This window comes from Strongylocentrotus purpuratus, unplaced genomic scaffold (assembly GCF_000002235.5).
Source record: "Strongylocentrotus purpuratus isolate Spur 01 unplaced genomic scaffold, Spur_5.0 spur5_scaffold_5, whole genome shotgun sequence".
Classification (NCBI taxonomy): domain Eukaryota; kingdom Metazoa; phylum Echinodermata; class Echinoidea; order Camarodonta; family Strongylocentrotidae; genus Strongylocentrotus; species Strongylocentrotus purpuratus.
The window spans coordinates 22,453,074-22,525,162 of record NW_022145611.1 but is presented as its reverse complement, the minus strand read 5'-3'; the positions used below and the strand labels follow the sequence as shown (position 1 = coordinate 22,525,162).

The following is a 72,089-nucleotide window of genomic DNA, read 5'->3' as shown; positions in this document are numbered from 1 at the left end:
GTTGTCATCTATTCTGATACACTATTCTTGTCTTTGTTCTACCGACCGGTTCTGATCGGTTTCACTTTAGTCTAGTTACGTGTAGAAATATGATTGTATATGATTTACCGTTGTATTATATTTCATAAAATCAGTTTAAAGTTTGTTGTTTCGAACAGGATATAGTCCAAACTAAGATTATTCTGTGTGGAAATATGAAACACATGTTGTTTTGTTTCCTTATGTTCAACTGCATGGTCTTCCAATATTTTGTCTGATTCTAGGGGTGAAAGGAAGGCATAGTTATACTGATTTTAATCGACGCATCTCCTGAGAGGGACCCATTCTCTATTATTGTCCTATCTCTTTTATCAAGCTTTCCTCTATGTTTATTTTTTCATTAACTCCCTTCTTTCTTTCTTGTTCTCCCTCTCTCTCGCTCTCTCTCCCTCTCTCCCCCTCTCTCCCCTCTCTCTCTTTCTCTTTCTCTCTCTTTATATATAGGCCTATATATATTTCTAACTCTCTCTCCATGTAACTCTCTGATCGTATTAACTCTTTCTCTTTCTCGTATTCAGTTTCAGTTTCAGTTCCATGTTCAGTTTCAGTTTCAGTTTCAGTTTCAGTTTCATTTGTTTATTTTCAGATTTCACATCATCACCACTTCATGAAATTATCGCAATGTAGGATAAAAATACAGAAAGTTGTAACATCTATCATAATTAGAAGAGAGAAAAATAAATAATACAAATTATTAAGGTATACTTAGGTACATCAACCACATTGGAGGTGAAATATGAGGGAATGTAAAAAAAAAAAAAAGCAAGGCTTGTAAGAATAATAATAATAATAATAGTACATTTATAAAGCGCAGAAACTATCCAACAATAGGTATATATTCTACTGCGCTACAAGAGCTCCTGATATGCTTAGATTTACGGTACAGTTAATTAAAAAGAAGTGTTTTCAGTTTTGACTTAAAGACGTTTACAGATGGTGATTTCCTGACTTCAAATGGCAAGTTATTCCAGAATAGGTACCTCTAGTATGGATCAAAATAGAATTCATACACCCCTTCTCACTCTCTCGCTCTTGGCAAGGAATATTGACCTTCTCTGACAGTCCACACAGTGTTCCCGATTCGTAACACCGGAAAAATGAAATCATAATCATAACGATAGGGTTGAACGGTAAATTAGGGCACATCTAAAAGTAGGTCAACACATTTTTAACTTGGCAAACATCGAGCTGAAATGATTTGAAACGATACGAGAAAGTCATTTGGAACGGTGACGAAGCTGAAATATTGTGATAGTGTAACATGTGATTATGTCATACACTGTAAAAATGTAAAGGGGAATTCGATTGAAAATATATAGAACAAAATTAATTGAAATGTTGCTATACTTAAGATGTAATTTGATATATTATATTGTTCCTTCTCATGCTTTTTTCCTTTCTAACGCGCATTTATCTTTCCTTATCTTCTTCTCAACCCCACATGCAGCTCATCTTTTAGTATTATTTTCTGTACCCTCGATCTCTCACTTCTTTTTGTCATTGTCTACTCTTTGTATTATGACCGTGTTCTTCTATCTTTGTCGTGTATAGTATTGTCTTGTCCCTTTTTCGTCTCTGTTGGCATTCCCCCTATTTTGTAGTTATTTTTGTAGTTACAGATTAGTTAATTTAATTATTCATTATTCCTAAGTTTCATTTAAGGTGTTCACACTTGTACAAGCACTGCTTTTTAGTGGACCCCTCTGTTTCCAACATGTACTTCTTAAATTTGTTTTAAATGCTTATAATTGATTTGTAATGTTTTGTTGGAAACATGAATAAATTTGAAATCTTGAAATCTTAAGTACTATACATTGTATGATTATTAGACTATTTCGTTGCTGAGTAAACAAACTTGTATTAGAATTTGATAGTCGATATCAATAAATGTGACGAAAATCAGGAGACCATCGATAGAGTTGTTGTAATAATACAGTTAGTTTTACGACGATGATGAAGTCAATGTCTCATTCCATGTGGAATATGTTTGCTTGTATCTATAATGCTTACTTCGAATGAAGTTTGTAATTAAAAAAGGAAATTTTTACCTCGGAAAATGCATCACAATTGCAACGTACACGTGTGTTGTCTATATCGTTCAAAATTAATGTTGTTATTACTGGTCCATTGTATAAGGGATTGAGTTTAAATTTATTTCCCTATAACAAAGTGTTTTTTCATAATTATCTAGATGTCCATACGTTTCTCACTTATTGATTGATTGAAAATTATTGTGCGACGTGATTGATAATGGGAACGGTAAAATATAGAATCCGGGGGAAACGCAATATAGACACACACGAAGAAAGACACAGAAAGTGAGAGAGAGAGAGAGAGAGAGAGAGAGAGAGAGAGAGAAAGAGGGAGAGGAAGAGAGAGAGAGAGAGTGAGTGAGAGAAAGAGAAATTTCCTTAATATTTTCGTTCCTTAAAGGCACTATGTCCCATTTGCAGCCAACATCAAAATCTGTAGAACTTTGCAGGAATTATGAATATGCCACGTATGTCCTATCTGTGAAATTTAAACGTTAGCAGTGTCCTATTATTCAAATTATGCAATGAAACTCGTTTACTTTCTAGACTTCACTGTCAGACACTATTGAGTGAGTGACTGACTTTTTTGTTTTACTTGGTAATAACATACACAAAGTGAGCTGTAAAGGTACAAGAGCATTTGTCTACATCAATAAGTATTGTAACCCACTTCATAATAATGGCCAAAAGGGTAAGAAAATCAGACTATTACTTAGAACGCTATACAAGAACCCACTATTATTATTATTATTATTATTAGATGATTGCAATTACTTAAGCCGATTCGACAACTAATGGTCGTTATTTTCCGACGAAAACTCTTTCTCAAGCCTTTTCGTTTTGAGGGAAGTTCTAAATTAGTATTATCTTTCAAATGCCGTTGGAATTTAACTTCTCCATTGTTTTGACCTGCAAATGGGAAATAGTACCTTTAAAGGTATACTATGTCCCATTTGCAGGCCAAAAAAATGAAAAGGTTAAATTCCAAAGGCATTTGAAAGACAATACTAATTAAAAGAACTTCCCTAAAAAAAAAAAAAAAGGGGGGGGGGGCTTGAACATTTCTTTAAGTGGGAAAATAATGACTATTAGTTGTCAAATCGACTTAGGAGCTATAGAGCCAGTAAGTAATAGTCTGATTTTCAGACCATTGTACCGAATGGACGTACGTTTTATGCTGCGCAAAGATTCAATCAGTTTAATTTTGGTCATTACAAGAAGTGGGTTATTGTTGTAGACAAATGCTAATGTACCCTTTACAGCTCATTTTATTTATGTTATTACCAAAAATGAAAAAAGCCAGTCAGTCACTCAATAGTGTCTGACAGTGAAGTCTAGCAAGTAAATGGGTTTCCTTGCATAAGTTGAATATTAGGGCACTGCTAACGTTTAAATTTCAAAGATAGGACATACATGACACATTCATAATTCCTGCAAAGTTCTACAGAATTTGATGTTGGCTCCAAAAGGGACAAAGTATATTTAACTCATTGATCGAAGTAAATACCTTTTAATCAAAGTGCTTAATTGATCACGTTGATCATAAGATCTTAGAAGCATGCTGCTATTTACATGTTACGAAATATCGGGAAATAAGTGAGACTATCATTAACTCCTTATTTTCATGGATTACTGTCAATATCTTGAAAATCCATCGTTTTCGTTGGTATGTTGAAATAAAGCAAACTTTCTGAACGACTATCTCATTGCTACAACCCAGAAAACCCTTTTTAATAATATCAACGACTTAACCGGATAGCTTTATATAGGAATATCTATCAGGTTTGTCAACTGTCATGAAGGAAACACTAATTCTTCCAAGGCTTTTAACGTCAATAGAAAGACAAGACATGTCCAGCGTCGAAATTATTAAGTCGGATACAAGTTAAAAAGGGGGAACCAAATTATTTTTGAGAACCAGCGAGAAGCCAAAGCCAGCATTAGATGACGCGGTTCTGATGGACATACTCTCAAGCCTCTCTCTCGTTAACATGTGCACTAATCAATCAGGCTTGAGTTCAAGGTTCTCTCCTATATTAGTGATTGTGGTCAGAATGTAGAGGAACATGTTAGGGTGATCTCTTCTAAGTCTTTAACATGTGGGAGGGGGAAACGGGACGGGGCAGGGGTGGGGGAACAGGTGCACACATTCGTTTTTTATAGATTTGAGGTAATGTCTATGCAGGTGACTAGTTTGATGGCTGCATGGTATCAATCTGGGGGTGTTTCACAAAGACTAGATCGACTGTAAGTTTGGACTTTACTATGGCAGGCCATTAATGCCACAATTTTCTCTCACTATTAACTTGCATTGGTTTCTCAAGGGACGTACAAATCATCGTCACAAATCTACAGAATTTACATTTATGGATGATTCATTATTGAAGGAAAAATATTGTCTAAAGATAATAATTGAGAGACCAATGGCGAGAGCAACAAGTGGCACAAATGGCCTGCCGTAGTTAAGTCCAACTTAAAAGTTCTGAATTAAAGAAAGATTCGTCAAAGTGGAAGGAGCAAATGCTGCAACAATAATTACTAATTTAATTACATAATGTGATCGATAGCAAAATGCCATTGTGGTATGGAATGCCATATGGCTGAAATAAATAAAGAAATTCAGGGGTGAAATGGTGGCCATAATACATAGAGGTTCTGAGCAGTCGTATTTTTACATTCACTATGCGATTATTTTGAACAAGGCACATAATGATTATGGTATGGCCGAGAGTATTATCATTGCGTTGTATTTTCCGAAAAAATTGTTTCATAAAGTGAAATTCTACACGGATTACAACGATGGCGGGTGATGGGTGAAAGTGGACGATGAAGAAGATGTTGAAACAGCTTCTTACAAACAGTGTCAGGAAACTAATAACCCTATCATAAGAATTCGGAATTTACCTTGAAGTTAAAAAATCATAATAGTGACATTTAGTAGGCCCCACTATTCAGCAAAATCTTCTCTGAACGAACTCGAGACACCTCAAATAAAATCGGATCTAACATGTGAATGAACTCTTTACTAGCCATGGAGAATTTGAAAGAGCGCCACCATGGATGTTGCAGAGTAAAATCAGATGGACAGCATATTTCTTTACTTAACCCCAATTGCTGAAGCAGTAACCTATTAATCAATCTCACAGGAGTATTTAAATTTTGACAAAGTGCTTGATTAATTACTTTGATATAAAGATGATTTGTTTCACTGTCGCTGAAATTTCCCCCTGAGTATAATGTTAATTGGCTTTCTGTGAACTTGAAAAAAGATGACTTATTTGGGGTTCTGACTCTGGGGGTTGTGTTAAATATCAACTTGACTCATAGTTAACTTTAAACTGAAATCATGTTAAGAAATACACTATGCATGAGAAAGAGCACACTTCTACATTAACATTTCCAAAGTTGCTTTCTATGATAATTATGGTCTACATGTACTTCTAAAATTGTCATATTCTTTGTGTAATAATTTGATTGTGTAACATAATTTTGCAGGTACTGTAAACGATAATAACCATCTGTGGATTGAAAATATCAACCCACAACAGTCAAGTTGTGGAAGGGTACAAATGTATTCACCATGACCTTGTATGGTAGGTTTTTATTCCCCCCGATTGTCTTATTTTTTCTTATTTTTTAATTATTTGTGCAAGAAAAAAGAAGAAAAAAATTGGCTGTAAGATAGCAAGGAAGAAAGGCGATATTCGTTCTCCACATGTATTTAAATACAATGGCCCGAATTTACAAAGGAGGTTTGTCGACAAACCTAGGTTTATGTACGTCATATGACGCGTTTTGACGCCTCCTTTGTGAATTCGGGCCATGGTGTTTGAAATAAAAATTGACGGCCGAGGAAATTATTAACAAATTCTTTTTCATTTTTTCTTTAAAGATTTAGTAAGAAATTGGGGAATATAAATGTTTTTATTCCTTAAAATCTTGTTCAATGTCAATGGTATTTTAATTGTTCAACGATGCACGTAATATGCAGCTTACCTCAGATATAAATTCTCTCAAAAGGAAACTTAGAGTGGACTACAAAGTGGATTTTACATGATTAACAGAGAAGAGTAAATTCTTTCCCTTTTTTTGCACCAATGGGTTTATACTGGTACTTGTGAACAGGATTTATATTCATTCATAATACAATGGTTTTATGGCTTTTGTCATTTACTACAGTTGGTTTAGGGAATTCCCCTTATTTTCCATGAAATTAACAGTAAACCGAGTTGGGGGGGGGGGGGGGGGGGGGGTGTATTATTTCATTCTCTGAATCCCTGAAATTTGACCTTGTTTTAGACTAATATAGTGGTATGCCACTAAACAGTTTCCTGGGCCTATACACTGGCTGTGCATTGCCTATATATTTCAAATTCTTTGAATATTATGAAACAAACTCATTCTTTTCTCTCACTCAATACTGATAATTATAAATTATAGCGTTACTCTTGATATTTTATTCTGTTTCTGGTAGGCCATCGACCCTTTTTGTCTCACAAACTCTTCCTATCATCTTCATCCTTCTCCTTATTACACTCTCTGACTCTGTCTCTCTCTCTCTTCCTTTAAATCTTTGTACATGTGCACCATCTCTTTTTCCCCTCCATTCCCTCTCTTATCCTTCTCCCCCTCTCTCTTTTCAACTTTGCCCCCATGTTGGAATAAGAAGCAGCAACATCCATGATCCACAAAAACAATTAATCTGAAAATGCGTTAGATCCACTGCTTCCCAACTGATATTAATTCACATAAAATGATAACTGTCAAAAGAACTCTATTATTTTTTTAATTCATATTTTATTTCTCCAGGATCCTGGTTGTTTGGTTGGTTGGTCGAGTTAACCAAAGAAGAATTTACAGAAAATTGCACCTTACCAAAAATAATAATAGGCATTTACAATGTATAAGTATACAGCCCTATCTCTTGTACTTTACACTATACACCTTACATAAATAACTTAATACAATTTCATTTACATTATGTACCCTCATATACTTACAGCCTTATTAATACATACTTACAGACTTATCCATACATACTTACAGCCTTATCAATACATATTTACATACTCTGGCCTTAATGTACAATAATCCTATCTTACAACAATATTACATAACTTACTTACATACTCGTTAATACTGCCTTACAAATAACAATACTGCTTAAATGCTGAGTTGGTGGTATTGCAGATTAAAATACAGGTCACTAATAGTTCCTTCTGATTGGCTTACTGAATAACCACATAGCTACAATGTATATGCCCTCATAAACAAAACTGCTTAGAAACTGCTTCGCAACCCAAGATAGTCACTTGATCAAATACAGGTCACTACCTCAATATAAACACCATAATTCAGAGTTGAAAAACATATTTCAATAACTTTGGTAGAGAAGAGTTTGCATTTTCTTTCTCAATTTTTTTTACAATGATCGCTCACCTAATCATCCCTTTAAGAGTCAGAAAGGCATCAACTCATTATAAACAATATCAGTTTTATTATACTTCTGCCTTCTCACCAAAAAAAATATAAGGTATGCTCTCGTCACTAGGAACAGGTCAATGGCTCCTCTATAAAATTATCAATCAATTCAGCAATATTGCATCTTTTCTTAATACCTCAATGATACAGACTGATACTGATAAACTAATAAATATAAGATTTACCCCCTTTTGTTAACCAGTGTTCATTTGTCATGGAATAAAATCAGACAGGGAAATCCCCTTCCACAAGCCTGCATAACTGCATGCCCCAAGCTTTCATACTCTGATGGAGTTTTTCCGCAAACATTTGATATTCAATACCATTTGACATGATGTTGGAAGATAATACCCATAATGATAAGTGATTGGATTTTGAGGTAGCTTTGTGTATTATCAATCTTGTTGGTGGTATAGATATCAAGAGACAAGCTAACAAATACACAAAAAGTTCACTTATATTTCATAATCTTCTAATCATATTCAAAGGTGATAGAGATAGAGAATATATAATATATATAATTTTTTCAAGAGTTGTTTCATATTTTCCATACCCTAGTCCTAAGTCACCCGAAATATATTTTTGCATAATTGAAAATCAAATCAAACTAATAACATATAATTTTCCTACAATGAGGCATCAAAGTTGCTGTAGTTGTTATCAAGTACCCAATTTCAAGAGAGTATATAAGCCGAAAGATCCTAGACATATCGTTGCTCGCATTTAACTTACCCGTATTAGCACTTTCATAATAATCTGCAAAATAATAATAATCTCTAAATAAGATGCAACAAATAGCATCAAGTTTTTTGGCAATATTTGGACACCTAATCTTACACTCAGCATTGTAATACATCAGAAGCATGTTATTCTTAAAAAGTAACCTGCATACATATAAATACATTCATTAAAAAATATCCTGGCCATTACAAAAAGGATATAAACTACACATAAAATAAACCTCTTAATAATCTGTTCTCTTGTAATGTAAACCCTACTGCATAGAGGTTCATAATACAGGTATTGCAATAACTTAGTCTTACCCTGACGTAACAATAGTCTCAAAGCACATTACATACATATCATAACTCTAATCTTACTGACCTTAACATAATACTTAACCTATATGAACACACCTAACCTGGATGGAAACTTTGCTATATGAATACTGCTCAGGATCTCGTTTGGCACTCATTATTTTTTCATTTGTTTTCCTGCAGCTGCAAAGTATCAATTCCATCAACATCTGTATTTGGTGTGTTTTGCATAAATAGTACATACATTTTAGACTTAATACTCTACCAGCATTATACTGTACACTTAATACTCTTAGACTACCAGCATCTTCAGGCTAAGAACAATTACTTTCATAGCTCATAAATTTTCATTATCACTATCATCTTACACATTTAAGATGGTATCCATTTGCATGAATGAATCGGTTCCTCTAGTTAATAGTTGTTCCTTCAGTACAGGACAAATCAACTTTATCTCTTAAAATAGTGTGTTTACTAAAATTACTGTATTTCTTTCTTGTGGTGCTGACTTTAGTCTCATCCTATCATCATAAAATATTTAAATCAATGTTGGAAAAACTTCATGCACACTATTTTTCAGCCATATTTGTAGTGTTCTCCACGCAGAATGCTTCTTATTGACTGTTTGTTTGAACCATGCTATGGTTTCTGTATCGGAAGAAAATCCTTGGAAACTGTTTACACTCCATTATAAAGAAGAATTCTCACTAGTTAAAGCAAAATATTAATGACATGAAGATGCTGGTGTCTTCCAAATTGATCCTATTGAAAGTTAGTACAGTATATTACATAATCTAACTTACTATATATTCCTAGGGAAGATAGTATCTTAACCTTAATTACTGCTTACAATAATTCATATTCCTACCATAACTACCTGTCTAATGAAGAAAGTAATCATGAAATATTACAATAAAACCCTAAATTCTTAATTGCGTAACTTATCCTTATTAACTTATACTTGTCTTGGCTTATCACAAACCAGAAAGCAAAATGTAAATGTGCAATTATATATCTGTATTAATTCTTGTAAACCACTGGAGATTCAGAGAGGAAAAAAGAGAGGTATCGTTAATGATGAAATGCTTAAAAATATGAAGACATAGTATGACATTGAAATATAATGGATCAAACTGGAATGATGCTGTGAGAGATATAAAGCCCCAATGGGAGGTTTAGGTTGATCGATATCAATGAGGTATTGATGTTCAGAAGAATCCTCGGTGGTATTCAGCATAGGAAGTCAACATGATCTTACTTAATCATCAATATTAGATTTTTTAAATCCACAGATGTCTTCAACAAAATGCTCTCTGAGGTTCTGAGTGGAATATTCACGTTCCATGTATGGTACATGTAGTTGTCTTTCATGTTTACTAACATGTATCCTGCCTTTGGATATCCATACCTCCCATTCCTCTAGCTAAGCAACAAAGAAGGCTACATCAAAATAGTCGACCATTTAAATATATAGACTACCAATACATCAACAAAACTTGATTGAAATAAGAGAATACATGACTAATTTCTAATGATATACATTTCAGACATTTGGACAATACTGTGACACTATAACAACAAACATGTATGATATGAAACCACTTGATTCATAACAATAAACACCTCACAAGGAAATACTGACTTGACATTCATTAAATAGACCGAGCTGGATAAAATGACATTATCTTTCAACTTTGAAGAAAAAATTACAATCAATCACATTATAACACAAGATATTCATTATATTAAGCTGATAAAAAAACACCCATTAAACAAAAGTTCAGTGAACCTATGAAATTGATCTACTTCAGTTTTCTAAGTATTCTTCATGAAGCATATTTGCAATGTTTTGATTTAGCATGCTGTTTCACTCAACAATGATTTCATTGGCTAGTAGCCAGGTAGAACCACTTGTGTGTAACTCTTGATCATAATTAGGGAATCTTACTACTAATTATAGAAGTGTTTATGTATAAAGCCTATTCATTATACAGTCTGCATAAAGGTTGTGAGCTTGTTTCGGAATGACACACCCTGGGAAAAAATAGCATTAAGTCTTGGACTAGCACTTGGCTTTACTAGAATGACTAACGAGAGGATCGAGAAAAAGAAGAGAAAAGACACAGTATACAGGACAAAAGAAAAAAGTGAAAATGTTTTAAGAGGGGTTAGAGGAGAAAGGAAGATGTGTGTACAAAGGTAAGGTATGGAGGTAGAAGGTTGTGCGGAGTAATGAAGGATGAGGAAGCAGGGAAATTAAGTGTCAAAACAGAAGGTCAGAGCATAGATTTGAGTGTGAGAAAAGAACAAAAGAAGAAGGAAGGATGAGGAATACAGGTGGAAAATTCAGAAATAAGTGGAAGTAAAAGAAGAAAGCATGCAGATGAGTGAGCAGCCTGAAGGGTGATAGCTGAGGAGGGATGGCTGGAATTGTGTTTGAGATGGATGAACTTGGGAGATGTGGATGGGTTGCGTAGGGAGGTGAGGGAGAGTTACAAGTGGTGATTGTGTTAAAGATGGAATCGGGGGGGGGGGGGGGGTGAAAAGGAGGTGGGGTTGTGTGAAAAATGGGTTAAGCAAGAGGATGGCAGGTGGTAATGAGTGAAATGTGGTTTGGATTGGGTTAAAAATGAGGGGGGGGGGGAATTAGATGTGGAGGGATGGAATGGATGTGGGATTGTATTAAGAATGGATTAAGAATTTATAAAGAGGTGAGTTGTGACAAGCATGTTAAGGATGGATTAAATGGGGGAGATGGAAGGAAGAGAAGATGAGGTGGTGGATATGTATACAAGATGAAGGGATGTACACAAAATGAGGTGCAAAAGGATGGGTAAAGTGGGGAGGTGGAAGGGAGAAGGGTGGGATTGTGTGAAGAATGGATTAAGTGGGGTGATAGGAGAGAAGGGGTGGGATTGTGTTAAGGATGGATTAAGTGAGGAAATGAAAGGTAGAGGAGGTGGGATCGTGTTAAGAATGGATTAAGTGGGGCGATGGGAGAGAAGGGATGGGATTGTGTTAAGAATGGATTAAGTGGGGAGATAAAAGGGATGAAACGTGACTGGGGGAAGGCTGGCGTAAATAGGGTGATGGAAGGGAGAGAGGAGATTATTGTGCAAAATTTGATAAATAATTAACTTGGGGAGATGGAGGATGACACAGGAGGTGAGATACATCAAGGAGAGTTTCAGGGAGAAACCTGGTGCAAGGATTGTATAAAGATGGATAAAGTAGCGAGTGAAAAGAAGATGAGATTGTAGATGGATGTCAATGATAAAGAGCTGGAATTATGTTAAGAATGTATTATGAAGAGATGGTGAGGTGAAAAGAAGCTGGAATTGTATGCAGGAAATAGGTATGGGAGAGAATATAGGTATGGGAGAGAATATAGGTGTATAGAGAAGAAAAGTGCAGGAAGGCAAAATATGATTTGATTACAAGAAACTTGAAAGGAGTGCTAATATAACCAGTATAGCAAGGGATAGCAAGATGAACACAAAAATGTTTGGCAAGCTGAAAAACTACAAAACAAGTATGTAGGTAGGAAGATAGAAGTGAGAAGAAAGAGGTCAAGAAAGAAATACAGGAAATCTAGTGTAAAGGATATATCACTGAATAAGTGAGAAAAAGGCAACAGATTAGGAAACATTGTACTACATAATTATAACAATGGGATAGGTGATACAAATATAGGATACGCACTGGCCAAGGGTGTGAATGGAGGGTCTACTGAATGATGAAGGAAGAGATTTATTGGCAGGAAGAGACAATGACCTCAATGGATAGAGGAGAGAAAGCGATTTAAGGACAGGAAAGGCAAACAAAAGAGAGAATGCAAGATGAGAGACAGTGAACATACTGGTAAGAAAAACATAAGTAGTCAAATGCTCAGTATAGACAGAAAATTCAGAATGATACAGGTATCAGCAGAGAGAGAGAGAGAGAGGAGAGAGAGAGAGAGAGAGAGAGAGAGAGGGAGATAGAGAGGGAGAGATAGGGAGAGAGAGAGAGAGAGAGATGGGAGATGAGACAAAAAGGAGAAAGATAACATTAAAGTAAGAGAGAAGAGAGATAGAGAAAATAAAACAAGAGAAGGGAAGGGAGAGAAAGTGGGAGAGAGAGATAGACTTGTAATGCTTTGTGGGGTTGTCTGTATCGAGCAACTGCTCACTGATGGTAAAAATATGCAATCATTTCATAATTGCTGTGATAACACTTGTCACATGTGTCCAAATGAGTATTTCCTGGTAGACACAAAACCAGGAAGGATGTGTGTCCTATCTTTGTTGTACAGACATACCTAGCATAACCCTTGACAGAGAACAGGAAACATATACTTAGCTATATCACTAGTAAAGAGAAAGAGAGAGAGAGAGAGAGAGAGAAAGAGAGAAAGAAGAAAAAGAGAGAGAAAGAAAAAGACGGTGATAAGGACAGACAAGAACACAGAGAGAGAAAGATAGAAAGAGAGAGAGAGAGACAAAGAGAGAAAGACAAAGAGAGAGAGAGAGAGAGAGAGAGAGATAGAGAGATACAAAGGGGAGGGAGAACAGGAGAGAGAGGGAAGAGAGAAAGAGAGAGAGAGACAAAGAACTGGAGAGGGGGCGAGGGAAGAATAATTTTATTACCAAGATGTTTCAGTTTTACATTCCCTTTAAGTCTTACACAAAATAATAAATTGTCACTGCCACTGGTGAAAAACAAAATAATATTCTTATATAATTTTAAGAAACAGTTATATTGGCATATTTTCAAATCATACTGGTAACTCTGCAAAAAAATTTATCATTGTTGAAATGCCTGTTTTGAGTTGGTACTTTGAATAATATAAACCGTCTTTTATAATTATTCAAATAAAACATATGATCATAAGGAATTAAAGTGCATCATGAAAGTGAAAGTCACTTCTCAAGCACACACACAAGAACTCATTGCATACACACACACCACACACATTACATATGCGTACACTCAAGGCTTTGAAGTCAGCAGGAAATAATGTCAAGACTTATATACACATGTTCTTGCACATTTTATCATACAAACTTGTCTGCATCATCTTTTATATACAAATATCCTTTAAAATGTACATATTTACATTATGTACAATTTGAGTTGCATGGTACAAATATACAATAAAATGTACAGTTTTTATATATTACAGCATTATTAATTCAAATTATCAAATACTATACAAGTAATATACAAGTTATCTATATGCACTGCACTTCATTGGCGTATTTCACATCAAAATTAAATTGTAAAAATGATTGATACTGCATGATTAATGAGATGATTAACATGAATCCATGATCTCTTTAAAGAAATACCACATATCTATCCAGCTCAGTTAACAAATAGAAAGAGACAGACAGAAAACAATACAAAACACATTTTTACTACACAAATATAAATAAACATAAATACATGTGTTACTAACATGATACCTACCATAACACTAAGTTTCTATGATGGATAACATACACCACAAGAATGCTGGTACCAACACATCCATTTTGACAAATTTGAGCTCATAAAATATAAATTTAGCAACAATTCCATGTGCACAGCCACAAGCAACATACGCAAGGAAGAGAAGCATTTTAGTTTTGAAGACCGATAAAAGTCACAAGGCATCAATGTAGCTTTACTTTGGTATACAGAAACATGGCAAATATTATCACATCAAACCACATTCTTTTATCAAGAAGGAAAAAATAGCTCTGATAAAAATAGATTGCCATTTCAATTACACAGACCGAGTATGAGAGGTCTGAAGAATGACTGTAAGCACTTTCTTCTCGGTTAATACAAATCAAATGTAAATTTAAATCTGTATACTACGGTAAAAGAAACACATGAAAACATCTTTTCAAAGAAAAGTGATATGTAACTACGGCTACAGAAAGATAAATTTCTTGTACTACAAAATAACTCTGCAAGACAAAATATAGAAATATAAATATATATATCAAGCATGAACACAAAGCATTAAAAATATATGATGTTGAAAAATGAGATAAATGAAATAGCTTAATGATATTTAACATCGAATAATGACTGTGCTGATAATGAGTTGTTTAAGGTATACTGACATGCCAATCATATCATCAGTTCAATGGATTGATTGAGAATGGAGTTTGAGGCTTCACACCGGAGGCGGTCCCCTGACATAGCTCATGACCGGTTGCGACGCATCCCACATCAGGTTATCAGTGAGAGACAGGTAACAATCACCATGGTACGTTACCACCATGGAGGGGAGGACCAGAACCAAGATAGTGCACAGGAGGAGGAGGAGCTGGATGGGAAAGGCCACGCTCAGGACTCGTCTTGTGAATGACTTACTTTGCTTCGGAGGTTCGTACTGTTCACAGGCATCCTTAGCATAGATGACCGTCCTCTGGGCATGGTGAAGGGGTTGACCCATGCTTCCAGGATGGTCAGTCATGTCCATACCTTGGTATTGTCTGGGTAAGATGGCTGGCCTCTGATGCACGTCCAGAGCTTCTATTGAGGTGATCTCCTGCAGCAATAAAAGGGAGAACAGGATTTTTGAAAGTAAAATTCATTAGTTGTGATTCATTTTCACATATGTCCCAAGTGCTTGATTCTATATATCATAAAAAATTGATAAATATGATGCATTCAATAGCTTATTGAGCTCCAAATAAAATAGGGGAAAAATGAAACAAGATAATCTTACAGAATGAATTGATTATAGCCATGTACTATCATGTAATATTTGATTCCATAGATTTCAACTATCTTAAATGTAAATTTTAGTTCATCCTTCCTTCTCTTAAAATCTTGTACCATTTTGCATCTTTTTATTTTTCCTTCATATTATGATTACTAGCCTGTATCATTATAGATCATTATTATGATCACTAACCTCAATAATAGGAGTCATATGGCCATCTTCAGTGTGCATATAGTCAGGGGAGACAGTGATTGGTGTGCAGCCTTGGGTCTCAGCATCCCGCACCTTTCCATTCTTATCCATCCACAGCACAATGACGTCCTTCCAGCTCCCCACCTGATCCTCCTCCAGGTCACCAGCCTCCAAGTTCTTCCCGCTCTTCAGCTCTTCCACCAAGGTGTTGGTTGCCTCAATGAGACGGTCAGTGTTATCAGAGGCCTGAGAGTCCAGTTCATATTTAGAGTCCAGCTCCTCAGTGGTCAGTAGGAGATCCTTCTCCAAGTCCATGATCTCTTTCTTCAAGGCAACTTCTTGAGGGCTGTCCTCTGCAGGGGGCGGCACTGACCACAGGTAACATTGCTTGTGCTTCTGGGTGCTCAGATACTGATCCAGGTTACCCTCAGAGCAAGCCTCAGCTATCTGAGAGACGTAACTCATGTAGCCAGGTTTGTTGAGAGACGTGTCATTCTCGTCCACGAGGGTACACGGGCTGTCCACTTCAGTGAGCTTGAGCGTGTCATGAGCAGACTTCTCATCGACATCGTCTGTACTCAGCAGTGAGTTGAAACCAGTATCACAACTACCTGTACAGCTACCCTCAGTCCCGTCATGCTGCACTGATTGTGAATCAGATGTAGAGGATCCAGACTTTCTCTTGTTGCGCTTGTTCTGCTTCGACTTCTTGCCCAGTTGGGTGCTCATGATTATGCTCTCTTCGTCGTCTTCTTCTTCTTTCAGTGCTTTAGATAATGTGTGCTTCACCGCTGCTTGAATACTAGCCAATTCACTGCAGTCTCGTTCACAGTTTGCTTCTCCTGACGGCCACGTGAAATTGAAACTACCAGTACAAGTTTGCATGTAATCCTGCCATAGAGAGTGGCTGAGAGGAAGTGAATCACTTAGCGTTGTAGTGCTGGCTCCCTCAATAACATCCTGTAAGCCCTCTGATTGGCTACAACTATCTACTTCCTGCATAGTATCTGTTTGTTTGCTGATAGAGCTTCTTTTCTCCACCAAGTCTAACTCCTCCTCCTCATCATCATCATAACTTGGTACCATTCTACGGACAATGTCGGAAACAATATCAAAACTATCTGACAGAGAATGAGATGAATTTAGTTCTGCTCTGCCAACTGCATTAGAAAAGTCTGAAAATCTGGATTTTTGGTCAGGATTTCTGTCCTTTTCTTCAGGTGCTATCTGATGAACTAGTTCAGTCACAAAATCCAAAGACTCATACATGTGACTCAAACTAATGCCTGTTATTTCTAACAGATTGTCCTTTTCTTCCTCCTTTTCAGTTGGATCGTTTGACCACAAGGAATGTCTCCTCTGACCTAAACTCTGCATTTGAAATGGAATGACAGGGGTATTGTCCTCTTCTTCACATCTTGAAGAGCCACTGGACTCATCGGTGGATAACAGAGATGGGAAGAGCTTGGAGCCCTTGAAGAATGTCTGAGCATCAGGTGAGGATGAGAGGCTTTTGAGAGAGGAAAAGAGAGAGTTGGTCGATGAAGACTCCTTTGAGATTGGTGGGAAAAAATGGGGATTTTCCTGAGGCCATGTAGAGAGCTGTAGTAGGTGTGAAGAAGAGGCATCTTCTTCAGGATCCTCTTCAGAAAAGAAGATGGAATCATCAGCACAGATTTCTGGCAGGTCATCTTCTGTTTCATTTACCTCCTTTTCTTTTCTTTCCTCTTCTTCTTCCTCCTCTACACAGTTCTGCATGTGTGGGAATTCATGTTCTTCTGAGCTCCCGTTAGAATTGAAAGATTGCATCTCCAAGGAGTCTGGGTATTCTGCGACATCTTCCATGGACCCAATCATCCACCCGGCAAAGTCATCATTGAACTCTTGGGTTTCCTCTGTGTACATGATATCTAGGGGTACAGTGGTGCTATGCACTGCATCATCCATGAAGAAGCAATCATCATCTAGATCCCCATCATACTCGTCTCCAAGTTCCTCATCTGATGCTAAACATTCCAGGGCTTCCTCTGCTTCCTCCGACAGAAAGTCTGAACCTACTGAATCTAAACGACCATGGTGTTCGTGTTCTTCAAGATTTGCCATTGCTTGGGTGTAAGCACTGCACATCTTTTCAAAAGACATCTCGTCTTCTCCCTCAGCTTCTTCACGCCCCTCTTTCCCTTCCTCTTCAATCTTCTGCTCCTCTATTTGTTCCCTCAATGCAGCATGCATCTTCTGCAGATCTTCAGCTTTCAGCATGTGTTCTTCTCTTGGAGACATGGACCAAAACTCCAGGGCTGCTGCTGCCTTGGAAGTCTTCTCGTCCTCCTCCATCTCAGCCTCCACCTCCTGAAGAAGATCCTCCTCCAGCTGAAGATAGGCATCCAGCATCTCATCCGTTAGCTCCATGATGTCTGGTGTCTCACTGAGAGGGAGTGCCAAGTCATCATCAAGCCCGAGATCCTCCTCATCATCCTCGTCCTTCATCGGAAGATGATCATCAAAGGCAAAATCTTCAGCAGAGACTTCCGAGGCATCACTAATGCTGAAGGCATCATTCTCAGAGAAAGCTTCCCTCGCTACCAAGATGTCTTCATACTCAATAGTACGCCCCTGGTTGTGCATCCTGTTGCCATAGCCATCAACCATGTCATCATCTTTAGCCCCAGAGGGTTGGAATCTTGAATGGATCAGATGTATGGAGTTCTCTGACTGAGAGAGGAGAAGAGAAGGTTTAGCCTCCTCTTCATGATCACTCTCTTCCATGATGAAAGGAAGGTCAGGTGTCATGGATCTCTGCTCATCTCCAGAAGATGTACCAGAAAGACACACCTGTAATGAGAATAAATAAAAAAAACCGAGTAACCTACCTATCCATGTAGTAGTAAATAAATACATACTGTTTTAGAAAATCTCACATTCTTAAATGAATTGACGCTCATAAGATTTGATTACATAGAATACTAAGATTATAAAGATGGCCAAGGAACTGAATGACAATTATGACAAAATGATATTAGATACTTTAGATCATAATATTGAAAAATTTCTTTATCAATTTTAAGCTTTTACATTTTTTTATGGTCTCATGCACAACAGAAAACATTGATATTATACCATTTAGTGTCATCATCATCATTAGCAACAACACCATCATCCCCATCCTCATCATCAAAATCTTTTTTGTAATAGATGTCTGCATTTTGTGACCATTATTAGCAACTATATCTATATCTTAGTAAAAAAAAAAAAATTTCTTCAAGTGTTGTCGATAACACCACAATCGTGAAATAATATTTAACAAATACATACAGTAGTTTCAGTACTTGGTATACTTGAACAAAATGCCACAAAGCAAAGAGCTAATAAATGAATATTTCTTCAAATGGACCTTTCCCTAATCTTAATACCTCAAAATATTTATTGCTCAAACTAAAAGACACAACAAGGCTAACCTGAAATAAGGTCTTACATGAAATAAGGGCTTTACGAAATGAAGCTTGACAAACACAATCACAAAAGCTTTTAGGAAATTAATACTTCGACAAGCATGTTTAATTTGCTATACACAAATACACTTTGGGCGACCTTCCACGCAAGCCGCCGTAAGTGGCGCTACAGTTGGGGGGCAGCTGGGGGGCTTCTGGATAGCACCTGAATGGGAAAGTTGAATGAGCGAGAGCTCGTTCGTACTTAGGCCCGCATCTACTGGCGGTGTGGTGAGAGTGCCTCCGTACCGTAAGATCGAACTCACAACTCTGCTCCAGCTAGCTAAAATTCCTTGAATTATTTATATTCTAACTCTAAATCATTCCGTCTCTCACTCTCTTCAATTCAATAAAATCATCTGCATGTTAACATACACGATAATGAATATGTGGGGCACCGTTACAACGACGTCTCCCAAACTTCGATTGCCGAAAACGCACGCAAAACTCGCCAATGACGGACATCATCTACCCATTCATCCATCGTAAATGAAATAAATTTAGACAAAATGAAGTTGAAATGTCCGAAAGCGGCAAGGAATAATAAGTGGTTTGTCTGTGAGAAAGCAATGATCGTTGCATGCATGCAAGATGAAAGCGCAAGCTGATAGAAGCCCCCAGCGTGTAATGATAAACGTAGAGGGCTCACATCCATGAAAATTCGCCCGTATCGGTGTATTGAGTCTCATTTTGAAATGGGCAATTATTAAAATGACATAATCATATATTGCAATTATGATTTGTATCCAGGAAATCCAACAGTATTTGAAATTGCCATTGACTTGATTTCTTGAATGCTTTTATTGTGCTCATAATGTAAAGATTTATCTGACTATCCCATAGTGTATCCTTGATCTGGTCTAGTTGGTAGTGTACATATATTTCAAGATGTCTATACTCTGTACATTAAATGATCACAACAAATTGTCTAATTATCTAATCATTTACATCGTAAACGGATTACAGACATGCTAGTTTGTTTTCTACTTGATGTAACCTGTCAAATTGGAAATTATCTTTTCAAGGGGTTATGGTCTATTGACGAATGGCAAAGCATTTACATTTCTGATTACCAGCCTGAGTTTTCAGGAATAAAAAAGATAAAAGCTTTGAAACAGACACACAGTTGATGCTTCATAAAAGTAAATTCACGATAAATTGAACTGATTGCAGTTCATCAAATAAGTGACCTGTGACTGGTTCTGCAGTACGTATTGACTTTAATCAGGCACATTTAAAAATAGCAACAGATAAAACAATATTGCAACATCATTAACTGCTTAAATAGAAATACACCCACACCACCATTTCTACTAAATGAAATTATTGAATGTGACATTGCATGGGCAGTGAAGGGAATAAAGAAGGACCCCCCCCCCTCCCCCCTCAACCATTCAAACATTAACAAGACAAACAGATTCTTTCAAGCTTGAATCCTCTTCTTGCATGATAAACGCTGGTATATTAAATTAGCACATAATGCTAAGTACAATGCTTGGCAAGTAAAGCAAACCTAGCATGAAGTTTGGGTACTTGCTGCATACTTTATTTTAGATGTAATTGTCAGTTAATTGAGGGGAAAGAATAAAAATAAAAATAATTGCGCCTGTGTGAAATCATAGTAGTTACCCTTACAAGGTTGGAATAAATCACCCATACAGCATGAACAATAAAAAAGTAAAATATGAAAGAAGGTTATAAACTTTGGGTGCTGGATGATCTTGAACTACTGCTTGAACTACCAATAACCAAGGTTTGGGAAAAAAACCATATTAAAACTCTGTTTTGTGTAACAAACAGTCTACAGACAGATATTTGTAAGCTGTAATATTGTTTTAAAAACAGGTATAAAAGAAAGTTTGCTTTGATTCATTTTGGGTAACATATAATTAATCTGTTGCTTTAATTAGGAAAGTCCATTTGTGTTTGTGGTTTCGTTTGTGGTTTAACATGCTCTAACTGCTTGTTCTATTTAAAGAATTTAATCAATGTATCAAGGACATAAAGTCTTTTCAAGAAATGCTATTGTTCCCAGGGTAGCAATGTTGTATCTCTATCTATTGATGCGACATGAACAGGTGAACTACTGTAACCTGCAATGATGGATTCACTTTGTCATTCCTTCAAACACTTAAAAACATAACTTTCAAAAAGTCTAGGGTGTAAATAAGGCATGGATGTACACAATGTGACTGTCCCTATCATGATCTTCATCAATATTATCCTCCTCCTCTTCCTCATCATAATCATCATCATCATTACAACAATCAAAATCATCGTAATCATCATCATCATTACAACAATCAAATTCATCGTAATCATCATCATCATTATCACTATCTATTCAATGCCAATTTGACACTGCCTCCATCATCATCCATATTCATTTGTTTATTGTTTGTTTCCTGATCTGTCTATATCAATATTCATGTGTGCTTTCAATAGGCCTGTCTTCATCAGCTCGAGTTTGCCAAATAACCCGCTATTTCAACTATCCCGATCAGCCCGCAGTTGCAGTTAGCGGGATATTCTTTCAAGAAAATATCCCAAGAAAACTTGGTCTGGTTTCCCGCAATTTAGGAAATAGCGGGATATTTGGGCCCGTCAGAGCAAGTTTGTGATGAGGGTATCGGTCTGTTGAAGACGCAATTTTGACCTTCGGGATAATATCCAGAGTCTGAAATAGTGGGTTATTTGGCAAACTGGAGTTGATGAAAATAGTCCTAATCTGCACAGACAGACTACCATACAGGCCCATTACTTGTTTTCTCTCATTTGTTGTTGTTATTTTGTTGTTTGTGGGTATTTCTAAACAGGTTTAATTCCAATCCAAACTCACCTTGGTTGTCTCCACTGCTTCCTTGACATGAACCAGCATCTCTTCAGAGTGAGTCTTGACATTCTGCCACCGTCTCTCTACATTGATGGCTCCCAGCTGAAGAGATTCTCTCTCTCGTTTATGAGTGCTGAGATACCAGTCATCATCCTGGAGGAGACTGCACAGCTTCAGAACCACATCAATGCTCTGACTGTTATGATCTATCTCATCCTTCAGACCCTGTTTGAATAGAAAATGGAGCGATTATTAATAATAATAATAATAATAATAATAATACTCAGCTTTCATATAGCGTGAATTACAATAAGTCTCTAGTAAAGCACTTCCACATTTGAGATTATTACCTCGCCTTTAGCTGTGCTGCCATTACGGCGCTCTAGCATGTCAAAGAATTAATTCCTGCCAGATACCCATTTACATCACCTGGATTGAGTGTGGCAAATGTAGATCAATGCCTTGCCAAAAGAGCATCTTCTGTATCACCTCCTTTATATGGGTCAAAGTTACATTACCTATACCCAAGCAGCAAAAATAGCAGTAAGTAGTGAATGAAATTCATATATATCACAATCACATAATGTTCTATGAATGTGATTGTATTTTGCTGAATGATAAATTGATAAATAGAAAAAGCAAGATATTGCAAGTGAAACTCGATACAAAGTCAAAATGATTACTAATGTAATTTATTATGTGTTATTGAACGATTGCCAACCAGAAATACTTCACGATCTTTCATAATAATAAATATTACAATCATTATAAAATGTAAAACGCCAGGATAATTTGATTTCCCACGCTACCCATGCTACCGAAATTTAGAGCATTCTCTTGATAATGATAATCATAGAAATCAAAGAGCCTAGAACATAAAGACATCATAACCATTCAGTAATGGCTCATTTATCATGAAATAAGGTATGACTGATTGACTGACTAAGTGAAAGAAAGAAATGCAATTACTTCTGCACACATAAAGAAGAGCTTACAAAATATGTTTGATGAACTGGGGAAAACAAGACATGTGCAAACATTAACAAATGTGATGAAAAGTTGCTAAATTTAATTTAACTTGAATAAAACTGTATCATCGTATAGAATGACTGCAAAGAAGACACTATTTAATCAAATTGAGGAACCGTGTATCTTGAATACGAGACATTTCCTTCTCAATATGTTTTTGTTATCATATACTGTGCAAACATGTAATTTCCTGCTGTTGGCAATATCATATTCACATTTCTTCTCACTTTATTTACAATCTTGCAGGTTCTTCTTTATTTGTCATGCAATCCAACCTGGCCTCTAAACCCTCCCACAGAAATTTCAATTTAACTGTATTTAATCATGCTAGGGCTGGCAGATTGATACCATTCTGCCTATAGTGTTTATATTATAATCACCGTTATCAGTCTACTAACACCAGCTCTATAACTACATGTAATGCTCATGAACCAACTAACAAAAAAACTAACTCACTGATTGACTAAATATTTAACTATTTAACTGACTAAAAAACTAAATTACTAACTAACATACATCAACATAACTCTCATTATAACACACTGGAACTAACCTGAATAGATCTGAGTCTAGTTTCCAGCTGGTTGAGATCTGTAGTATCACTGTCTGTCTCAAACAATCTACCTTCAATCTGAGTTAACCAAGCTTTGAGTTGACCAATCACATCCTCAACTTCCAAGGCCATGCTCATGGCTTGCTCTGCACTGCCGAACGTACATGTAGCTGAACTCCTGATGAGGAAGAAGAAAGTATTGAAGACAATAAGGCTTTACACTGCAGTATACACTTGCTTTTACTCATCACTCCTTGGCCTTCATATATCAATGATTACAAAAGAGGCTTGAGCTGTGAAACCACATACGTTTAATTACTTTCATTTCGTACAAAGCCTGGCTGAATTCACACAAGTAAATGATGAGTCTCAGTTATACACAATAGATTCAGTATAAACAATGACTTTCTCCTATCAGTGACATTGTTGAGTAAAAGGCTATTCAGCTGGCTAGCTCATTTCCTACTCAACCAACCATTGTTTTCTTTCTCATTTTTTCTTCAAGTGGATATTATCTTAGTTGATTCTCAACTTCTTTGTGTACCATTACACTTTAAAGGGGTCATTCCCAATGTCAATATCATTCATAAAGACCTCTCCATCTTTTCTGATAAGTAAGGTTAATTATACATCCTACATTCAAATTAAGCTACGGTCACAAAGGTTCGTACAAACGATGCATTCGTACAAATCTCTGTTTTTCCATGTTTTCCCAATTTCCATGGTCTAAAAATCATTCGTACGGCGTTCGTAGCAGTTCGTAATGGCATTTGTGACCGATGCTTTACCCCCACACACACATGCTTTAAAAGAGCTCCTAAAGGAAACTTACCTTGAACTATTAGCCTTGCGTGCCAGGAGTGGGCTCGGTGCAATGTGTTGCTGCAATGCATGCCATTGCTGGTTGAGAGACTCTAGCTTGATGCTTACATCATCAGTAAGCCTGGGTTTAGAGGCCATGAGCTGGATCCCTTTCCTCTGTAGCTTACTCCTGCTAACCTCCCTCAGCTGCAGCTCCTGCTCATAGCCCTGCAGGAGAAACCAGAACAATAATAATTACATCTATAAATTATGGCATAACATATTATAGATATATTGAATGCTATGAGAGGTATAGCTGTTTCTATAGGCTCAAGGGGACGTTACATCCTGCTAAAAAAAAAAGACTCCAATTTCTACCAAACAGATGGCAAGATTTATTCAACATACTATTCTATGCGTCATCTCTGGCTGGAATCCATGGAAAATGCATGTTCAACGTCAGCCTGCACGTGTTGTTACTAATAACTATGGGTGGGGTACCAGTGGAACTGAACTTCTCAATCAACTTGAATGGGACTCCAAAAAAGACCGCAGAGAAGCTCATCGTCTTACCTGCTTCTATAAAATGATCAATGGTCTACATGACATCGACATGACATCCATAACCGATCCACAACTTGACCAACAAAGACATGGACACTCAAACCAGTTTTGTATTTTAAGTGCCAATTTGGAACGTTTTTACAGCACACTCATATTTTCCAAGGACCACCATAAAAATGGAACAGCCTTAAACAGTCTACCACCGGCCAAACCAGTCCTCACTCATTTAAATCTGCTGTCCTTTAGAACTTTCCACTTCTACTTAATCGTCCCCCCTCCACCACCTCCGGTTAAAACTTCATTTCAGAGTATTTAGGCGGATGATGAACCAAGAACAAACTGTGAACAATGTCATACCAAAATCCAAGCATATACAGTTGGTTACAATATATACATGTACATGATTTAGGTTGGAGCAAGAAGATTAGAGAATGGACATCTTTAAATATACATGCCAAGATTAGGTACTTGACCAAAAACAGGGAAAAAACTGTTACAACACATTCTCACAACAGGAATGATAACAGACTGAATCATATTTATATTTTATTTTCCCCCCAAATAGTACTCAAGAACCTGAGTATGTATCATATGATCATGTAATTCTACACCACTAAACAGAAAAAATAGAAATATAATGATTCCCAGTCCCCCCGCCCCCTCCCTCCTACTACCAGATGCAAAAAGAAGAAAATCAGCAATCAATATTTTACAAAAATACAAATAAGTAGAAACATCTGCTATAGGTACCAAGTCTGTGAGCAAAATCCATGTTTACACAATGCTGACAGCAGACCTCAGTGTCACATCCAGAAAAGAGAGGTTCATGTTAGTGTAAAGTAGATTAAAAGTTCATATCAGGACAAAATCGTACTGCTCAGTGACAGGCGAGATTCCTATCTCTAAACGCTGCGCTATCAACATGCACTTGGTCTAGACAAACGGAAATTCTTTGCTCAACTATATCCTGTATCCATTACTGCAGCAAAGACTGAATGAAAAGGCTGTATATATTACCAAATACTGAGAATACACTATACATTGCACCAGTTATGAAAGACAGGTATTCTTAGCCTACCATGAAATATAATCCAATTGCTCCATCTACCAGTAAAAACAATGCCTCAATATTGCTGGAGTTTTATTACACACATAGTAGGGGAAGCAAGATATTAATATGTTGGCTTATATAAAAACCACATGCTTACGTTTAACAATAATAAGTAAGTATATTCTAAACCTCAACAGACTTCAAGATCTCTCTATTTCAAAGTGTTTGCAACATTCTGCAAATCAGACTGCATTGGAATTGATGGGGAGGGACACCTCATGCAGCAAGAATTCATGATTCTTGATTGTGTGTTTAATGAGCATATAAATAGAAAGTTATTATTCCAATTTAAAAAAGTAGATAATCACTGACATGTAGCAGTAAAATCAGACCTTGGTAAAATTTCCTAGCTCACTATAGCTGCTTCTAAGGAAGGACAATAAATATCTCAATCTGAAACTCCTACCTTAGGAAAGATTGTTAAAGGGACCATCAGTACTTCCCATGGACTTCAAATATCTGATTCTTAATTTCTCTAATGCGCCAATATTTTGAAACCATATCTACTATCTCACCTCACAACTGGCCATCACATTTTGTCATCACGTATTAAACAATGCATTCTCCTCTTAAACAAATATCCTCGTATTAATCCAAAGAGCACAGTATCCTTTAAGACTTGAGAATGCATGATAAATAATCCATGACCATGCTCTTGTCCATATACTATCCTGCTGGAGTATAAACACTCATTAAACATGGACAGTACATGTACACATATACGTGGCATGATTTGTTTCTGCCAGCTAGCTATACATCCATGTACATCCCATACCTTCAGGCAAAAAGCAAATTAAAGGGCAGGGAGTGCTTAAACATGTGGAGGGTTGATGCTAGAAAGGTTAACTGCTTAACCATGCTGAGATGATGGTAGGTAAATCAAGGGGCAGGGGAAGTGAATTGGCTTGGTCATATGGGGAGGTGGGGATTTGACCTCCTTTCTCTCAATCTATGGATATACAGCCTTATGCACGGCCATCACACCTCTATAAAATATGTTAATTAAATACATTTTATCCTTAAACAGTTATAGAGGACCCATCCGGCACAATCTACCCTCCCCCACTCCACTCAATTTCCCCCTTAGCCCAACATTCACAAACAGCAAAAGGGTAATGGTTGCAACTAAAGAAAGATATTAATGAGTTAATAAAAAGATTGCCGACATGCATGACTGTTTGTAATATCTTATAGCCATAGCTTCATGTGAAATGTCATCATTCATAAAGATTTGAAAGAGAGGGCCAAGATCTGCTTCACATTAAATGTCATATAAAGGGGGGCTCAGAATAATTTACTTAGGCCCTTTATCAAGAACATTATCCAACCCCTCCCTTGACATGACACAAACATCAGAGACTGACATTATCCTGCCTTTCTATCAAACTAATATAAACTAATATAATTGAGGATGATTCCCCCTTCCCCCTCCCCCACTCTGAAACCTAATAATGATTTATTTAACTGCCAGCAGGGTATAAGTACATTTGTGGTTTCATAACCAACTGAACAAGATTGCATGCTACATACTTGGTATCTATTTCAATCCCCCTAATGAGCTGTCCAGCAACATGAAAGGGAATTTCATTCTTGTTCTCAAATTTCAGACTTGCTTATCCATAGCAGGGTATGCAATGGAAGAAGTCAATGATGGAATTTCTTTTAAATTCATGACTGTAAAACATGACCACATATTGGAATATTTATATATTTATATATTATATATATTGAAATCAATAAATTGGACTAATGAAAAAAAAAAAGAAAAAAAATTAATTTCATTTAAAACCTGACAGAATAAATGTTTTTGATCCATTTACATGTATCTTTTGCATGAAACTGTGCCCTACAAATTGAATTGTATGAAACAAACAAAAATGAAAATGAAAAACGGTAACTATTTCTCGGCCATTCTCATTAAATGTAGCCAATGCATAGTCTGAAGAGGTAGACTAGAATCCAATGTGGATTTCTATTTCCCAAGTTCGCTGGCATTGAACATTGGAATTTGAACTGTGGGAAGAGCTATCAGTTCAATGTACACGGTGACCTCATGTTTATGGAATGCATATTCAGTAAACATGTAAGCTCAATATTGCATACAGGGAAGGGGAGAGCTAGCTGATAAGGGATGGAGATGAGATTTCCGTCGTATATATCAGCACCTTATCATCTATCAAGGTGTAGCGCAATTGCGTTGATTGCACTTGGCCTCTGTAATTATGATAAATTCTTTTCCGGCAATTTAAGGATACCATTTGCCATAAACAAACAGAACTATAGACATACCCTCATGAGTCATCATAAAACAACTAGAGGAAGAACGAAAGAAAAACATTTTTTTTAAATTCCCTTTTCTATACCCCTGAACATTTGTATTTATGTAACCAATGAGATGGAAATTCAAATTGAGTGTTTCCGCATTCAACGCCAACCACATACAATTAGTGCTACAGCGGTTTATTTAATAAAAGTGAGAGTCAAATAAAATAACGAAGATAAAAAGTCTACACTATAACATTTTCAAATGAAAACGCAAGTGAGTTTTAAGTTATCATAAAAATGCTCCTGTACACAAGACTTAACAAAATCTGCATCTCCTGTATCAAACCTTGTACAACAAAAAACAAAAAAAGATTCTACATTGTATGATAGAATACTCTGATCAACTACATTTAACTGAAACTCTGTAGAGGCTACATACTATATAGTGAAAATATACATTAATGATTCTAAATTTGGGTTAGATTTGGTGGATTCTATCTATACCTTGCACATGTGCTGCTTGTGATGCTCAGACACACGCATATCAGCGCTGTCTGAAACGGCCAGGTGCATGTCATTCAACCAATCGGAGAGCTCATTGTAGAGTACTTCAAACTCAGGGGTTGAACTCAGTGATGAGTTGTTGCTGGTACATGATGGGGAAAACCTGTGCAGAAGATGAAAGAAATGAGACAATGAAATCTGAAACTTGTCAAAATCCCTTGACATTATATGACATAAAGGAACAGGCTGGAACCACTCCCAGTATTGCAGAAAGAACTTTTTTTTTTAATCATTAATTTTCGCTCTATACACAAAGCTATATTTAACATGCATCCCCTGAAAGATAAAGTTGAGTTCTGGTTATTGTTGAAGGAACGTTGTGGAATTGATCAGAAAAGGTTGATAATCTTGCATATGAGTATTGGTGTGTACTGCAAGGTTCTGGAATCCTCAAAATTATAAGAAATTTGGCTCAGTCTTGGTAAAGTTACAAGCACTGTACACAGCAAGGTGTATATGGGACTACACGAACATGTGGCATAAAAACCCGTCATGATTTTTACGATGTTACATGCCATATTTAGAATATTAAGGCATTTGTAGAGCCATGCTTTTTAGGGAACAATTGTTATCCGATGTTCTTCCACACTTGCATAAAACAATATTCACATATTATTTTTCACCTCTTCCCAGAACCCAACCTTCTCTTTAATAAGACCATGTTGATTTCTTCTTGAATGTCTCAATTGTTCGGCTTTTATCATTTCAAAATTTTTTTTTTTTTTACAATTTTCACTTTTATTCTACTTCTGCCACAAACCTGTTAAAACATGTTCTGTATATATATGCACACACTATTCCACTCTGTAATTATTGCATCAGACACTTCTTCATTGTATGAAATTTTTTGATATCTCAATCAATAAACCCTTATCGTGCTCAAACTTCAAATTATTTTATACAAACATAATGTCTGCCATATTATACAAACACGTCTACCATTAAAGCTACAATGATGCATAATCAGCAAATGAAGATAGGTAACAGAATAAACAAGGAGGTAAAACAAATTAAACTTCATTTTATTTCATTCAAAGCTAACAAAAGAAGATCTATTCACTTTACATTTTTTATTGTCTTTTTTCGCAATGTGTGAAAATAGATTTAAGCAAAATTACAAGCATTAATTCATTAGTGAAGAATGCGAGAAGAACAAGAAAATGACAGGGTAACTGAATGTAAGTCATAATGAAAATTAATAAAACAACATACCAAAAAATAGAAAAAAACAAAATAGAATTGGAGAATAAATCAAATTGCATAGCTTTCAACAGAGCTGCTAACTTAATTTGGCCATGAGTTTAGAAATTACTCTTTAAGATAAACGCATTTTCATGTTATATTAATATCAGTTATCACCAATTTTTTTAAATCATCCTATGTGTCCTTGAAATTTGATATATTTAGCTTACTCTTGGCTCTAATTAGTACTTTGGCCAAGAGCAAAGAAACCAAGTTGAATAATTAAATTAAGATTGATTTGTAATATTTGAAGGTATGCATTTCTGCTTGATCAAATTGGAGTAGCCGTTCTCATTTGATGGATATGTTAATGAAATTATGACAGTGCACAAATTTCAAAGTTTCTGATATCATCTTGGGTAATCAATTTTGAAGTTATATCTGTCAGCTGATATTGATCATGATCTAATTCAATTTGCAGGTCAATACTTTCAGGACAATTCCCAGGTTGAAAGAGGCTTTTAAGTAGCTACTTTTGAGGTTTGTTTGTGAGGCTAAATCATTGAAAAGTTAGAATTAGACTGGAAGGTGCCTGGAATATGGAGGTAAGCTTTTAAAGTTACAATGAATTTTAAAACGTATAACATTTTACAGGCTATTCCTTATCTTTCTCTCCATCTCACCTTTTCTACACTGTATATGTTATTTGATGGATTGGGTTGTCATGTGTGTGTAGAAATGTACAGATTTGTAAATATATATTTGAATATATATCTGCTCTCTCTTTCTCTGTCTCTTTCTATCCCCCTCTCTCTCCCTCTCTCATTCTCTCTCTCTCTCTCTCTCCCCTCCCTCACTTCTCTTGCCATTTCCCCTGCTCTCATGTTCTCTTCCTTTCTCCATCTCTCTTCCTTGCTCACTCATCATTCTTCTCCACCTCCCCCCCCCCTCTCTCTCTCTCTCTCCCTCTCTCCCTTTCTCTCTCTTCTTTCTATCCATCTTCTTTATTATCCTAATTATTTCTATACTTTATTGCAAACACAATATGTTCCCAGAGCATCATCATTATTATCATAATACCAACCATATAAGACTATAAAAACAAGGAAGAAAAAAAAAAATCCTTAGGCCTGTCCTCATCAGCTCGAGTTTGCCAAATAACCCGCTATTTTCAGACTCTGGATATTATCCCGAAGCTCAAAATTGCGTCTTCACCAGACCGATACGCTCATCACAAACTAGCTCGGACGGGCGTAAAATTAGCCCGCTATTTCCTAAATAGCGGGATAGTTCTGAAACAAGACCAAGATTTCTCAGGATATTTTCTTGACCAAATATCCCGCTAATTGAAACTGCAGGCTTATGAAGACACAAATTAACTGGTTGATTTGCGATCGAGATAGTTAAAATAGCGGGTTATTTGGCAAACTCAAGCTGATGAGGACAGGCCCATGTTCACACACTACCCTCGCGCTACCAGGTCCCTTTTCCCCTTCAGGGTACAATGCAGCAAACCACTGTAAATGGATTTTTAATACCTTCATATGTAAATCACCCTCTTCATGCTTATATCGCCAAAACTCAAAGTCTAGGCTTTTAAATTTGATACACCTCTCCAACCCCAGGGGCTTGCTTTGAAAAATCTCGGAAGGTGAAAGTTAGCCAGAGTGAAAATGTATATTGCCTCTATTGTCAAAAGCTGTATTAGTCCTGGGCATGAGTTCTTTATGAAGCCCTGAAGGAAAGATCAGGTTTACCTGCGCCTAACAGTCACACTTTGTGAAATACCCTGGGATATTTACATTATTGTTAGTTTATTGTGACTCTAACTTATTTACCTATTTGGCGAAATGGCCCAATATGAATCCCTCCTGCTGTAATAACAGCAAAACTGAGGGGTGTCTTGATCATTTGGAACGGCACAGATTTTGTAAATAAAAGAAAAATGGCTTATAAGTAGTAAGAAACAATATATTTAAATAAATATTAACAAAGTCCAGCATTATTCACATGAATTCAGGCCGATTCCTTATTGATGAATTCAGCGTAAATTAGGAAAAGTAAAGTCTCAAGCAGAATACACATTTCTCTTTCTTTTATTATTTTCAACAGCATAAGTAGACCATACTACATTTACTCAGAATACTCCAGGGGGTGTTTCACATAGAAGTTGAACTTATCTGTAAGTTAGACTTAACAATTATGGAAAGCTGTTAGCATCTTTGAAAATATTTTGTATTAGGCTTGAGTCGGTACGGTCGATCACACCGGGACCCGACCGTTGCCGTCGGGTCCCGGTTTCGTTTTTTGAGAACCGACGCTCCGAAAAAAAATAATGAAATATGTAAGAAATTGTAGTTTTGCACACCACTAAAATCAATCCACCTTAAAACTTTAGTATTTAATTGTTACCAATCATTTTCAAGCTCATCCTGAATCAATCCGAACTTCTGATATAAATATGGGTTGCAAAGGAGTTCGCCCCATGGCATGGGGTTGTTATTGCCAGCTGCTAGCTAGCTACTGTACTGGCCGGGTCTCTCGGCAGGATTAATAAATCAGGTTGAAAGAAAAATTGATGTTTGAATAATAAAACGGCTTTCTAAAAAGTACTTCTTTACAACATACCAATCAAATAATTTTTAAACGACAAAATAGATATTTTTTCTTTGATTTTGAACACCGCATGCTTCTTTTAAAAGCTGAAAATTACTTGGTAATCACAAGAAGTTTCGATATGGATAGCTGTTGCAAGGCAAGTTCAGACTAGTCTCGGAAAAATGCGCAGTGCTCCTCGTCATTAGCTGTAATGCGTGCCAGAACGAACCCGAACAGAGACGTGATCGTAACGAGAAAAAAATCACTACGAGAGCACAATTGGAAAGACAACTACTCAAAATTATCGTAAGAAGATACAAAACTTGGAGGAAGAATACAATAGTTGTCCAAGAAAAGCCACAGAAATAGTGATATTTAAGGAGTTACTATAGGTACAATCATTATCGGAATGGGCCTGCTGATATGTCCGAATTACATGTGTTTGAACACGAGGCTAGAATGAAACCAAATACCGCCCTCTACGGTAAAAAACAGTATAACATAGGATTCGAGTATTTGCAGCAGGCCTTGCGATAAAAATGTACCCAGTTACTCCTCGATTATCACAATTTCTGTGGCATTTCTTGGGCAATTATTGAATTCTTTGTCCAAGTTATGTATCTGATTATGGTAATTTTGAGCAGTAGTTGTTTTTTCCAATTGTGCTCGTAGTTTTTAATGATTTTTTTTCTCGTTACGATCACGTCTTTGTTCGGGTTCGTTCTGGCAGGCATTACAGCTAACGAGGAGCACTGCGCATTTTTCCGAGACTAGTCTGAACTTGCTTTGCAACAGCTATCCGTATCGAAACTTCTTGTGATTACCAAGTAATTTTCAGCTTTTAAAAAAAAGCATGCAATGTTTAAAATAAGAGATAAATATTTATTTTGTCTTTAAAAATTATATGATCGGTATATTGTAAAGAAGAATTTTTTAGAAAGCCGTTTTATTATTCTAACATTCATATTTTTGACCAGATTTATTCGACCTGCATAAATCAAACTGGCGGCTCGAATGTTGTCTTTCGATTTTTGCCTCAGTTTTTTTTACTTTTAGAGGCACGATAATGGCACTAAACATCGCCAATCATGGATGAAAATAATGTCAAATGGAAAAATATACCGATCTGAGCCGAGGTATGCATGTGTTGATTTATTTGATTGACAAAAAAAGGTCACTTTTAAGGGACATACTGATGATAATAATCATGATTTGCGCTTTTTATAGAGGCAAGTGACAAATCTTGCGAGCTGACTTCGGGACACCGGGTCCCGATCGGTGCGAGGCCGTCGGGACCCGGTTTATGAAAATCCCGACATGACTCAGGCCTATTTTGTATAAGATATTTTTAAGGCATAAAATGTTGATTCAATCATTCATATTTTCTATTATCATGAAGATTTCATGTTCTTGATGTGGAATTTATGAAAAGTCTCAATACTTAAATTTCTGCTTTTGAATATATATCATTTTGAGGCTACAAAATGGCTCTCCATAATTATTAAGTCCAACTTAGGATCTTTGTGAAACAACCCTCGGGTATTATGCAAAAAAAAGAAAAGAAGCAAATTAGATTCTTTAGATAATAAAAGAAAAGATACAGCCCTATTCCCTCCTTATCTCCTGATTTGGACGTACCTGCTGCTTTGTGGTGCTGATTGTTTGGTGGTATCTGAGTTGCTTGTGTTTGAGTGTGAGAAGGAAACATTGACTGGTGAGCTTCTGCCTTGATTCCGTCTCAGTTTAATCCTCATGAAATCAATAGCATCTCTGGTCTCCTCTACAAGGAGCTCATTACAACTCTGTTAACAGAAACATGAGAGGATAAACTTCATGATAGCAATGTGACACAGAATTCAATGAACAATGCTACCAATTGCATCAAATCTAAACCTCTTATGTGTATTGTGAGCACTATGACTCACCAACATGAATGTCCTTGTTCTTAGAATGGCATACATGTATCAGAAGGTAAACCCTACATTTAAATTTACATTTAAAAAAGAAAGGAAAAGAATCATGCATCATATGGCTTTCAGCAATGATTCAGGGAATACTTGATATCACTTTAAGAGGTTCAAAGCCTTTAATATCTGGAAGTCAATGGATCTAGCTGTCCCGGAAGCATGTGATTACTACTGTGCTAGCGCTACTGCTTCTACATGATTCCATTACAAGGTTAAAGTGTGAAAGTAACTTACCGGTACAATTAAACACACACATAACAAATTATATACATTGGTTAGTAATAATAATGCTTATGAATTGTGTTAGTGCTCATGTATTAGAAGTAAACTGATCAGTACCATGAGATAGAAACAGCATGATGCCAAGATGAATCTAAAGCAATAAAAGTATAAATATGGATCACAATACATGATCCAGATATCTGATTTTCGATGTTATTAATACCAATTCTACCATGCAATGGACATATCGAGATGGAGCGATGAAGAAGCGGGAGAAAATAACAGATATCAAGGCCAGGCCAATTGATCTGATTGGTCAAAGGCAATGCCGCTTCCTGGCTTTCTTTAATTGCTGACCGTCATCATAATTCATCCAGATGCATGTTCTGTTAATAGCATCCTCCCACACACTAACTATCCCATCCAATCCTGCTTGTTTATACTGGGAACAAGCATTGTGATAAAATTATAAAATGTCACCATAATACTGCAAATGTCAAAAAGGTAATGGCAAAATTTTTCAAAATGTCAAGGTTTGAAAGTGATACTGTGTGTGTAAGCAGATGTATGTACATGTAGGTGAACATATCCAATAATTTGCAGATGCAGATAAAAGATGGGCATTATCTTAAAACAATAATTTATTTGTTATCAACATGATCTTCATAAAAAAAGTCTTCAAAATTGACTTTTAAAAGAGACTAGAGAAAAAGCCCTTCAAGAATGTAATTGACAATCAATGTTGCCAATTTCAAGATTAATGGTTATCCCAGCTGTTTCTTAATTTCAGGGTGAGTGCTCATACTCGCTGCATGCCAGAGTGAAGAATATCCTATATTGCAGAGTATGAAAATTAGCTGTCTATGTAAATCATTGCAGAACTTCAACTGCAAAAGTTCATCACATCACTGATGAAAGTATAATGGATGTCCTTCCACACGAGATTCCAATCAAATAGCGATGAAAAGTAGAATATCTTGTTAATATTTACAAGGGTTTTCTTCAGGTAAATTTTTATAATCTCACATTAAAAAAAAAAGTGCAAATAAACGCCTTTTATTCCACCTAAGAATATAGTGCTCTTCTTCTTCTTCTCTTCTTTGCTAAAATAACTGACCACCATCAGGTTATTCTCTTACTGATACCCAAAGACATGTATATTCCTTTGCTTTCCTCGCTAACCTATCCTGTTACTCCATCCAACCTCTACCCTTACCCACATACCCATAGCTCAACCTCACATGATCGTTCTTGAGCTTTAACATACATCCTAACTGTGCCAACATGATTATGAGATTTGTTGATTTGACGATGTGGGGGTGTAGAAGAGTTTCTCTGGTTATCTCTTCAAGCCACACAGCTAACCTAAACATACAGACAGAATATAGCTTAGAGGATCTACTGAGCTTGAGGGATAAGATTTGAAAGCCACAAGTGAGAAGGAATTCCTTGAGCACTATACAGTTGCTTTCCTCTTTGGTGACAGAGTAGGAGAGAAGATTATCTTTCAAAACTCTTTCCAAACCTGAGTCATTAAATAAAGGTTCATCCCAAATCTATCCAGAAATAATTGCTTGGTACAAGGAATCAGAAATAAGAAGATAAGAAGAAAAGAAAAGAAGAAAAGAAGAAAAGAAGAAAAGAAGAAAATCCTTGCTTGGCCATTGATTTCTAAAATCTTCCCAATTAAATCTTGAAAATGGAGCAATTACTTGTTATGGATTTCAGACAGCAGCTTTTCCATTACATCATTATTAGTGGGACTACACAACCAATCAAGACAAGTGCAGTGGGTGGACTTACTGAACAGACTAACTCAGATTATTTAGTTAGGAATATAAGAATTTCAGTTCACAACAAAGTATCAAATGTTGAATATGCAGAGATAATCACAGCATATATTTTCACATGGCCTACGGCAATCAAGAAGAAATGATTCCATGAAATTGCAAGACTTTTTCTTGTTTCCAATCCTTAAAGTCTTTAAGTTTTTAAGACCAAGGCAGTACAAGAGGAAATGATGCTTATCAAATTGCATTACTCTATACTATAATCAATACCTTTGATTTATCCCTCAAGGTTAGATAGAAAACAATCAATACATCACTTCATCCAGATTGCTTTCTAGGAATACCAGGTCCTGGTGTTTACAAATGAATTCATCATTTTAACGAGTGATCAGAAAAATGTAATAAAGTAAAAGAATGGGAGTGTTAGAATTTTATGATACAATCTTTCAGCTTTTGTAACCCAACCTCCAAAAGAATGAAACCCTTTGGGCAAAATGGAAAAATACAAAGGTCAGACAGATTTGGTATAAAATAAATGACAGATTACAAGTGATGAATGATGAAGGTTAGTGGGGGAAACAAAAAAGGAACAATAGTAAGCACTGTATAATTATGGAGAAATGAATACGTACCCCTTTGAGACCTGTATTGATGGTAGCCTCCACCACAGCCAGAGCTTCTTTTATCTGCTTGGCCTGGATATCTAGGCTTCTCTCCAGGAGGTTCCAATCAGCGACCATTGTTTCCAATCTTGGACTGAGACTGGATGACACGCTGGGAGACTGCTCTATGATGTCCTGGCCCTGGAACACTACTCGCTCTGTCTGGTTCTGGTGGGTTTGTACTTCAAGGGAAAATGCCTGAAAGAACATGGAAGAAAAAAAAGTTGAAACTTAAAAGAATGTACACAATTTACCGTACTCTCGCTTTCCCTCTGTTTTTCTCTCAAACTGAAATCGGATCCTGCACAAAGCAATATTGATGCAAATTCACATTCAAAGAGACCATGAGCCAACATTTAAGCCCCCCCCCCCCCTCTCAGAAAGCTATATTTACATACAGCCACTTATAGTTTACCCCAGTCTGACCTTTGACCTTAAACTGCTTTCAGACTAGCAAGCTCTCTTCATAGTAAAATATAGGGCCTCAGCTGAAGGAGCTTTATGACGATTCTCTGATTTAATACACATTCTACATGTAACTCATAAAAAACCTTGTACACTGCATAACATCACTCATGATGATATTTTAGTAGTGATGCATCTTCATAATTATTATCACTGTTGAAAACACTTTCATATCTTCTACTGATTTAATTCCAAGCACCTTGAACATGTAACTTTTAAAACAAAATATAAGTCCAAGATATTATCATATGCTTTGTCAGATGTTTTAGGAATTGATCAATTCAATCACAAAAGCAGATTTATGAATTTCAAACAATTATCTTTTTTTTTTAAACAGAAAAATTGTGATATGTGCATAATATCGTAAAACTCCTAATGCAATGTCTACTTTGAAGTTGACACATGCTAACTTGCCTTCAAACTCAATATCAATTCGCGATATTCTTTTTAATTTTTTGTAATCTGGACGGTCAGTGGCATTGGGTGTTGGTCAGTCTAGGAGGATTATATGAGGGAATGTGTCAAAGAGATTAGGACTATCTCTTAACTTATTCTGACTCATACTGTCTAGTCGGCTTAGTCACTGCACTGGATATTATCAATTATAAAGCAGTTGCCATGGCGAAAGAGATAATTGGCCAGACACTAAGGAGATTAATCAACACCTGTTTCTGAGCGAGGACTAAAAGCAGACAGGTTCATCGATATACTACAGAGCCTACAAAGTGCACAGTACAGCACATTGTTTTAGCAACATACATGTATGTACGTGAAATTGATATATAACTATTTTATGTAATTTACAAATGTACTTCCAAACATGATTCACTCATAGAAAATATAGAAATTAGTTAGAAACAAATCATAATTCTCTGGGACAATTAAAATAGTATGCAAGTACAGACACTGTACTACAGGGTCAGTCAAAGTAAAAATATTATATGTGTACATGTACATTTGATTAGTTTCTGAATTCTGATTAATTTACTCTTCCCCTTCTATCTACATTGTACATCAACAATATACATGTAGGCCTGCATTAAATTATCACTTATTAATTAATCATTGAATAAGTAAGCCATGTATATACAACAAACAGGACATAGATAAAACATTCTTCAATATCTATTATGAAAACATGGAAGTGCAAAGATATGTAATCCCTCTACTTAGGCCTTTTAAATCAAAACGCTATTGTGTTCATCGACACCTATCCCTATCAATACTCTCAATTTATGTGTTGGAAATCTTACATGTACACGTGTATCCCTTAGACTTCTAAATGGTGAAAATATACTGTAGTTATACAACAAAACAAGTTAATGAGACCTATTGGGAAATGCAATTAATAAGGGCTCGACACTAACAACCACCTGGGACACTAGGGCACCCGCAAGCCAAGACCCCCAAATTCTGAAATGTTTACATAGAGCTCATGCATGCAAACTCTAAAATGTTCAATCCCGACCCCTTCCAACAAAGTTAGCGTAGAGCCCTGCATTAATGTACATAAATGCACATAATTAAAAAGGTGGGAGAGTCCTGTCTATAGCAACAGGAAAGAGGCTGCTGTACTAATCCTTTGCCTCCGTTTCTAAATGAGATTGCTCTTCACATCAATAATTCTGAACAAATTTACAGACCGTGAGTAAATCAAGTGTTTGTTTTCTACAAGCCGAAGCTTCAGGTAGGTGTGCTGAAAATGTCACGAACCTTCAAGAATCAATCTTGTGAGAAACTCAGAAACAAGTCTTTCCGAATCATATTACTTCTGCTCGTCTTAATTTTCTCTTCTCTCTCTCTCTCTCTCTCTCTCTCTGTGGATCCTTTAATTATTGATTTTGCTTCAACTGCTACTTCAAGAGTAAGAAGAACAAGTAGGGACTAGGGAATATTGCTCTAGATCGTAACGTCAGCTGGGGGAAGTGAAATCTTTCTCAGGTGATGAAATAAGTTTCCTGGCCAGAATCCGCTTGCGCTGACTCATGTTAAAGGACAAGTCCACTCGAAAAATACCTTACTTTCAATAAAAGCAGAAAAATCAGACAAACCAATCAAAAGAAGTTTGAGCAAAATCGGATAACTAATAAGAAAGTTATGAATTTTTGAAAAAGTATGTAAAACTATGGAACAATGAGAATCACGACGCAAATTGCCAAGATGGTTGTGACGTCATGTCCTCACAACTTATCAATTGCTTTATATAGTTTAATCCCATTAATTTCCCTTTTTATCCCCCAGAACTAGATTTCCCCATGCCTTTGCCCAGGTTATATGATTTGTATCATATTGCGCGCATGACATTTCCCAAAAACTTTTATGAATTTTGAAAAATTGATACTATTTTCTGAATATTGTATATTCATAATTATTGATTTTTATATAAACGTTTATCAAAATTCAATTTTTTATGATTTAACTGGACGAAAATTACTCTTTATTTTTTGCATCCACACAAAACATATTACTAACAATCTAACTTGGATGCTGGTGTGAAAAAATACGATTCTTAGGGTGAAAATATGAAATTTATAGTATCAATATAAAGAAAATAATTAGTGGATAGTGAGGACCATACGTCACAGACTCATGAGTGAGTTGCCAATTTGTGTAGTGATTTTCAAAGTTTTTCATGTCATTAAAATTGTATAACTTTCTAATTATTTATCAGATTTTGCTGAGACTTTTTTTGATTGGTTTGTCTGATTTTTCTGGTTCTATTAAAAGTAAGTTATTTGTGGAGTGGACTTGGGCTTTAAGTTTTGTGGAAAATGTAGCGTTGTTCGCATATTAGGGCATGTAGCATAATAGATAGATGTGCATATTTGGGTATATTGTCGACTAGTCATTGATTTCTCTAGAATAATACAATCATATAGCATACGACATTTTGGGGAAAGATAGTCAAAAGATCCTATATGACCAAGAAAAAAATGTTGTAAGACCACTGTCATGACTTCAGAAAATTATTGGATTTAGGAACAAAATAATTCTAGTAATCTAATAAAATGACAATGATTTCTAAACAATTTCCTAATTGATTGATAAACATGGTTCTGCTATGTCCAAGTTAATGTTTTATCAAATGATTTCTATCCTTTGAACAACTAAAATACCATGAAGGACAATATTGAAGAGGGTCACAGAAATATTGTTTTCTTGTGTGTGAATGATTAGGGTCAATATTATATGTACAAACATATTTAGTAGGTGGATTCATCAATACCTAAATATGGATTGATCGACCAGTTCACTATTATATGAATGAGTTTCGCATCATTTCATCAATAGGGAGCAATTAGCAACTCGCCGACATCATCAAATTATCACTCTCATTAGCAAGCTATTGAGTTGGTGACTCAATGCACTAGCTTCATACATCAGTCACTCGTTATTTAATGTAATGGAGGCAGAAGTGTGAGTAGTCTTGTTGCACAGACTCCATGCAATCACTAGATTGATCAGTTGGATATTACACTAACAATGTGGGAGAGTTTAGTATAGACATGTAGATGTAAAAGTATAACCAATGCAATATTGAGAAAGGATAAAGGTTCAATAGTATTACTGCTAAATTGAATCTTATAGCAGTTCACAGTACAGTGAATAAATAGCCTAATTCCTGGTTTGTATTTATAGTAATCCTGCAATTAACATTCCACTCGTCCTTCGATAAACAACATTAAGCCTGAAATGGATTGTTTAGTAAATAAATCCCTCTAATGGAATCTTTCATTGTTGTAACACACAACGCTCAAATCGAATCGCACAACACTTGAATCACGAAGACTAATACATGTAGTCATCAAGCCAATTGCCATGCGTTGAGCCTGTCCGCTTGCACGCATGACTATGCTTCTGCAAGACAGTGATCATCAGCGCTTAACGAGAGGGGCAGTATAGGGGTATTGGATTAGAGATGCAGACTCCACGTGCAAGGCTACGTCACACGGATATGGCCAGCGTCATCAGAGAACAGCATTTAATAGTCACAGATTATGGCCAACTTGCGTTCTAAAACATGTGCATGTACAGTATCTGTGTGCCTACATGTACATGTACAGTACATATAAATGTGATTAGCTGACGGTGTGTTGTGTAAAGAAAATCACAGATGAGTATAGTGATATAAATATAATTTAGGTATATATCATATCAAAACATATGTTTTTTATTTTTTGAAAGGATTGACAAAAAAGGAGCAAAATGAAAAAGAATACTGACGATCATGACAGTGCGATTAAAAAGGATGCTGCTAATATAATTTACTACTAATATCATATACTGAATTTGTGCAATTGATTGTCTGGTTGACAAACTTTAAGATGTGAACACACCCTACAGGCCCTTACAGTTTCCATGAAAAGGTGAGTGTCAACTACTGTATTAACATACAAAGACACTAACACCTGGATATAAATAATGGAATCAAGTTTCAATTCTGTATGCTAGATTAAATTAAGTTGCTACCTACATGTACAGTCCATCATGGGAAACTGTTGCTACATGTAGTTCAGACAATGTCTAATAAACTTAATAGGGATTTCAATGGGTTCCATCTGAACAACTCATTTAATAAGTAACAAAAGATTAAAATAGCAACAACAACAAACATCGCAGAATATCACTAGAACGAAACAAGGCAGTCAAATCCAAAGCTAAAATGCCCTAGAAAATAATAAACTTGAATAACGAGAGAAATACCCTTATTCAGATGCGAGCATTAACCAGGGGTTTTAAATTTTTGTTTCCACACGAGAACCAGAAAATATTACAATAATTTAAATTTTCAAAATTTGTGATCCCATGTACATCCGATGCTCATTAGTCTTGAACCCTACATGTATATTAACACAATAACAGGTAAGATTCTACACACTTTTGGGATGTCAGGTACCATAACAATCTATTTTGGGGTACATATAAAAAGTTGTCAAAGACATAACAATAGCTAAAAGTGAATCATATTCCCGAGTTTAATGATTTCACTGCTTACTGTAATTTAAATGGAATTGCAGCCCGTTATACACACAATAGAAGTGTCAAAACAAATTTATTTGCAATATGTGTAATGAATTTTGACCTATTGTGAAGATCTTTACACAAAATATTGGAAAATATATTGAATTGAATTGCATTGTCACAGACAGTTGAGCAAATAAAATATATCATTGTTATCTGTTGAATTAAAATGTCTCCTTTGTAATGTTTTGATAGAATTATTGATTAAATTTCAATTTCAAGGTGAGGCTAATAATTTGTAATGAAACTACACCTTCAGTAGTTATCATACAGACATGGGAGATGGATACAATCATCCTTATTACAGGCCCAATACAGGAAAATACTAATGTCACAATGGCTGGTAGTTCTTTTCCTTCCTTTGGGGGTGATGTTCATGTAATGAGATATAATGAAATAACAATGAATGATAGGGGTATCATTTTTACTTCATATAGAATAACTCTTGTGGCCTATTGCAATACATCGAATCTGTAAAGTCATTCTACATATCACCACTGATACAATCTCATTTGACTCAGACCAGAAGATAGCATAGTTCTATGTCTGATGAAAGAGCTCTTATTTCTTATTTTCTTTGTGAGGGATGTTGTAAAACAGTGATGTCCCAACATTATGAACCGTATTCAAAATATTCTAATACATTAATCAAAACAAACAAGTGCAATCTAGGAAATTGTGTAAATTCTGAACCAAATGACAGAGTGATGTAGGTGTACTTGGTGCCTCCTTGTAAACATGTCTGGACACAGTTAATATGAGTACAAATAAACTCCATTTATATTCAGGGTAATGTAAAAGGGACTTAAAACATTTCTTTTTTGTAATCAAGATTTTTTGGATTCTGTAAGTTTTCTTTTTCATTTTTTGTAGGATTCTTCTTGTTGAAGGCGCTTTGGGCTGCTCTGGGAAAAGCGCAGTAGATAAATAATAATAATAATAATAAGTACTTCCTAAGCAGTTTGGAAACCAGCCTTTACATAATAATAATAATAATAATAATATTGGATTCTTATATAGCGCACGTATATATACATGTATATAATAGAAATACATATAATTCAACTTACTGGGATAACACCTTCTGCACATAATTATACATTCTAAAGTTATGCACCATTATAATATTGGATGAATGATTGAGAACTCACCAGATGTCTCTCTAGTTGTACCCTGATGCTAGGGATACTGTGGGATGGTGCCTGCCAGCATTCTGTAAACTCAACAGCTTCTTTCAGCCATCGTGTCACCTGATCAAGCTCATCATTGAATACCTGCATCAAATAAAACAAAGGCATCAATGAAGGTATAGCGAAGGGTAGAAGTAACTGCATCAAAGTCAACAGATACTTCAAATTCAAATGGTTGCTTGTCATTATAGATGACTGAGTAAAGTACGCTTAATTACATAGAATACCAATTATTATGTAACCATGGTTATGGCAGTTTGAAAACGCTATCTTACTTCCTGGTGTAGTAACCTACAATTGGACTCTTAATCAGGCTTAGTGTAACATATTCAGAAATCCCCATAGTACTGTACAGACTGTTTTTTTTTAATGTCAGTTCACAGAACAGTTTCTGCCATGCCATACTGTCCAAAGAACTGTCTTTCAAAGGTATTGACATATGACCTCATGTATACAGTGTACAAATGTTACCAAATGCTAATGCACAAATTCGTATCCAAATCAATGTCAAAGTATCATTTCCCCATGAAATATTTTGTTAACCCTCTGAGATACAAGTATAAAGCCTATTTGAATGTGAAGTTGCATCAATCTTAAGTTGAACTGCACTACTTGCACCCTCTTTATAGCAAACAATGCCTTGAGCGGTACCCATTGGTCCCCCATGACCCCCTTTTTCTTATGTTAATTGAGAGCTGATTTGATGAGATAACCACCTGTCAGTGACCACGCAGGGAGGTCTAATCCCTCCCGGTCAAACTAGTGCAGACACGCTTTAAACTGGAAGAGGAAAATAAGCACTTTTGGCAAACTAGTAACCTCTTTATTTTCTCTACACATTTTCTACAGAGTTCTTTTGTACAGTACTGTAGTACATGGATATGTACATGTAACCTGTGATAATTATTACCTTACAATATTTGTCCAACACTGAACTCAAACAAACTTTCATATCTTCTTCTGTGTGTCTATTCATAGTTTCCGTTATCTCAACCTAAAAGTCCTTCCTCGTTTTCCAGCACAAAAAAATACAGTGTATAGTCCACATAACTCCTTGAAAACACTTTACAACATATAATCCTAGAGACCTTTGCAGAGAACATTTCCTACGATAGCAAGCAGGAACTTTGAAAAGTGCACGGAAGTTAGCAGGACTCTCACAAAGTAACACAACTCATTTTCCGTCCGATACTCTTGTCAGAGTTTCACTTTCCATAAATGCCTACAAAGCCTTCAATGACGCACTGCAGCCCTACATGCATGTACATTGTAGCTGCACACATGCTCTTAGACATCGTCTAGCCCTAGCACAGTGATCATGATGATATACATGCCTGCTATAGCCAATACAAGGGAAGCGGCGAGGTTTCCCTCAACCCCCATACCCCATACCCCAAATCTAACGTGGGAGGACATCTGGTTTTAAGCAATAATTGCTATATCCTCTAACTAAAATAAAGTATGGAGGGCAGCTAGGCGACATCGATTCCATAGGAAGTCCTGTTGGATAGACTGTCTTGGGCTGTGTTATCTATCATTGGTAAAGGCTAAGACACTTGACATATGGGTCTTTATAGATTGTTTGATTGGATAGAACGACATCTGCGCCTTCCCAGCAGGATATTAATGGTCCCAGCAAGGCGCAGTGTTTGGATCTACTGTGAATGCATGTTGTGATAAGATCTTCTGTTTCATGGTTCAAATATTAATAAGCACGCTCGGACTATCAGCATGAAGCCAGATTACTTTCTTGGTCGGCTTTACAAAATTGTTCGGCCATTCATAATCAATGTTTAAAAAGACAATACCAGTCTTGGTAAAGTAAAATGAGATTGGGGCCCCTATCTTGTGATTACGGTACAAAGAACTGATCAAAGATATTTCTTACAGTCATTAAATGTGCACAGGCTTCTGGTTGATTTGGGATTTACAACCAAGTTTGATTAAGATTAATTGTCAATCTTCAAAAAATGAAATGCAGGCCTACTACAATTATTGATACATTTTATATCTCTATACTTTAATTTCCAGATCCAATAATAATGTATATTTTTATATTGGTGAGTTCTGATCTATTCTATTCCTCATATTTCAATTTCATTAAACTTAATTGACCATGGAACGATACATCCAAATATTAAAATCAAAAGTCAGGAGCCTTTTCCTACCAAATATTCATATTATTAGTAATCAAACTATCATCAAGAAAATATGTGACCCACTCACCTCCCAGAGATTGCGGTCTACGTTGTTCGGAATTCTTGCGTAACCATGGCAACCACTACTGCTCCCTCCTGTCCCAGAAGATTTAGATGATGATTGGGAGGGATTTGACCTCTTGTGGTTGAACCAAGTATGACCTTTGCCCTGTTTGGCCTGTTCCATTTGTCTGGGAAGGTTATTCTCTTTCTTCTTCTTCTTTCTCATCGACCTTGGAGATGAAGACTTCTTGTTGTTCTTGTTGTGGGATGAAGGTGAAAGGAAGGTTTGCCAGAAATCCATTGAAGCAAACATCTTTGCATTCTCCGATGGATAGCCTTTTATTAAAGATGATGAATCAGATCACACTACCGTATGCTGATAATGTAGTTTTGAACTTGGAAGATGTGTAGCTATGTAGACAAAATACTTGTAGAATCAAATTGTCAAGATCTGAAAGAACAAGAAAATGCAGCAGTGAGCAGAGATGATTTTAAAATAAAAGCATTAATATAATAAGGAATTAAGAATGAGTATTAATAATTTTGAATAAGACAAAAATCAGATCATGAAACAAAACTGCTAACTGAAAGCATATAGTAATAATGATATCCAAGTTAAAACAATCAAATACAACAAGTAGATTAAAAACAAAATCAATACCATCAACATATTTCGACTATTGTGATTATAAGATGATTGAAACGGGAGAAAAAATTCTGTAGTGATGACTCAACAATCAACATAAACACAATGCACACAAAAATATAGGCCAAAGAATGTCTTTATAATGTTCACTTCCTACCCTAGAAATTAATATTTGCTATTCACACAAAATGGTGTGCAATCTACAGTATCAAACAATCATGAATTATGTTTATATAACAATGAAAAAATCAATCAGCATGATGATAAACAAACTATGTATAATTTAGATACACCAAGCAAAGTGATCAACCATGATGAAAAATAAATACCTTTTAATACCCCTTTGTTTTGTGGAAAAATATGAAAAACTCTTTTCAGCATAAAATAATCCTGGATCAAACTGATTGGCTTAAAAAGACTAGCACATTTCACAGATAATTTGATGAGATGTTTATCAAGCTAGGTGCTGCTGTACTTTGGTAGTATGGTATTTAATCCTAGCAATAAGCGGGGCTCTTTGCTTTCACAGGTAACAGGCATGAAATCTGACAAGGTAGATGGCACAGGGGAATTTCACATTGACAAGTCAACCTGAAAATAAAACAGTGAGAGGCTGTAGGAGGTAGTATGTGGCATCTGCGGGTTACCATTTTGAAAGAAATACATGTCACTTCCTCTCTTTTATACACAAATAGAAGTGGTGTAGTACTCGTAGTCTAGTAGATGTGTAGTGGACAAGTGGTTTAAGCACTTGACTTGAAATGCAAAGGTTGTAGATTCAATCCCCAACCCACCACTGTATTTCATTTGGCAAGCCATTAATCTACATTTGCCACTCCATAGCCAAGAGAGAAATGGAGACCTGGCTGGGACCCGTTTCACAAAGCCTTTTTTCTATGACAAATGACAAAAATCAGTGACAAATCTGTTGATAACCAATCAGAAGCAAGGATTTCAGTAGCTTAAACAATTATTTGTCACTGATGACAAGTTTTGTGAAACAGGGCGCTGGTGGGATGATGAAAGCCTTTGTGTTTAATAGTTAATTGCAATATGCCCTCACAGTGACCATGAGGTAGGAATTGTTCCCAGGGAGTGGAGATGGTGTACATTGAATGAATCCGATGATCACCGGGGTAATAATATCTGTAAAGCGCTTAGATATAACATCATACAAATGATATGTATTATTTGTTTTACATGATTATGTTTTATTATTTTATACCATGATTTTACTAATGACTGGTCTTTTTTTTTAATGACCGGTCATTATCAAAATTAAGTGTTAGGCAAAATAAATGCCTCGTCATGTGTACACTCTCAACCAATCATTTGATTATGATCAACTTCATCATCTTATAATTTGTAAAAGTGCTATATACATGTACAAGTACAGTACCTACATGTAAATCCAGATTATCATTATTATGAATTACTAGTGCCTCTCATATTCTTGCTATATGTACTTCAAGGATCATGCATAGGATATTGTTAGGATAAATCTTTATTCATGTTTCTGTACACATCTACAGTATGAACAATAGCATGCATCTTCAGGTTTTATCTTGAATGAATTACCCTTTCCATAAACAGAAGGGGGAAGAAACTGAAGGAACTTAAAAGTCATAACATCAATCCGAAACAAGCTAGCAGATTTACAATACATACTGCACATCAACTCAATGGCCATCCATCTGCATGGAATAATAGCTGACCAATTAACTAAGAATTACATCATCAATAGATACATGTACATGAAACTAATTGCTTTTAATAATCAGTCAGATCTCGACTGTATACATTTCAGCATTGAGAACTTGTATTGAATATTTACCATAGATTCAGTACTGACACAGACAGGTAAATGCAGGCCTATACACTGTACAGGTACACTGTGGTTCGGCTAAAGTCCACACACGTGTACCGGTACTTCGTTTATGCTGCAATCAAATCTATGCTTCTGATTCAGAGGCGCACTGTTGTAGAGCTGCGCATTTTTAATCAGCTGATCATTTTGTTAGAAATCGATTTACGTCAATTGGTCATTTCGGTCATCACATGAGTCAGATTAATATTGATTGATTCCTCCTAAGTCCACTGGCTCAATTGCTAGGTTTGCTTTTATTACACTATAGGCACCTGTCTCTCTTAATATTCATTTTCTACAGAAGAAGTCAAAAACCCTCTTTTGGGGAATTGCTCCCCCCCCCCCCAATTTATTTGTCACTCTCATCTAGGCAATTTACCTAAATTATTTAATATATTTACTACATTATATATGAAATCTTGAATTAAAATAGAATGAAACTACTACAAGGAGTAAAGTAAATTTACACAGTGCATGATGTATGGAGTATATTTGCTAACACACTAACACCTTGCCCTACTATAAAAAGATACAGGCACCCTACAGCGTGGCAATATATCACAGTGTATTATAAATCTGTGTCATATATCAAGCATTACTGCCATCTCCCTGCTCCGACTGTATAAAGACAAGCGAACCCGAGAGAGATCCCTCTATAAATGCACACTACCCGGCCAATATCTTACAGCATCCCGATGAACCTTGTGTCTTATACAAGGCCACTCTAAAGATACTGCCTCAGGGTGCCATGACACACTTTATCAGCATTATGAAAGCTAGGCTATTACCATCTCTTGAGGGAAACATTGGAGATGCTAGACAAGAAAATTATCAATATTAGAAGAAGAGATGCCGGTATACAAGACATGTACATAGTACATAATGTAAACAACAAATGGGAATCATCATTTGAAGAACATACATGTACATGACACATGTACATGTATTTGCCTACAGTACTGGGTACATTGAGAAATTCTTAAATATATTCTATTTTATACTGAATGATGCATGATCATGAATAGCAAAGGATACTTGTACATCTATTATCCATGTACATGTACTCTGTACATCTACTGATATAAAAGCTAGCTGACAAGATCCTGGAGATCCAATAAAACCAAAAAAATCAAAGCAAATTATGTATAAAAAGCAAAGTATTACATACATGTAAACTGTAACTTACATGTACTTGTACATAATTCTACTGTCAATGAACACTAAATTCCCTTTCTCATAATTATGAACTTAGCTTTATACAAAACCATAACACATGTTGAATATGAAACATGACAATACGCTTTCAAAAAGCAGAGGGGGAATCTGTACTAATTCCTCAATTAATAAACCAATGCAAATTAATATACATTGTACCCTGTAGTGTACAGCACATTACAAATACAATCTACAGATGGAGAGGATTTGTATGCTGGGCTACCTCCACATGTGTACTGTATGTACTTAGTACCTGCGTTTTTTTTTTTAGAATTAATTACATTCATAAATATCTACAAGCAAAGAAAGCCCATATTGTAGATGCAGCATACACCTGTACATGTATATCGTTAGATGCCTGTCCCCATCTCATTTTGAGCATTTGACAAACCACACTACTCCATCAATGAAGCGGAACTAATATGCATCCTTTAAGAAACTGTTTGTCCGTCCACAGTATTCATCTCTCAACAGATAAAAAACGGACACGGTTCGTAAGTTCCTGTCTAAATACTCCACTGACAACGTTAATTAAAATTACATAATGCACACAGTAATAAGCACTAGGAAAGATGAATACTATGCATGTACTGTACATGTGCATTCTGAAAGTAGTCCAATATATTATATATGAAGAAATCAAAATGATAATAGTGACAGAAAAGGGTAAAGGGAAAGGTAAACCTACATTATGTTATGGACCATCATGGTGTTGCTACATATGAATGTAAGACTCGATGGACTTTACAGCTCTATCAACATGAGCTCACTGCCCAGTATGAAATCCATACTGTGCCACAAGTAATAGCATGATCTCATTGACACAATCAAAACAAATACTATCAATAACAACTTTACCTTCAAAGTTTCTTCACTTCAGTGTATGCAAGAAGAAATGAATATTGCAGGCTCTGAAAAACTCTATGCTCCGAGTTGATAAAATATGTCCACGACTGTACAGTATCATCAGTTGGCATTTAAACGTGCATGCCTAAAATCCAGTATTTCTGCACTCAGTCCCCGGCCCGGTTCCTTCAGGCTTCAGCTTCCTAGGCTCTAGCTCACTCAGCTGCATTTATTAGAGTCGATCGTCCCTGGCAATCAGACACTTTTGAAGGATGCAGCTGAATTACACTGGACACTCTCTCACCCACGGAGGGCGTTACCATGTCAAATAAAGCAGCGTTGGGACTTTGGAACCATGCCACAATGCCACTTACTAGATTTCCATTCAATTCATTAAAGTACACAGAGAAAATATATATAATGATGCAAACTGGCAAAGTTTGAAAAAGCACAAAAGAACACTTCTAGAACTCGTGTTTGGATAACTCAAGCATAAAAACCCATGTTAACATTCAAATTTCATTTCAATATTCTAATAATAGAGACTTTGAGTCTTGAGATTGAAACATGTAACAGCAAACCAATCAATAATATTTTAGCATATCATTTGATCATATATACATGTATATTCAATTCTCCACTCCCTGAAGACATTCAACTTTACACATGTACATTAGATTTAGGAATATTTGTTCAAATGTGTGCAATTGTATACTCACCACAAATGCAATCAATAAAAGTTTTAGTATCTCATGTAGACCAAGTAGAAATTCTTTTTTCTAAGTAACTTTCTGTATTGTGCTAGATGAATGAGGTAAGTGCAAATTAAATCAGACTGGACATTTAACTTTGTTGGTCCCTTTTATATGGTCTGCAGGAAAGCAAAGAAATATTGATCGTTGGGTCGCTGCCAAAACTATTGTGGTGGAACATGAGTATCATTGTTATGCTGTCATCCTTTCCCTTATTATGCACATCCCTTTAAATTCAATTTCTGTAGTAGATTTGACCTTGCAATTAAACAATAGATACATGTACATGTGATGCAAGAATCTCACACACCTCAATATCCCCCCTTACTTTACGTCAAACACAAAACCATGAGACGTTCATTGACGTGCTCTTGTCCATTCAGGAGGGCCCCAGGGGGCACACCAAAGGGCACACCAGTAGACATAACAAAAGAATAAATCTGGCCTTTTAGGAGTACCCAGAATCATTGATTTGTCCCGCAATAGACGCTCATGTGGTTTCCCAGACCCCTCAACAATCTGACGTTTGAATAGACTGAGAACAAAGCTAGCGTGGCGTAATCTATAAAGAAAGCGTCTCTCTCAACTCAAGATGAAATTCTCTGTAGCAATAGTCATGCTGGATAGTGGATGCACTCTTTTGGAAGGGAATTCTAAGAGTGCTGTATTTGCTACTACTTCTTCACATTCTACAATCATGATTCATGAGGTCATCTATTCAATCACTTTTAAAGTTCAAACGCACAATGTGGCAAGATGCCAGCAAACATATGATCAACTACTCAAATGGCAAATTATAAAATGGGGATTCAATAACACAAGATGACAACCAAGAAACCTGCACATTTACTCACATGTACCACCCCCACCCCCCCCCCTCCCCCTAAGTCTACAATATTCACGATTTCACTTCATATGCAAACATGACATTTTCCTTACCAATGACCAGGAAATTATTATTTTGCACACAAAAAATGAAGGTCAGACACTTCAAAGTTGTGAAATTTAAAATTAATGGACCTCATTGCCAATTACATGTATTCACAGTTTTACTACATTTGTACTTGTTGGATTAGGAATTGTAGATTGAAAAAAACTTTATCCTCGTTGTCTTTTTCATACATTGTCATGCATGTGTGATTTATAACTTTACGCTTCTTTGAAAGCTTGTGTCTTTCTTTAGGTCAGTGATACAAGCAAGTTATTATTTATAAGTACACTGAAAAAGAAAAAAAGAAACACATCCTACATGTCTTTTTAGAGTTCCCAAAAGTTAATGTGACAATAACTGCTAAAACAGATCACTTAAGTAATTAAATAATCACAAGCTATTCCGGTATGTTAAATGGAGAAAAAAAAGTATTTAGACATTGAGAAATATATCACAATACAAAGGCATTTGGGATGAATGGAATTGTTATACAAAAGCGTTTATTGTCACAGAAGCTTTTGAGAACTCTAAATCGATGTAAGATGTGACGAAAGGAATTGTTATACATGTACAAAAGTAAACAAGGATAGGATTATCAGTGTGTTTACAAAAAGTTGGGATACTCATCAAACTGAATTTCATTATTTCTTTATTCCTTATAAGCATAAAACACTTCAATTTCTGACAGACGCTTTTCCTCGTTTTGAAAGTTCACCACTGCAATTTGCCTACATGTAGCAGCGTCAAAATGTGTGAAGTGCTGCTGTGAAAATACTGTTTGCAGTAATTTATGACAATACAGAACTCATATAGATTGGATTGAAAAAACACTGCACCTGTCAAATGGAAACATTCCCCACTAACACCTAGAGTACATGCAGATCCAGTATACTGACAAATCACACTTAAACTTGAAGGAGCAACCATTGTTATAGGGTGGGTCAGGGCCATCCTCTACTTCTCATACTCAAGCCATTGAACAAACATGAAAGTTTGAGTTATGGTACTGTATTTGTGGATATTCTTGTAGCTATTCAATAATCAACACAAAAGGAGGTGTTTTTAGATTGTTTGGATTTTTCACATGTATAACATGCAGTCCCACTGAGAATGTTGATTTGGTAAAGTGGAGACAGAAAGAGCATTTCCCAGGCTTTTCCCCTCTCTCTCTCTCTCTCTCTCTCTCTCTCTCTCTCTCTCTCTCTCTCTCTCTCTCTCTCTCTTTCGTTCTGTTTAATATTCATCTGTATTTCTGCACTTGCCTTCCTATGAGAAACAAAAGTTAATACAAATATGTATTGCAAGTTTTGTAACCCTTACACATATGAATTAACATATAATTTAGTTGGTTATTTTGTTTGTAGATGTATTATTCCCATATAATATCAAACATAATGTAGGCTAACTGCTACAATGTTCTTACTCATACAGCATACAAGTACATAAACATGAAGATGAATATTGAAAGTTCTGCAAATTCATCCATTTGAATACATAAAAATCGAGACATTTCATTTTCATACTGTATCATAATCACATTTTCAAGACAATGAAAGAACTGTAATATTGATGCACACGTGTACACGTAGATTTGATAATATCTTATAATAAAAAGGAAAATATTAATTTAAGCATTCATTCTTTTCCACAAAATGTAATGAAAACTGAATATGACCTACAAAGGGGGGGGGGGGGGTATTATGAGAGTGTGTTTCTCTCTCCCACGAACCGCTGAGCAAACCCAGCCAGTGATGTTCACATGAACAGATCAATTTGTAATCAGGCAGAGTGGATGAACACCAGGCAGACCAACACCAAGTTCAAACATGGGGCATAATACTAAATCGTTCAGGCAAACAAACCCGGTCCTGCCATGGGACATTATGTCCATAGAATATGAATCCATCTTCCCACCCTTCCCTTCCCTTCCCTACAAGATGACTGGAACCAACTTACGTGTACTGATAAGCCATTTGCAAAAGATGTTACAGGTGCCTGTATGCTAAATTCAAAATGCCTTATTTTCAGTAAGTAGCATCTACATGTACATGTAGGTCTGTCTATAGTCTAGCATATTTTGTTCATGAAAATTGCTCAAAGCATATGCCTTCATGTTGTTATCCATATCCACTAGCTACAAGTAATACTGTGCATGCCTGTTAGTCTGTAACAAATAAGTTTTCCGCTTACAATCATGTCAGTTGTATATAATGTTTATAATCAAACAATTATTTCATATTTTATGTAAACTGTGCAATGTATGATTCCTGTAATACTAATATATTCATATAGTAAATTGGAAAATACACGTGCATCCAGGCTCAATTCATAAACCGGTGCACCTTTGAAGTCAAATGAACAATCGATGGAGAAATGGGTTGACCTATTATGGTTATTTTTAATTGCATTTTCAAAGCGTGAACTTTTCATGACCCTCGTATCAATACGCTTCCAAAAGGCTATTGAATAGGGGTGGGATGAGGTGAACCAATGATATAATAATACATCACTAGAAAGGTTAGTAGTCCTACAGAATCCAGTTCATAAATGGTTGATTTAATTGATGATGACTCAATATTCATCACTTTATAATCTGCCATCTATATATTCTTTTTTTTCCTTCTTCTTTTTCTGTACATAACTCACACCTAAAACAAGAAGTTTAACTACTACTGTAAGTATATCCATGCTTATAATGACCATATTAAAAGAGATTGATTGAATAATTCAATAGCAAAATAGTGCAAGCAAAAAAGAATATGTTGCTATTGCTAAATCATTAATTCATGTCATGGTTTGCAAGCACAATATCATAAACATCTCTCTGACCTTAATATAAACTTTGTACCAGTAAGTGGGATTGTTTGTCTATTTTGTTTTTCACTAAAAAGTAATGAAAATTATGAAATGAATATACAAAGGAAGGAGTGTTGTTAGGTAGAGTGTACATTATACATGTGCACAACTACATGTATATTGAGGGATTTATTTTACTTATTTGAGTTGAGACTTGAGAAGTCATTGGTAACAACAACAAAAATGTAATATTCATTTTCAGCTTAATAAATAAAATTCCATGCCTGAAGACAATCATTAAACTAAGCATCAAATGCTTGGCAGTGTGAATTATATTGATAAAATAAATGTGTTTACGATACTACCAATACTTCCTTCTACTACTACTACTACTAGTACTACTGTATTACATAGGAAACCTGCATAAGCCTGCAGTACAGTAGTTCCAAATACATGTACATGTACCAGCATATCTAACAAACATTATGAGATATTGTGTAATGAAGTAACTCAGATTATGTGTTATCAAATACCAAATCAGAGTCTATTGTATTATTTCATGTAAAATCTAAAAAAAGACACCTTTTCTAATTTCAGAGCAGCTGATAGTATTACCTGCTTACAGTAGGATTGGAATTTGCGACCTCACTGGAATTCAAGATGTGACGCTGTACAGTACTGGTTGGTTGCCAAATCAACAAATACATCCAATTGATGCACAGCATGATATCAATAATCTTCAAAGACTAACATCTAGAGAACTGTACATATGTACAATCTACAACCTACATGTACATTGGTTGTACTGTACTTGTAATACAAGCTAACACTTAAATATCTGTCCACTTTAGAGCAGATGAATGCCATCATCATATACTGTACATGTGTCATATGTCCAACAGTCTTTTGTTAATATGTCATTGAAAAGCAAACCATTTGTGGACGAAAGCAGAGAAAAACAGAAAAATAAAGATGAAAATTGAAAGGAATGGGATCAATAATTATTTTAATTATCAATGCAGAGTTTTAGCCAGGAATTCCAAATTGAATGTTCAAACTGAAAAATTAGATGTCCGACATGTTCATTAATATGATGGTTGAAAAGATTATCAGGAATCTTCTACAAGAAATATTCATATCTTGACAAAGCCCAGAAGCTTTAATGGCTAAATCTTAACTTTGGAAATATGGCATTTAACTGAGGAGATACATGTACTGTAACCAATTAACTACCATTTTCTGTAAAATATCATAAAATAAAGTTCCTGATAAACTTTATATTGGGTGTACTTACCGCATTCTTCTAATTTGTCCACTAATATACATGTATACATGTAGCCATGTCAATGAATTTATATAAAGTGATTGAAAATCTTTAAAAATCACAACGTTCTGGTTGTTACAAGGTCAAAGTATCATCTTTTTCTGACTCCCACTTACATTCCATTATTTCCAAGCCAAGCCAACACAGCCAAGAGGCTCAGCCTCAGGGCTGGCTTCTTCTTCTCCTACTCAACCCTTCATTCTCCTCCAGTCCTCCTCCTATTCTACTTTTCTAGACATTCTTTTGCTTACACCTCTTCCACAGAGTTTGAGGATACAATAAAATGGATTAAATACAAATATGCAGCCTAGATTACTTTCACTTTGCAAGTCTACACTGCTGAGACTGCACACATGTCACACTAACACTGACCTTCAATTCTGTGTGAAAAGGATTCATGGAGGATTCACTGTCGTGCGCATGCTTCAAATGATTTTTACATTATATTTCAAAACTAAGAATTGTACATGTCTATGTCCATCAATACAATGTACATCTTCAAGTTACAGTTCCCGGTGGATTCATTCAGAAATGGCCGACATTATCATGGAAGGCTTCCCCTTCCTTCTGATGCAGCGCGATAGCATCATGCATCACCGGCCTCGGCTGTTCTCTTTCCGCCTACCTTCCCGGCCAGCAAAGCATGCAATGCATGCATAAACCGTAAGGTGAGGACTCCAAAGTAGAACACTGCACCGGCGATGAATTAAGTAACATTTAGACAGATTTTTAAAATAATAAAATGTCTTACCTCTATGAATATATTATGTGTGTCCTCTGTCGAATCTTCTCGATGGCAAAAAACATCAGATGGAAAGAAGATCTGGAAGAAAATGAAGATATTCTACAACAGTGACTATGTATCTACCTAAATCGAAAGGACGGCCAGCTGAAGATGATTGCAAAATGCATGCACTGTATTAGCTGCACATGTAGCATATTGCGAGATCGGCTCGTTTCCGGAATAAAGCAGGGCGCGCATGAACGAACGGGCATTTCAAAGAAAATAATTATCAAAAACCATTCTTTTTCTCATTGGACTGACATTGACGTCACAGAATGTTGCACAAGAACTTAATTCTGCACCGCACTTGAATCAGTATTGTATTTGAGGGGGGGGGGGGGGGGGGGGGGTAGTGAGCATTATCGGCGTTTTTATTTTATTTCAGCCTTCAGTTTTATTCTACTTTTTAAAGATCCTATTTCAATGTCTAAAATACTCTTATGCGTCCCCATTGCATGGAAAGAGGCGCTTTGGTTCATTATCCTGTATGCTGTTAGATAACTCAATGACAGACATGTTATGCTTTCAATTTATTAGGCCTATATATACTTGACGAATAAACCAAGTAAATAGACTCGCCATCTCTCGTTGATAAAAATAAGTCCATGGCGTCCTTTTCGATTTGCAATGAACAATAAATTTCCAAAAGTTTCTTTCAAGTCGATCAATTACATGTACGTGCCCCCCCCCCCCCCCACCAAAAAAAAACCCCCATCAAACTCTGACTACGGGCCTGATTAGTATCTCCTCAGTCCTCACCCCCTCTAAAGTCCAGCTTTGTTTTTTCATCATACCATTCAAGAGCCATTCCCATTATACTCACATAATAGACTATACATGCAGGGCCCTTATATTAATCATGACTTGAATTTATTTTCGAGCCATGATCTTCAACAACTTCAACAAGATATTAATCTTGATCGGTTTTGAACATAGAGCTAAAGCTCTATGGTTCTGAAGCATTCTTTAATCAGGCTCAACTATAGCGCCAAGAGGTCACTATAACACGGGCAGTATTAAAAATAAAAGCTTTATAATGTATGTGGGTTTTTGTTTTCTATTTTGTACCATTTATAATTCAAACCCTGTAGGAATTTGGCTCCCTGTGATTACGTAAGTGTCACTGACTCTGGAATGCTATACTATGTATTGGCCTATAATGCTTAATTAGGCATCAATCCCCTGGTAATGGGTAGGCCTAATACCGTTGACTAATCCCAAAGTAAACAGTCCATTATACAGCACTTACTTCTTATCAAGAGGCTCAAAATACTTAAAACCGTTACCCCGGTAAATCCTTTACAAAATGCTGATAATCTCCTGAAATAGTATTACTAAAATGGAGAGAGAGTTTGGCTCCTATAAAAATCACAGACAATCGCGTTTATCCCATGCAAGCTCTGGTCCAGCACTAATCTTCTAATTATTATAACGGTTCATTTTAGCACTAATCTCATTGCAATGAGCCATAATGGGATAACCGTTGAAACAGAGAGAGAGAGAGAGAGAGAGAGAGGAAGAGGGAATAGGCCCTATATCACCAACCAATGCATAATAAACTCGGATTTCCCCCTTTCCTATAATAATGAATTATTTTTATGATGAAAGTCAGAAACGCACGTGAAAGGAAACTACACACGCTCCACTCCCGGGGGGGGGGGGGGGTTATTGTGGCCAGGTGGCATTTCAAAAGAGCACACATGACAATCTTATACCGGATACACACTTAAAGAGTGGCATAATTATTATGAACATAAAATAATGTATTGCCATTGGACACATTATTTTGGGATGTATAGTGCCCAGTCAATGATCGATGCCTCGCCTTTTGCATTATAACTTAAACCACTCGGCCACGACACATTTATAAAATATTTAAATTAAAGCGAAAAGGGTTATGGGTGAATTGAATTTCACAAAATATTGCACAAAACTGTAGTTTTTTCCCAGCCTCCAATTTGACCTCGAGTAAAATGTTATTAATATGAGCACTTATAAAAGAAATGTGAAAAGGGGCCGTTGTGGCACATGACTGTGTAGCTAGATAATACAATCAATTAGATCTATCAAAATTAATTAATTCAGATCGAATCTCAAACATTCTACATGTACATTTACCAGGTTGGGTTTAGAACGGATTGTGTAGAAAACAAATTGCTCACTTGCTTCAGGGGCTCACAGACACTACTGCATGCTGCTGATCATGCTGATATAGCGCTTATGTCAGAAAATTAATTTTACATTTGAATATCAAATAATATCAAAACATTTAAAAATATAACATTATAATGAATTGTGCCTGGGAAATCGCATTAAAAAGCCAAGGTGGACCATGTTCTCTGCCTTCGATTCTCATTACGTCCAGCACTCTTCATACTCGAATGTAAAAACACCTCAAACAAAGGATTCATTTTGATATTGATTTGGATATAGGAAATAATGTCATCACTGACGGGGAGGTAGCAATAATCCCTGTATATATGAGTCGATATTGCAGCGTGCCCCTCGCATGATGACAATTTTAATTTCAATTTAGCCAAAGGATGTTTGTCTTTTACAGGAGTCCATGACCCTTGAGAAGTGCACATGTGGAAATACATGGTTAGATAAAATCCAATTTTCCATCATAATTGTAATGGCTAGGATTTTTTCCTGTAGCATATCTGCCCGTTATTATATAGGCTCAGAAATTAACATAACAATCCACTACATCCACCACATTAAATTTATTTTCTTCTTTTAGCGAAAATAAGGGTATAGTTTGAGTGTTTTCTATCCTAGATTAAAACAATAAACTGACATTATCTCTCACGTCATGGATGCAGTCATGCACAATATATTATAGAGGAACAAAAAAAGGCTCATTCATTATAAATATTCCTTATACATTTTCGAACAATGCCCATATAAAAGAAGACACTTACTGACTCTAGAAAGAAGACAATAAAAAGTGTGATAAAGGACGAAAATACAATATTATTGACGTACATGTTTAATGCTTTCCCATAAATCCATCAGCCCGTTCATCTACCTTAGATGGTGAACTCTTTTCGATTTTAGTCAAAGAGATTCGATCATACACAGTATGTCCTCCGTAGGAGGACTAGAGGGCCAACTAAAATCGTGACCTTTGACATTTCATAGGTTTTGCATTGGATGCATTATGGGGGTTTTGTCCGATTTGAACGACGGTTTTGGAGGGTCAATGAATATTCATGAGCAATGACGTAAAAAATACGCTAACTACTGTTTGTTGATTGGCCATCGACAAAATGTTTTATGTATTAGGTCATGCATAAAACATTTTTTGCATTCCCAGAATTCCCTACGATTTGAGCACGAAAATGGCGGTTGTATGAACTGCAACTTTCAAGTTATTCAATTACGAACAATGAAACATTTTTCTTTTAAGTGAATTTCTATTATAATAGAAGTTTGTCAAGTACATCTCAGTGAAGCAGAAAATCTTCAGGCGAACATTGGCATCGAAGTGATACCCTATGATATCAAGAAAAGTAAGTAAAGATCCATTTTGTGTGAAGGTCTCTGAAATGATTGTGATGTGTTCGTCATTGCAGTGAGCGGCTCTCCGCATTGTCACAACGTATTACCCGGTTAACCCCCTACCCCATCCTCTTTTCTTTCTTCTGATCAAAGAATATTAACTGATTGAATGAACTCTAATATAAGTCATCGACGGTAATATTTTTAGAAACAATCAGGATTTTACCGTAGGTTATTTCATTAGAGCACATCTCATAATTTTAAGTTCAGTTCATAGCTTGATTACCGCTGGTAATCGGTCGTAGATGTGGACCTGTTGTAGACTGCGCAAATGGCTCATTGCTAGTCCAAGCCGACGAGATCTCGTCGAGCGGTTTATGATTTTCAATTCGCCGGTGCTAGCCGGCTGTAACACTCCACCAAGAAGCGACTGCGTATCCTGAGCTGGCGTGGCTATAACTTTACAGTGTGTTACTGTAAAGCCTAGACCTCTACTGCTCTACTAGCTCTAGACAATGTCTAGCCTGAATTTTCTGTCTCTTTCGTTCGTTAGCCTCTGATTTGGGTAGGGTCGGCTCCTCTCTTTAGCTGACCCTACCCAAATCAGAGGCTAACGAACGAAAGAGACAGAAAAATTCGGGCTAAGGCTATTATTAAGCAGAGCCTAGGCTAGGCTAGGTCTACCGTCTAGTCTAGATCTAGCACTTAACTAAGTATAAACAGCAATTAACCCCGCATCTAGTATAGACCTATATCTAGGGCTAGATTCTAGGCCTAATGCATTCTAATAAAAAAAAAAAGACTAAATAGAGCTAAATGCCTGGTTTAGGTGGGTCAATGTGGAAGTTATGGAAGGGGGGGGGGGGGGGTGCACAATCATTCTGTGTCCCCTTATTCAGATGTGGCATAGGGACGGGTCTAAATGTAGGTCTAAAGCCCCCTACTAGTAGGGTCTACTAATAATATTAAAAATAGGCAATTAGATCTAGATCTATAGCTTGTGTTATGCCATAGCTTAGCAAAGACTTCCATAGCCATGGGTCTAGGCTCGTTTTGCTCCACTACTAGACTAGTCTTGCGCATGTGTCATTATTGTGATCCAGGTCCAGATTCAGCTTAGTTTGAATGTAGATCTAGGCTAGATCTACCAACAACAACAAAAACAAAACAAAAAAGGTATCTCCTCCCCCCCCCCCCCCCCCTCCCACTTCCCCTGATTTCGCTCTTAGTTATGTCATTGTGCCTTGTTTGAAATAATTGGTTTATTTTAAGGATTTTATGCCACCCCTTTTATGTTGGTGAGAATCCTGGATCCAACCCTACATATGACATGGATATTTCTTTCTCTAGGACATGAACAAAGTTATAAACTGATAACTAATGCATGCATTTGATATTAGCAGGAACCTTACTAAGTTTCTGTTTTCTTTTAATTGTAGATCCCATGGAACAAAGAAGCAGATAATGATCACAGAAGTGCAACAAAGAGCACCAGGACCTGATCATCAAATGTTATGGTGTAGATCTAATCAGGAACAAGACACCTAAGTTGAACTCTGGCAAGGTATGTTTGTATGAAGTTCGAAAATATTCAGGCTGTATAATCTAAGCCCATGCGAACACCGCACTCGACTTGGACTATATACAAAGATTTGGGGAACTGTCATCTTGTGTTGCATTATATCTGGTAATTCTCTTTTATTCTCTAGCTTTATTTAGGTGACAAACTATGGTGTTGCTACAGTTTATTCTCTCAGCATATTAAAAGACATACTCAAAGGCATTTTTCCCTAAATATTACATTATATCTAACAAACTTTTGTTCACAAAAGTCTAGCAAATAATAACTTAAAATAAATTGGAAATTACTTTTAAAATAATTGGAAATACATCTAAACCTTTACTCTTCTCTTAAAAAAGGCCCTATCAGATAGACATAAGTTTATCATTTTTTAGTAAAATTAAAATGCAAGACCTAAACAAAAGTGGGGAGGTACTCCAGTATAATGCAGCAGTTTTAATCTTATTTGATTTCTCCTCTCTTTTTGTTTTTATTATTCAGGTTGTCCCATGCAGAAGGTTTGATACCCAGGCTTCTTTTGTACAAGTCCCTAGTCCACCCTCATCTTGAGAACTGTTCCGGTGTCTGGGATCCCTACAACATCTCAGATGTCCAGGACGCTACTTCACAATGGGGACCACAAGAGAAGCAGCAGTTTGACTGAGATGATCAGCACCTTTTAGTTGCCTACTATATCTACAACTACAAGGCACTCTGCAAGAAGACTGGGAATGGTGCCCAAGATAGTCGATGGTCTCTCCGCTCTTCCTTGAAAATTTTCCCACTGCACTACTTATACCTACTTGCGCCCTCTATATAGCAAACAATGCCTAATCTGTGCCTGTTGGTCCCCCATGATCCTCTTTTTCTTATATTAGAAAGAGATAACCACCTGTCAGTGACCTTGCAGGGTGGTCTTATCCCCTAGACCAAACTAGACCAAACGGGCTTTAACAAATCACGAGCAGGAAGTACCATGACATGACCCTCCAGTTGCACCAAGCCAGAAGCGACATAGACAAGTTTGTATTTGCCCAACACTCTGTCCCAAATTTAATGGAACTTACTTCCAGCAAATATAGTGCATGCTGACAGTCCAGAGAACTGCCAGGGACTACTTCTGAGGCATATACTCTCCTTATCCCACTTAGAAACAATCTATCTTCCTCACACCACTTGTAATCTTTAGTATTAATTCATCTTCGTGATAGGCTACAATGCCTTTTGAAGATTACCAGAAGAAGAAGAAGAAGATATATCGAGGATCATGAAAGTAATCATTTGTTCTTTTAAATGCGTGTACATGAAACAAAGTTTTTTATATTTAATCTGAAGTCAAGTTCTGACAAATATATTAGGAATGCTGAACTGGATAGTAAATTGAAGGGGGGGGGGGGGGGGTAAAATGATGTAGTTTGATAGTAATACTGTAGTAATACAATTAATAACATTAATAATAGTAACAATATTACAAATAGTAACAATAATGACAATGATCATGATAATAGCAGTAATAATAATGATAATACAGGTAGTAGTAAAAACAACAATAATGTCCAATGTAAGATAAAGTACTCATAAAACTCAGTATATACCTGTGCTTTACATAATAAAATAGCATGTTGATATTATTGATTTTTTTTTCTCAAAATCTACAGTAAACTTTTGCAACTGAAAAATTTGAATTCAAGAGACAGCACCCCCCCCCCCTCTCCCCCATCCTTTTGTCATCCTTTTGTTGATGTCATGTTGGAGATCTTTATAGAAACAAAATATGTTGATAAATGAGTTCATAGATGTTAATAAATTAGTTAATACTGCTTAATTCTGTTCTTTTCATTTTCTTATTTTGTGAAATATATGTGATATATGATGCTGGTGATTATGATGATGTAGGCACTATGTAATGATAATGCTCTATGACTGAGGTGAGATGGGGGCTGATGCAGTCTTGTGTAGAATTGAGTATGGTGTTCGACCATTTGATGTTTGTTAATATCTGGCATCAGCGAGATAGATTTAACCATCTTTCCTAATGAGAGAGAAAGCGGAAATATGTAACAAGAGAGTGGACAAGACTAATGTATAAATATAATATAAAAAATGGTTTACAATAAAGATGAGGGGGGGGGGGTTAAATAAAGAATAAGTCAATGCCAAAATGATGAAAGCATAGGTAATTGGGGTGTGGATGGGGGAGGGAGGGTAATAGAGCCTATGGAAATATCAATATTGGAAGGGGTCCCTGTATTGAAAATGTTACTGATGGGGGGGGGGGGGGGCAAATTTAAAAAATATCAGTGGCAACGAATGCAAGAATGAAAAGAACGAGACAAAATAGAAATTTCATTTGGGATGGGGCACAATATGAAGATCATTGAAGTCGAGGTGAGAATGATTCATTATTTGGACACTAAAAATATGAATATATCACTTGTTGAGTGGGCTAAAGGATCAGTGCATTTTTTCTGATTAAAAAAATATTTAAGTTAATAAACGAACAAAACAAAAAAGGTAAACAATTGAGGTACCACAGTGAAATGGGGTCATTATTTTTGCCTTTTAACTGAACTGAATTAAAAAAAAATGTACTTTCCATCCTGGTGACAGTGAAGTTTGTGGCCCCAACTAAGTCAACCATTTAAAAGTTTATTGCCCCTCCCCCCCCCCCCCCCCCCAACACACACACCTCCCCAACTCTGACCTTTGTTCTACATTATTCGGCCCAAGGATTCTGTCGAGAGTAACGCATGCGCATTGTCTTTTTTTCATTACGATAATATGCTAATAAGTGGAAATGAGCTCATGAATATTCCAAATTTTAATTTACATATTTTACGCGCTGCGCGCAGTCCAAAATCCCCAATTCGCTGGTGCACTAAAAATTTGTCGTCTTCATAGGCTAATACACGATAAGTGGAAGCAGTGTGCACTTTTGACCCTCCAAAATTTCCCCATGGCTAGACGGATGCAGAAGCGGAGTTGAACCCCCCTGATTTTAGTATAATGCGCCAGAAGTGGTTCAGTACTTTATCGGCGCCCGCGAAGTGAGATGGCAAATCGACTTTGATATCTTCCCTGCATAATACACTGTCGATTCAAATGAGATGGTTGTGTTGGATTTCCACACGTGTTAAAAATGACGTGTCTATAATCGCATCGCACGGGAGTCGAGAGAGATAGAGAGAGAGAGAGAGAGAGAGAGAGAGATAAAGAGAGATAGAGAGAGAGCGGAAGATAAATCAAGAAGGACGGATAGCATCAATGCTGGATAGTAGTGAAGGATTTCAATAGCCCCCTCATCTCTTTACATACTAAAGTTGTCATGTGGAGATGCGCATGAGCATGAATTGAGGAGGCCTGGGAGAAGGGGACAGCACCATGCATGGATGGGTACTTTTAGGAACGTATATGTAGCAATACTGATTATGTTTTCATCTAGCATTTTTATGCACAGTGGTTCTAAAAAAAAACATAATCCTAGGAGCATGATTATATTCTGCAAGTGATATTAGATGTTCCTGCAAAAGGCTTCTTTGTAGCATGTTTTTTTTTTATCAACCCCAATGAGAATTTTATACAGTCCTGTAGTGTAACAATTCTTGTCTTGATGTGTCAGTGTACATGTGGTGGTGTTATTTGTCCTCTGATATAATATGTTGATGCAGATTGTAAAGCATAATCTTTTAATGTAAAGTGCATAGCGAATTATAATTATCAATTATTATGCGCTAAATAAATCGAAAGTTATTTTGATTATAATCTTATTTGAGAAAAGAGGTCTTGACAAAAGACGTATAACATAGAAATGATATACATAATAAAAAATAAGTGAGGAGCATAATGCTGTTTTATATTGATTATACGGGGATCTTGTCAAGTTGCCATTATTCTTCTCACCTTCGTTTCTCATCTATTTTATCGGAATAAACTATCCGGGTCATAATATTATAAATGTATAATCCTCTTTATATTTTATGCAGGGGATTGATAGTTAAGAGAGTATGTGGTAAAGTCCATGAGGCAACCTAGTACAAAGGTTCCACTGCAGAGAAAAGCCCTGGGGCCCTGAAATAAGGAACAGGGTTAACAGCCCACTTAACCGTCCTTATAATATACAACTTTTCTAAGAGTGAATTAAGGGTCACATTATTGTTAGCATCGAAAAGGGGCACGATTAAGAATTGAAAAGGATGGTATTTGTAAAAGTTGGGGTACTGTGCCCCTTCTGCCCCGTCTCCGTGGTGGTATGGGAGCCCGTCACTATGAGAAGAATGGGTACTCTATCAGTATTACGTGAAAAGGGGCATCATATATAATATATAGCAAGTGGACAGGGAACTTTGACGTAGGCCTCCTCGAAAACGTGTGGGGGCTCTGTGCCCCCTTGCCCCCGGTAGCACCGTCTCTACGATAATGGCCTGGCACTATAAGCCAATAATTTCCAATTACCAAGTTCAGTAAAGCTTGCGGCTACAAAAAGTAACCGTGTACTCTTTTTCTTGGTATACTCATAGATGATTATTACAAGAGGAGAGGAGAAGAGGAGCTAAAATGGTATGCTTAATAATGAACTCGCACACCACCATCGCCGCTCTTTTTTATTTTTCTTAATTTTTTCAGGAGGGGGGGGGGGGGGGGGGGCGGGGGGAGGGGGTGTTTTATACTGATGTTGTAGGGAGCACCCTTTTCCTTTAAACCTACACAATCTGAGATAAAATTAAAAGGGGAGGGGTGGCGACCATTTCTTCATTTGTTTTCTATAGAACGAATCGGCAAATAATGTGGGAGTTAACTTATAATCTGTATGTTGAGTATCTAGAAATATTGCTTTTCAGATAATTTTAGATGCTACTTATACAATATAATATATAATTTTATATAAGCTCCGTAGACTCGATCTCATTAATATTCTGATTCTCATTCTCATATGTATACACTCAGCACAAAAAGAAAGTGGCCCCAATTTATAATAAATATTTTCAAATAAATATTTTGAATAAACCTCCACACTATCAAACCAAACATAAATTAATCCTCCGTTTGTTGACATGCGATATGAATCATACCATCCACGCATGGGTGAATATAGCCGTTTAACAATACATGAGTCTCTAAAAGAAAATTGCAAAAATTTGGTATCTGGCCATTGAAATGTTGATGAGCATGATAAACATTTCCATCTTGTAGAGTCAAATAAAAACACGAAAGGAGGGCATCTAGACCATGCTTAGTAAAACCACTCAGTCCTGAGACTAAAGTTAACATCCAGAGCTCAATCCTCCTCATTGTTTCTCATTCTTCGTTTTCAATTTTGAACCAAAACATGTGTCAGATGCCTAATGTTCACTAACATTCGCAATTTTCTTAATCAGACATTCTAACGGTTATAATGAATGTGACTAGCCAGGCGTGAAAGTTCAAACTTTTATCTTGATTGATGTTGGTAGAGCATTCATTTTCCTTCAATTTGATATATATGTTATTATATTTCATTGACGTTTTATACGAACATTTTGAAGAATAAAGAGTGTCCATTTTTTTTTTTTTTTGGGGGGGTGGGTTTGTTTTATTTGCCGAGTGTATTTTATTCTATGACGCGCGGGGAAATACAACTTTCAACACCAAGTTGACTGATGAGGGCGCATGACCTGTCTTTTGAACTATATACATTCACTTCCAGGGCGTATTATGTTGACGAGTTCGACGCCGAAATCACAAAGCAGTGTTTGTTTGTTTGTTTACTTGCATGTTTGCTTTATTGTTTATTTGTTTGTTTATACTTCCTTTTGTACGCCGTAAAAGCGTTTTCTGATCAGTTATATTATGGTATAATAATTGACTAAAAAAGGAATTATTTGTTTGTTTTGTAATGTCATGATGATTGGGATATGTCATTGGTTTCCTATTAAAAAAACGGTTTACTATCTCCCTGAAGTTGATTTCCACTGCAGATTTATATGTTCGTGTAAATGCAAAAAGTGGATGAAAACAGTTCATGACCAAATGGTGCTCAAATCTGCTTCGTGTTTCCTCCGAGTTGATTGAATAAACAATACACTTTCATTCAATCTAAGTTATGTTCATTAACGTAGAAAGTATGACTCCCTCGCTCTTCCTCTTCCACGCTTCTAAATTATATATGTTAAAAATCTATTGAAGCTCATTTTCAGGAGCTACATGTTTTCTGATAATTTACATGATATCCTAGATGAATTTTCAATGATTCATTTGTAATTTCCTTCATCTTTGTCGGTCTGTATTTCCTGTAGCCGTATATTGAGTACTTGTATCGTTGAATTCCCATTAGTAACTTAAATATTTTGATATTTTTTCTTTGCACTTTTGTATATGGAAAAATTAAACAAAAGTTGTGAATTCTATTTTTTTTTTTCACGGGCATTCTTTTTTCACATCTCTTCTAATTTGTAAATTGTATGATTTTTGTGAATTATGATATTATTTTCAATTAATTGTAAAAGTAAAAAAAGCAACGCTAACTCACTGAATTAAGAGTTATTTGCGAACAGGCGAGCAAACGAAATGTGCAATATTGATCAGCGTGCATAATTTGATGCTTTGTTTCATGATCATGACGATAGACCTATTTCAGATTTATTTCATTTCATTACATAGGATCGGCTTTCAATCTTTCTTTATATTGGTTTACCCATTGGATCCACGTGAACCCCGTTTCCTCCTTCTCTCTTCATTTTTGATACTTCACACTACTACTTTGCGAGTAATATATCAGATTTTAAATGTTATGGCTATTTAGCTTTCTCATCTGATTGAGTTGAATTGAATTGATTTTTTTTAATAACTAAATATAATTCAATCTCATGTATTTTTTTTCTTGGTTTCAAATTTATCAAGGGTAGCCAACTGCCCCTTTGCCCGTTGAGAAACGCTAGTGATATTACCCTAACTCATTAAATCTGAGATAAAATGTAACATAGTTTCTTGTTAGAAGTTCCTACACCAATCTTATGCATAGCAGCGCGATTGTACACAGTGTTGGCATGTGGCGCCTGGCCTGGTCGCCGAAGTGTAGCTATATAAAGGCTGTTGGTATGCTGTCACGATTGCACCCCCACCCTGGAGGTCGTCCCTGTGCTCATTCCATCCTCTCATCAGATGTCAAAGAGGGTATTGCTGTCTATACCCCTCACCGAGTCATAAATGTCATCGGATGCTATAGAGTAGGCAAGCTGTAGCACGCACTGAGAAGAAATGTATAGAAAGACAAAGAAAGAAAGGGAGACGCGATAACACCGATTTTGTTGCAGGCGCGGCATTGGAATGGTTATCGCTTGGTAGTTTACGCCCATCCCTTACTCACTGGCAGCTCCGTGTGTGTTTGTGTTCAATACTGACTCGTCTTATATGTACTGACTCTTTGAATGTGTTGCATTTGTTTCTTGATAACCAACAATATCTGGTCACCAAACGGAAATCACTTAATTGGCACTTATTCAAACTCAAGATCGGCAGAATTTGAAAACTTTAACAATTACTTTGATTGGGTGTGCATACTTGTAGATTGACTTTGTCTTAAATCTACTCGCACGAGGAAATAAGAATGGCCTATGCCTATTCTTCAAGCCGCTTGTACGATCCAAACTACACACCAGTGACCCCACGTCGTAGGCGACGAGCCAAATCAGTACCTGCACCTTCTGAATGTCTGCCTCATGAGTCAACCGCAGAGTTTCGTTCCAACAGGGCTTGGGCATCGTCCCAGTATATTCGAGGTCTTTCCGTTGGACCATCGTACCAACAGAAGGCCTATGAAAGCGTAAGGCGTGATTTCTTCGTCCCACAGACCATGGCACCGAGGAAGTCTCTGTCAAACGCCTACAACCTGAGGCCACCCCCTTCATACACACACACCATGGCCCGCCTGGGAAATACTACAGGTCTGAAGCAGCAGGACCCGTATTACTACGCATCCCGCGACTATCTGGCACGCACTGGGAGTTACTATGGAACCTACAATCGCCCAAAGCACTACAGAGCAACCCCTTCAAGGGTGTCCCAGTACTACCCAGGGCCTTCAAGTGACATCTACTCACAAGGCTATGGTGCCAGTCGCTTCACCCGCTCTGCCTCCCAGCGTCGACCCACGTCTCAGAAATACACTCCTGTAATCATTGAGTCAAATGATAATCTAGGTAGGATCTCTCATACTATGATTTAGAGATAGTTGACGTTCTGTCATAGGTCCATTTAGGAGTAGAACTTACGACCATGCCCTTAATGTCAGACCCATTTCTGGTTATCTCGGTACCCCAAGCTTCGTACTGGTCTGTTATTAACAGGTCAAAACCATGTAGAATAGGAATGACTCCATCTAAAATTAACTTCAAATTGATATCTTAACAGATAATTATCTCCATAACATAATTACGATATTAAAAAAAAATAGATTATAAATTAGACGGGTTGAAAGGCATTTTGAGATTTTGCTAGTTACTAAACATGCTAAAGAATGCACCACTCTTAAATGATGAGCTCTTATAACATTCTCAACTCCGATAAAGGTTTTTTGAGGTCATGGACTGAAAACTGGAGGGTATATCGAAGAATACTCATGAAAACAAAAGTGCCCCATATTTTGTTTTCATGAGAATGGCAAAAGCTCTTATTCTTCTGAAGAAATTCCCTTGTATGCACTTTTCCCAGCCATATCTCATTTGAATTATACACCACTGCTTCCGGAAAATGTAATAACTATTTGTGTGACTTTTGTTAATGAAATAGTCATATCCAGGTTTAATGTAGTATTTTTGATCTGCATACACCGTAATGTACTTAATAAAGTCCCATACAGAAAATTATAGTTTGGATGCTGATATTTAAGCTTTAAAATAATATATGTTTCATGCATTATACTGTTCTTTGGGGACATGTGCAGTTTTTTAGGAGTTATGCAACCTTGATGAACTGCTTTTTACCAACAGAAGTTCATATGTTTTTAGATTTTTATAATCTATATTTTTTATAATATCCAGGCAACTTTGCCGATATAGCTTTATACTACAATCACTTTGACGATGATGATAATATAATCTGTATTCTTCATCACTTACGACGTTGCAATTCCTTACCACGAAGAGATCGTCTTGAGCTTTTCAACATATACATCTTAGAGGAGGTCGGTGGGGGGGGGGGGGGGGGGGGTAGGAGGGGTGATTGGAATGTAGATGCTGCTCTGGTGTGATTAATCTACACGTTGATATTATAATTTACTGCGCATTGTTGTTGGTCGATGTAGAAATGTAACAATCACCTACAGTGCATTGCTTTATGTTCACTTGCATTATAAAGTCTTGTTTTGCTATCAGTATTATGACGGCTGATGTTGCTTTTGTGAATAACTGTACTTTGAAAGTGTTACTTTATGGTATTTAATTTTGTAAGGATTTGTTGTTTGAAGAAATAGTATGATTAAATGGGAGAGAGGGAGAAAAGGAACTAGAGGGAACTTTTTGTTTCTCTCTTTTTATTGAATATCAAGCTTGTAACCTTGAAAAGATGTGAAAATAAATGTTAGATGTTAATCATTGTGATCGTAATGATGTTCTATAAAAAAAGTGTAAATGTAAAACGGTTTAATATCTTCGTGCTCTTTCTTCTTTTCAAACGTTTGACAAAGTTATTTAAAAAAAAAACATAAATTAATTATTCAATTTATTCGTTGAGTAACTTTCTGGCCTATGTATATATGTATATCGAATTTCTTTTAATGCTTTGTTGTTTCTTTAGATTTTCGTAAGTTGGATATATTTTCAGAAAGGTACTTGATTCAGAAATAAGAAGAAAGTTTAAATCATTTACAAGTGCTGGATACGAGCAAAAGGAAAAGATA

The 72,089-nt window shown here is 36.3% G+C and overlaps 2 protein-coding genes across 4 annotated transcripts; both read right to left on the bottom strand.

The window, feature by feature from the left end:
- Nucleotides 1-14,383: 14,383 nt before the first annotated feature.
- LOC115929764 lies at nucleotides 14,384-18,334 on the bottom strand. Its single transcript, XM_030999745.1, has 2 exons — nucleotides 15,486-18,334; nucleotides 14,384-15,116 (listed from the first exon to the last, which is right to left on the bottom strand). The coding sequence occupies exons 1-2, from the start codon at nucleotides 18,273-18,275 to the stop codon at nucleotides 14,739-14,741; spliced, it is 3,168 nt and encodes a 1,055-aa protein (XP_030855605.1). The 5' UTR covers nucleotides 18,276-18,334; the 3' UTR covers nucleotides 14,384-14,738.
- A 3,148-nt stretch (nucleotides 18,335-21,482) lies between these two features.
- LOC578474 (A-kinase anchor protein 6) lies at nucleotides 21,483-57,289 on the bottom strand. 3 transcript variants are annotated; one of them, XM_030999746.1, is made up of 9 exons: nucleotides 57,121-57,289; nucleotides 46,018-46,443; nucleotides 43,753-43,875; nucleotides 37,085-37,312; nucleotides 34,112-34,275; nucleotides 28,634-28,796; nucleotides 24,221-24,417; nucleotides 23,389-23,566; nucleotides 21,485-22,031 (listed from the first exon to the last, which is right to left on the bottom strand). In XM_030999746.1, exons 2-9 carry the CDS (start codon nucleotides 46,303-46,305, stop codon nucleotides 21,792-21,794), a joined length of 1,581 nt encoding a protein of 526 aa, XP_030855606.1. In that variant the 5' UTR covers nucleotides 46,306-46,443; nucleotides 57,121-57,289; the 3' UTR covers nucleotides 21,485-21,791. The 3 variants fall into 3 exon arrangements, with proteins under 3 accessions (XP_030855608.1, XP_030855606.1, XP_030855607.1); XM_030999747.1 differs by lacking the exon at nucleotides 57,121-57,289 and adding an exon at nucleotides 50,579-50,890; XM_030999748.1 differs by lacking the exons at nucleotides 46,018-46,443; nucleotides 57,121-57,289 and adding an exon at nucleotides 44,702-45,040 and having other exon boundaries at nucleotides 21,483-22,031.
- Between the last annotated feature and the right edge of the window lie 14,800 nt (nucleotides 57,290-72,089).

Excerpts from the sequence above, each read along its gene's own strand:
- LOC115929764 (XM_030999745.1), bottom strand. The coding sequence starts at position 18,275 with ATGACACCTGACCTTCCTTTCATCATGGAAGAGAGTGATCATGAAGAG. Across the intron at positions 15,117-15,485 it reads ATATGACTCCTATTATTGAG|GAGATCACCTCAATAGAAGC; the intron begins GTTAGTGATCAT and ends TTATTGCTGCAG.
- LOC578474 (XM_030999746.1), bottom strand. The coding sequence starts at position 46,305 with ATGTTTGCTTCAATGGATTTCTGGCAAACCTTCCTTTCACCTTCATCC. Across the intron at positions 37,313-43,752 it reads TACAACTAGAGAGACATCTG|GCATTTTCCCTTGAAGTACA; the intron begins GTGAGTTCTCAA and ends ATGTTCTTTCAG. Across the intron at positions 24,418-28,633 it reads ACAAGCAGCACATGTGCAAG|GGCTATGAGCAGGAGCTGCA; the intron begins GTATAGATAGAA and ends TTTCTCCTGCAG.